The sequence below is a fragment of the Girardinichthys multiradiatus genome, chromosome 6 (assembly GCF_021462225.1).
Source record: "Girardinichthys multiradiatus isolate DD_20200921_A chromosome 6, DD_fGirMul_XY1, whole genome shotgun sequence".
Lineage (NCBI taxonomy): Eukaryota > Metazoa > Chordata > Actinopteri > Cyprinodontiformes > Goodeidae > Girardinichthys > Girardinichthys multiradiatus.
In genome coordinates, this window is record NC_061799.1 from 37,857,634 (window position 1) to 37,918,581 (window position 60,948).

The 60,948-nt window shown below is 40.1% G+C and overlaps 3 protein-coding genes across 4 annotated transcripts; 2 read left to right on the plus strand and 1 right to left on the minus strand.

Annotated features, from left to right (window-relative positions):
* The first annotated feature begins 10,684 nt into the window (after positions 1–10,684).
* On the plus strand, positions 10,685–28,230 carry LOC124870466. 2 transcript variants are annotated; one of them, XM_047369162.1, is made up of 8 exons: positions 10,685–10,819; positions 11,552–11,632; positions 15,094–15,157; positions 23,378–23,677; positions 23,771–24,037; positions 26,616–26,711; positions 27,562–27,614; positions 27,731–28,230. In XM_047369162.1, exons 3-8 carry the CDS (start codon positions 15,106–15,108, stop codon positions 27,761–27,763), a joined length of 801 nt encoding a protein of 266 aa, XP_047225118.1. In that variant the 5' UTR covers positions 10,685–10,819; positions 11,552–11,632; positions 15,094–15,105; the 3' UTR covers positions 27,764–28,230. The 2 variants fall into 2 exon arrangements, with proteins under 2 accessions (XP_047225118.1, XP_047225117.1); XM_047369161.1 differs by having other exon boundaries at positions 27,562–28,230.
* Positions 28,231–35,372: 7,142 nt separating this feature from the next.
* LOC124869534 lies at positions 35,373–43,858 on the plus strand. The gene is made up of 6 exons (XM_047367438.1): positions 35,373–35,471; positions 39,101–39,403; positions 39,715–39,996; positions 40,308–40,391; positions 41,501–41,544; positions 41,863–43,858. Exons 1-6 carry the CDS (start codon positions 35,411–35,413, stop codon positions 42,025–42,027), a joined length of 939 nt encoding a protein of 312 aa, XP_047223394.1. The 5' UTR covers positions 35,373–35,410; the 3' UTR covers positions 42,028–43,858.
* Positions 43,859–45,234: 1,376 nt separating this feature from the next.
* Positions 45,235–48,969, minus strand: LOC124870538. Its single transcript, XM_047369291.1, has 4 exons — positions 48,870–48,969; positions 46,108–46,410; positions 45,723–46,007; positions 45,235–45,473 (listed from the first exon to the last, which is right to left on the minus strand). Exons 1-4 carry the CDS (start codon positions 48,916–48,918, stop codon positions 45,361–45,363), a joined length of 750 nt encoding a protein of 249 aa, XP_047225247.1. The 5' UTR covers positions 48,919–48,969; the 3' UTR covers positions 45,235–45,360.
* Positions 48,970–60,948: the final 11,979 nt, after the last annotated feature.

Consider the following 60,948-nt stretch of genomic DNA (forward strand, 5'->3'; position numbering starts at 1 on the left):
TAAAAGGGTCTCTAAACGAGCTATGAACCTAATCATCTGAATCAACGAGTTAACTCTAAACATCTGCAAAAGATTCCTGAGGCCTTTAAAACTCCCAGCCTGGTTCATCACTCAAAACCCCAATCATGGGTAAGACTGCCGACCTGACTGCTGTCCAGAAGGCCACTATTGACACCCTCAAGCAAGAGGGTAAGACACAGAAAGAAATTTCTGAACGAATAGGCTGTTCCCAGAGTGCTGTATCAAGGCACCTCAGTGGGAAGTCTGTGGGAAGGAAAAAGTGTGGCAGAAAACGCTGCACAATGAGAAGAGGTGACCGGACCCTGAGGAAGATTGTGGAGAAGGGCCGATTCCAGACCTTGGGGGACCTGCTGAAGCAGTGGACTGAGTCTGGAGTAGAAACATCCAGAGCCACCGTGCACAGGCGTGTGCAGGAAATGGGCTACAGGTGCCGCATTCCCCAGGTCAAGCCACTTTTGAACCAGAAACAGCGGCAGAAGCGCCTGACCTGGGCTACAGAGAAGCAGCACTGGACTGTTGCTCAGTGGTCCAAAGTACTTTTTTCGGATGAAAGCAAATTCTGCATGTCATTCGGAAATCAAGGTGCCAGAGTCTGGAGGAAGACCGGGGAGAAAGAAATGCCAAAATGCCAGAAGTCCAGTGTCAAGTACCCACAGTCAGTGATGGTCTGGGGTGCCGTGTCAGCTGCTGGTGTTGGTCCACTGTGTTTTATCAAGGGCAGGGTCAATGCAGCTAGCTATCAGGAGATTTTGGAGCACTTCATGCTTCCATCTGCTGAAAAGCTTTATGGAGATGAAGATTTCATTTTTCAGCACGACCTGGCACCTGCTCACAGTGCCAAAACCACTGGTAAATGGTTTACTGACCATGGTATCACTGTGCTCAATTGGCCTGCCAACTCTCCTGACCTGAACCCCATAGAGAATCTGTGGGATATTGTGAAGAGAACGTTGAGAGACTCAAGACCCAACACTCTGGATGAGCTAAAGGCCGCTATCAAAGCATCCTGGGCCTCCATAAGACCTCAGCAGTGCCACAGGCTGATTGCCTCCATGCCACGCCGCATTGAAGCAGTCATTTCTGCCAAAGGATTCCCGACCAAGTATTGAGTGCATATCTGTACATGATTATTTGAAGGTTGACGTTTTTTGTATTAAAAACACTTTTCTTTTATTGGTCGGATGAAATATGCTAATTTTGTGAGATAGGAATTTTGGGTTTTCATGAGCTGTATGCCAAAATCATCCGTATTAAGACAATAAAAGACCTGAAATATTTCAGTTAGTGTGCAATGAATCTAAAATATATGAATGTTAAATTTTCATCATGACATTATAGAAAATAATGAACTTTATCACAATATGCTAATATTTTGAGAAGGACCTGTAAATGGGGTTGGGACCATCAGTTGTGTTGTGCAGGAGGTGGATACAGTACACAGCTGATAGTCCTACTGAATAGACTGTTAGAATTTGTATTATGGCAAGAAAAAGACAGCTAAGTAAAGAAAAACGAGTGGCCATCATTACTTTAAGAAATGAAGGTCAGCAGTCCGAACAATTGGGAAAACTTTGAAAGTGTCCCCAAGTGCAGTCGCAAAAACCATCAAGCGCTACAAAGAAACTGGGTCACATGAGGACCGCCCCAGGAGAGCAAGACCAAGAGTCACCTCTGCTGCGGACGATAAGTTCATCCAAGTCACCAGCCTCAGAAATCGCAGGTTAACAGCAGCTCAGATTAGAGAACAGGTCAATGCCACACAGAGTTCTAGCAGCAGACACATCTCTAGAACAACTGTTAAGAGGAGACTGTGTGAATCAGGCCTTCATGGTAAAATAGCTGCTAGGAAACCACTGCTGAGGACAGGCAACAAGCAGGAGAGACTTGTTTGGGCTAAAGAACACAAGAAATGGACATTAGACCAGTGGAAATCTGTGCTTTGGTCTGATGAGTCCAAGTTTGAGATCTTTGGTTCCAACCACCGTGTCTTTGTGTGGCACAGAAGAGGTGAACGGATGGACTCTACGTGCCTGGTTCCTATCGTGATGCATGGAGTAGGAGGTGTGATGGTGTGGGGGTGCTTTGCTGGTGACACTGTTTGGGGATTTATTCAAAATTGAAGGCATACTGAACCAGCATGGCTACCACAGCATCTTGCAGCGGCATGCTATTCCATCCGGTTTGCGTTTAGTTGGACCATCATTTATTTTTCAACAGGACAATGACCCCAAACACACCTCCAGGCTGTGTAAGGGCTATTTGACCAAGAAGGAGAGTGATGGGGTGCTGCGCCAGATGAACTGGCTTCCACAGTCACCGGACCTGAACCCAATCGAGATGGTTTGGGGTGAACTGGACCGCAGAGTGAAGGCAAAAGGGCCAACAAGTGCTAAGCATCTCTGGGAACTCCTTCAAGACTGTTGGAAAACCATTTCAGTTTTTCAGTATATAATTCCACATGTGTTAATTCATAGTTTTGATGCCTTCAGTGTGAATCTACAATATTCATAGTTATGAAAATAAAGAAAACTCTTTGACTGAGGTGTGTCCAAATGTTTGGTCTGTACTGTATATATATATAAACAATGAGCATTTTCTTATTTTCTTTAAAAGCTGTGTGAGGATCTGTATAAATTAAATCATGCTGTTTTGTTGTCATTGGCTGCTCACACTAATTAGTCTTATTATTCTTTCATTAACGTAAAATAGTTTACTGCAGAAGAAAGCATTCCTATGAACCTCTTTTAAATTTTTGTAACTGCAAAATCTATGTAAAAGACTTGGTGTGAATGTCTGTTTTGTTCATTAATTAAAAAAAAAAAAATCACACATAAACACTTACTTCATAATACACTTTTGTCCGTGTGTATCAGGCAAGTCATACACATTTATTTAATGGTTTGTATTTGTAGGAGTAATTGTGTGTGTGTAATTTCATTTTGTACTTTGTATTTTTTAATATTTGTGTGTGCATTTGAGCACACATTTGCAAATACAAATCATGTTTAACACATACAAATACCCAGACCTACACAGAAACAGGTTTACACAGCTTGCAAAACTAGTATTACAAACGCACGGATATATTGAGTCTTGTTTATTGCTCAACCTTCCCTTAGGTAAATATAGACATGTGTGGTATCCTGTAAAACGTCACACTCAGTTAAAACTACAAGCAGTTGAATCAGAAAAATGCACGAAGTGAACACACCCTACAAGATGGTGTCACCGGAAATCTCGGGCTCTTCTTGGTGATTGGTGGGTTTGACATTAACGAGTTGTAGATAACTTCATTCTTCTGGCTCTAATTATGAAAAGGAGGGGTCATTTGTGGACTTCTGTCAATCCAAACTCTAGTTATTAGCATGTGTAAAGGAGCGTATTTCTAAAAAGCCACAGCGAGCTCTGTACAAGCAGAGCAGAACAGAGCAGAACAGAGCAGAACAACACAGCGCACAGCATAAATATGGCAAACCAACAGATCCACAAAACGGCACTTTTACCATGTGTCTAGTTTAAAGGTCATGCAAAAAACCCGCTGTTTTACAAGTCAGGACGAAAATTCCACTGAACGCTGAAAAAAAAAAACAGCGTTTTTTCTTTTCCTATTTATACCCGAAAATACAAATCTGATTTGTAGCTGTAATACTTTTCTCCTCCACCAGATGTCACCCGCGCGGGAGCTAGTCTACAGAAACGCTATCTGTGGACATTTGGTGGTGGTAATGTTATTTAATACAGGAAAATAAATCTTATATGGTGTGTTTGCTGTTATTTTTCTATGAACAATTACTAGAGATTCTTAATCTATGAGTTGGCATGCATTAAGGACTGAATGAGAACCCTAAAATAGTCAAATGAAAAATTCAGTATCACTGTTACTGCCTGTATGAATGTAACAAAACAGTGAATGTAACAAAACAATGAAATTACATTTCAGTCTGTCAATCTCCTTTATAGAACATTTCTGTAAGCTTTTTGATGATTTAATTAAGTAAAACAAAAAGAATATCATACAACTGAATCACCAAAAAGCTTATAGAAATTTTTTATCTGATTATTTTGTTTTTTTATACAGCTCATAAATGGTCCTAATAAAATTATCGATACAAGTATCTGGTGTTCAATAACAGAAATATTTTTTATATTGTTTCCTAAAATAATGACAAATTCCCCTATCTCTTTTTATTGCTGTCTGGGCCAGTTGATCAGGTCTGTTCTCTGTCCCTAATTGTGACTCTGAAAATATTGAGTCAACCTCTACCTCATGTCTTACTGGGTGAATATTATTGATTAGCTGTATCTTAAAATTAGACCTTACAAAGTCAGTATTTAGTGTTTTACAGCTAACTTCAGCCTGGATATCCCGCTCAGCCTCAGCCTGTTCCTGTGTAGACATGCTCAAGGCTCCCACTCTGCAGCTCTGCTGCTGTTTCCATTCTAACTGACAGGAAGAACTTGTGGGGTTCTGCTGGGTCTGGTGCTAACAGCGTTACCCTCCTCTCTGCTCTGCTGCTTTAAAACTACTTCAGGATATTCCACAGACTGATCATAAAGATATATACATATATTTTTTTAATTACTGAAATATAACTAAATTCTGCTCTTTCAGGTTCTGATCCTCTGTTTGTGGAGTATGGATCGGACCTGCTGCTGGATGCAAACAAAGCTGCAGTTGGCACCGAAGATGATTTTTTTTGGAGATTTAATAACACTTATAATATTGTAAAGTACAATTATGGCAGTAATCCTAGAGTCAGCAACAAGTTTAAATATAGAGCTCAGTTTTTTGCACAGAACTTCTCTTTGCTATTGAGAAATGTGCAACACAGTGACACTGGAAACTATAAGGCAGTAGCAAATGGAGAAAAATACAGGACGACAGCTGAATACCCAGTCATAGTTCAACGTAAGTTTCTTCTTGTATGTTTCCTTCAAAGGATTTCTAAATGTTTTATAGCAACTTTTTTTAAAAATCAATCACATCTTTTCTTTCTCACATTGAGTCTCCAGTGAAACTAACAGTAACCCCCAATGACCTCAGCTTCTGTAACTTCATGTAGAACAGTAGATTCTCTAATTAGTGGAATCTTTCAAATGTGACAACCCGACCTGCCGTTTACTAAAGCAAACAGATTTGAAGAACTCCTCCCTAAAGGTCTACTTAGATGAGAATGGACTGAACTTATAAAGTGTGTCTCTAGTCACGCTGACCATTCAAAGCACTTCTACACCGAGCTACATTCACCCAGCCAGACTCACAAGAGCTAATTGTCATGTGGTGCGTGAGGAAGCTGGAATCAAACCATCAACTTTACCATTGCAAACCGACTATTATCCTCAAGAAACCAATGCGAGCTGGTCACAATTTATTTTATATAAAAACTTAAGTACATTGTGTAAATTATATTGTTTGTAATAGACTTTGCCATGTGACATTTTATGTTACATGTAACAACAAACACCACACTTAATAATTTATGGGGGGGTGGGAATAAAATCTGACTTTATTTTGCTAGTATTTATGCTTCCCTTAAGTCTAAACATCCAAACATTAAAATGTTATCAGAATAAGCAAAGAAGGTATTTTTTCTCTGACTTTAGCAGCAATTTGTAATCTGGGCTTTCAGACATTTAGGAGATTTGACATCTCATTTGCACCAAGGTTGTGAAACACAACGTAAACTTGACGAAGGTATCTCTAAAATGTTTTTTTTACTGTTTCTACATTCCCCAACACAGCTGACACAGCTGGGAGATCACCTAGAGGATTAGCTAATTCAGTGGAATCAGTTATTGCCACAATTTGTAAGTATTTCTACATTTTTCACTCATAATTAAATTATTGTCTTTAAGAAGTATGTAGTTCATTGTTCTTCCAAACTCACTAGGTTCAGTTCAGTCTTTAAATGTATATGGAACGCCATAAACCTGCAGATAAACGCAAAATGATTCATCCCGCTGTCATATTTAGGTTCAATTTATTTTTACCAACATGTAGATTAATTAAAACTCTTACATTGTTTGATGTTGTTAGAGATTCCTGTCCCAGAAAACAACTTAGTAGTTGAATAAAAATCATTTTAAACCAAAATCTGCCAGGGGTATGAATAATATTTGGCTTTAGTTATCGAAATTTGTGTTTGTGATTGCTTAAATTGATTTATTAACACAAAACAAAAGTTTTGTTAGGTTTAGAAACCCGGTTACTTTGTTCAAAAATGTTGAAACATCATGTTCAAATGTAAATTTGTATATTTACTTTAATTTCTAAGACTATTATCCTACAAGCCTTTTTATGCTTTAAATAAAGGCGTTTTGCCTGTGAGGCAAAGCAGGGGATTAAAGTTCAAACAGATGTAGATGTGGCAGAGCTCCAGAATACAATATATACTTTTATAAATTGGAGAAGGAGAAAGACATCACTATAACTGTCATGATTCACCTGTGTTAGATGTTTGAGTTTCTTGTCTGTTTCTCCGCATCTCCCTGTTCAGTTGTTGTTATGCTAATTAATCTTATGACATTAGACTCATGATTCATTCTGCTACTCCTCTGTGTTCCCACTTATCTCTGTGTTAATTAGCCTCCCTCCTCCTTCATTTGCTCTGCATTTCCTTCTGCCACCAGCTGCTCCACATATCTGCTTCTAATTCACTGGTCATTTCTCCACCATGTCTCTGTATTTATTCACACTGGTTTTCTTTGCTCACCACTGGATCCTACTGTTTGCCATGCCCAGTCTGTCCATGTTTGCAATGCCCTGTGTGGTTTACCTTCTCCATGTCTGTAACTCTGCCCATGTTCCATGTTCCTATATCTGTTTAGTCCTCATTAAATATTCAAAACTCTCCTGCTTGCGTGTTGGTCCTGCTAAACACCCCTGTAATATGACAGTAACATACTACTAAATCTATCAAAACATAATTTAAGGGCATATCTTGTTAGGCATCTTTTTTTTTTTTCTAACAATTTTTCATTTATAGTGTAAAATAACATGAAAGGAAGAAAGTATGTGAGCACAACACATCCAAGAACAAAAGCATAAGTTACTGAAGTGCACAGACATTGATCTCTAACAGGAATGACTACCAAAGAATAAAGAAGCTTGAATGTAACATCATAAAGTGAGGATTATTAATGTATTTTTCTGGTAAGGAGAAGGAAGTCAGGAGAAATGTTGTCTGAGAGCAGCAGCTTGGACACCTAACAGACTGGCACCCTAGCCAGATATTTAAAACACTCAGAGGTGAACGCAGTCTCCCAGTATTTTTCCCACGTTAAAGAATGACCGCTTGTGACGAATATTGAAATTCAAAAAACTATAATTCTGGCAGACTTCAGAGAGATGGTGTATTTACCGCTCCAATTCTGACCAGAATTGTTCCCCTGAGGTGTACGCATATGGGCTGGATTAATCTAGCTCGCCACAGTTTGATTTGGAAATAAAAGTCACTTCACCTCAACATGATCTCTTCCATTGGATGTTTTACTCTAGACAGGGAAGATATATCACCGTTTTAACTGTTCTAACATTCAACCATCTGTATCACTCACTATCAATCAGAAATGACTAAATATTCAACACAAATAAAAAATTTATACTTTAGACTTCAAGACTTTCATTGTCATTCAACCCTACATTCACAAGAGCGAGATTTAATCGAGATTTTGTTACTAGGCTCCCAATAAAAATGATGTATACTACATTTGAAGTGGATCCGATGATATATGAGGGAGATAGAGCACTTGAAATGTCCTAGGGTGGCCGTTGATCCACATTCCAATGTAATCCAATAGAGCTGTTTGGGTGTTGATAAAGATCAACCATATTTAGTCTGCAGTAAATTGGATCATGCATGTGTAATTTAGAGCCAAATGTATGGCTATGACGCGATATCAGACTTTGCAAAGCCACCACGGCAACAACCTCCAGCAAAACCAGTCAGTATTTTTTCTTAGACCATCATGTTATCTGTCCCTTTAATCAGTTTCACATTGATTAGTTAAAGGACATACAATATGGACAATATGGGTTCGGTGCTAACATCATCTCTCTGTGCAGCGTTAAAATGTTTTATACAGTAGGAGATCATGATGGCTTTCTTTCATAATAAAAATATAACAAAATTGTGTTCTTTCAGGTTCTGACCTTAGATTTGTGGCTCCAAAGCCCTGAACATCTCATAGATCACTGTTCAATTCATCATTTGAAAAATGAAAAATATGGAACTAGGGCTGAAACAATTAATAGTATTAATCGTGATTAATTAATTATTGAAATAATCAACTAGTAATTGAATAATCACTAACTGGCATTTGCTGAAATAACCCACTCAGAGCAGTAATTAGGCCAAAACTGTGCAAAACATATATACATTTTAAGATGAAAAACCTTTATCTGTAAATATGCTCTATCCAGAACTCCTCAAGTGGCACAATTGTAGCTTCACCTGATTCAAATTCTGTGAAAGATCTCCTATTAAGCATGTTTGCTATGTGATTATTAATTGGTTAATTGAAAAAATAGTCAACAGATTAATCAATTAACAAAATAATCTTTAGTTGCAGCCCTATACGGAACATCTACAAACCTACCAAAAAATGCCCTGTAAACTGAAAGGACTCTAACAGAGAGCATGAATCAGAGAAGCAGCCAAGAGACCTGTGGTAACACTGGAGGAGCTGCAAAGATTCAAGTAGAAGAGTCTGTTGTCAGGAAAGCTATTAGTTGAGTGCTCTACAAATCTGGGCTTGTATTTACAAAGAATCCTAAGACTAGAAGTAGCTCCTAATGATTGAATTTCTGGGACTTTTCTTAGAATATTCCCTCGGTAAGATAAAAGTTATTCACAAACCATCTTAGGTTTTAAGAAAGCTCCTAAAGTGAATAAATGTTAAGAATAGTGAGGACTTTTAGTGAGATAAAGAGTGTCTTAAGCAGACATGGCGGAAAGACAGAGAGAAAGGAGAGATATTCTCTGCAGAATGAATAACAGTGAATTAATAAATAATTACCGACTCGAACGCGCAGGGATTCACCTCCTTAATAGTCGAACAATCATACAATTATTAATATATAGATAAGATTAACCTTGTCATCCCCCTAGGGCTGCAGGACAGGTTAAAGGTGCACCTCTAGTAAGGTAATATTAGGAAGGATAAATAATAATAAAAACAATAATAAATTATCATGAATAAAAAGTTACCAATATAGTACAGAATTATTTAAATATTTACAAACTGTAAAATGATTTAAAAAAATACATTTGGCAAACATTGGGAAAACTTGAAAATATATATATACATAAATACAAACTCTAGACAAGATAAAGTACAATAATCTAAGCACTATAGAAGATGTAAATGAGATGAATAAGTATTTGCTGTATTGTACATGATGATGTCACTAAGGTAGAAATTTCTGTCATCTTCTCGTTCAGAGTGGGTCTCGGAAGAGACCAGAATCACTCTTAATCTAAGACTCCTTGCAGGAAGATAGGAGCTCTCTGAGAGGAAGCTGGGACTCTTTGTGAATACGGGCCCAGGTCTTTATGGAAGGGTAGAAAACAATTGTTGAATGAAAGCAATGTGAAGTTTCACCTGCTGTTAGCCACAAACCATGTAGGGGACACAGCAAACATGTATAGGTCAGATGAGACCAAAATTGATCTTTGGCCTACATGTAAAATGCTAGATGTGATTAAAAAATCTATATGGCAACAATGGCATTATGGCAACGATGGCACTATGGCATAATGAACACACCATACCCACTGGGAATGGTGGTATTGGCAGCATCATGCTGTGAGGATCAGTTTCTTCATTATAGACAAAGAAACTGGATGAAGCCAAATACAGGGCAATCCTGACAGAAAACCTAATAGAGGCTGTAAAAAACTTGAGAATGGGGTGGATGATCCCCTTCCAGCAGGAAAACAACATTAAACAGAACTACAATTTAATGGCTTTGGTTACAGCATATCCCTGTGTTAAAAGACCTAGTCAAAGTCTAAGCCTAAATCCAATTAAGAACTCTGGCAAGACTGAAAGGTTGACGTTCACAGACTCTGGATGTGAGGAGACTGTTAAATTATACAGTTCAATAATTAACAAATGTATCGGTTGGGTTGATCGCTGTTTAGGATTTAGCTCTGGAGAGAGATGTCTGTTGGGAAAAATAAACGCTCTGCAAAATTAGTGATTTGCAATGACAAATGCTGTACATGCATTGAATTTATAATAAATTGACATTAATTACATTAATAAAAATGTTGATGGAAGAGGCTGTGTTCTGTTTACTAAAAGAAAGAAAAATATCTCTCTGTAAACTGATGTCATTTTAGGACTTTTATTGAGAACATTTTCTACTGAACAAAGTTGTAACAGTTACTGGTTTTTGACCTTTTTATTTAAATCTCTAAAATATAGCAGAATTACAAAAACTAGACTTTTTATGGATAACAGCTGTACAAACAGGATGATGTTTTAACACTATATGTTATCCATATAAAACATCTATAAATAATGAAACGGTTAAATGAATTGTTTCTGTTTCCATTCTAACTGACAGGAAGAACTTGTGTTCTGCAGGGTCAGGAGCTAACAGTGCTGCCCTCCTCTCTGTTCTGCTGCGTTAAAACTACTTCAGGATATTCCACAGACTGACAAACAGACTTGAAGAACTCCTCCCTGTTAGTCTACGTAGATGAAGGCTCCATCATCTGTAACCATAGCAACCATGTGAGCTGGCAACAGGATACAAACACAGTCGGACCTATCTGCGAGAAAAAAACAGGTAAGATTTAAAGAAAATATTCTGGTACTTTATTACTTAAAGATTGGGAAGTTAACTATTTCACACGTTAAAACCTAAAGTCATTCATTATGAGTGGCTAACACTGAAACTTATCCTAACCTTAAACTGGACCTTTATATTAACAGTATGTAATTCACACCACAGTTGTAAGCATTGTGATCAATCACCTGTATACATTCATTTTGTGGATACATCAAATAGGTAATCGGGATTTTTTTTTCTTTTATAGTCCCTGTTTTAAGTTTTGCTTTACTTTATGTTTATGATAACCCAGATTAAGTTGTAAAAACTTTTAGTGAAACAACAGAGATATTCAATACAGCTCAGGGTGCAGCTGTTCTGATCTCCTGAGACTTTAGAGAATGGACTGAACCTATAAATGCTTCATTAATCACACTGACCATTCAAAGCACTTCTACACTGAACTACAATAGCACAGTCATACTCACAGACATGTACACATTTATACACAGATGAGGTGGCAAATTGGGGTAAAGTGCCTTTATGCTTCTCTTAAATATTCACATCCAAACATTACAATTGTATCAGAATGAGTAGAGGAAGTATTTTTCTCTAACTTTAGCAGCTATTTTTAATCTGGGCTGTCAGAAATTTAAGAATTTTAAATCCTGTTTGCACCAAGGCTGTAAAACAGAAAGTTAACTTAACTAAAGTATCTCTAAAATGTTTTTTTTAAAAATCTTTCTACAGACCCCAACACAGCCGTCAAAGCTGGGATATCAGCTGCAGTGGTAGCTGTTTTAGTGGGATGTATCTTTATGCTGTACAAATGTAAGTATCTCTTAATTTTCCACTTCTAATGAATTTGTTGACTCTAAGAAGTATGTTGTACATTGTATTTCCAAACCCGTTATGTTCAGTTTAGTCGTTAAGTGAATATAGAACACCATGAACCTGCAGTTAAACACACAATGATTCATCCCCTGTCAGATTTAGGTTTAAACTAATCTTTTAATATGACCAAGATGTCTTGTTTTGACTGGAAGCTACATTAATCTTTTGGAGTGGTTAATTAGGGTAATGGCAAGGAGGCCTTCCAACCTCAAAGACTTGGGGCTCATCGCCAAAGATAAATCATCAGAATACCAGTGGAAACATGCAAAACGATGGTCTGAAGAAGAGTTTTATTGCTGTAATGTCAATAAAAATTGCTCCATTGATTATTGACAAAGCGAATAATTTCTTTTTGACATGGTGTTTCTCATAAAATGTAAAGAAAAATAGGTCATTTATTTTTAACTGAAACTCTTACATTGTTTGATCTTGTTAGAGATTTCTGTCTCATAACCAGAAACATCAGAAACAAACTGTCTGGTTGAATATAAATAGTTTTAAACCAAAATCTGACAGAGGTATGAATAATATTTGGCATTAAGTGTCAGAATGTGTGTTTGTGCCTTAATTGATTTATTAACACATAATGCTTAATAACAACTGAAATAGATAAAAATCTAAGTGGAGACATGCAAAACGTTGGTCTGAAGAAGAGTTTTATTGCTGAAATGTCAATACATATTGCTCCAATGATTATTGACAAAGGGAACAATTTATTTTTGACATGGTGTTTCTCATAAAATGTAAATAAAAGTAGATAGTTTATGTTTAACTGAAACTCTTACATTGTTCGATCAGAATGTGTGATGTGCCTTAATTGATTTATTAACACATAATGCTTAATAACAACTGAAATAGATAAAAATCATTTTGACTGCAAAAAGGGATGAGTTTTTCTTTTCTTCAGCAAAGCGTATTTAGTTTAAAAGCCAGGTTAGTTTGTTTAAAAGTGTTTAAGGTATGTACATGTTTAAATGTACATTTGTGTATTTACTTTAATTTCTAAGGCTATTAGCCTGCCAGTCTTTTTATGATTACCAGGTGAGGATATGAAAGCTATAAAGCCTTTTGGCCTGTGGGCAATGCAGAGGTTTAAAGTTAAAACTGATTTACAAGACAGAGTAATAAAAAAAAAGATTAAGACACAATAATCTGTAGTTTAATCTTGAAGTTTTTATTCTAACGGACCTCACCCAACCTCCTGTCTTTACTAATCTTTACGTTGTGTAGGGAGAATTTTTATTAAAAAAAAAACAAGATTAAGACTGTAGTAGAGCTCCAGGATACAATATATAGTTTAACAAATTGGAGAAGAAAAAACATCACTGTAGCTGTCATGATTCACCTGTGTTAGATGTTTAAGTTTCTTGTGTGTTTCTCTGCACCTTTCTGTTCAGTTGCTGTAATTCTAGTTATTCTTATTAGATTAAGCACAGGGTTTATACTGGTGTTTTGCTATATTTCTGGTTCCCCTCTGTGCTCCCACTCAGCTATGTTAACAACTATATCAACTGTGTTAATTAGCCTCCCTCCTTCAGCTGCTCTGCATTCTTCTGACTAGCCCCACTAGTTCATTGGTCATTTCTCCTCCCTGCCTCTGGTTTTGCTTGTCATTGGATGTTTATGTTTTTCATGCTCAGTCTGTCCATGACTGTTTGTCATGCCATGTGTGGTCTACCTGCTCCATGTTAGTAACTGCGCCCAAACACCATGTTCCTATGTCTCCTGTAAGTCACCTGTTCAGTCACCAAACTCACCATGCGGCTTTGATGCTCCAGCTTGCACGTTGTTTTTGCTTAACACCCCCGTAATATGACAATAACATACTATTAAATCTATCAAAACATAATTAAAGATCACTATATATCTTATTTTACTTTATTCCTTTTACAATTTTTCATTTATCTTAGCTCATTACAGTTATATTTATTTTCATGCATTAAATGTAGAAAGTGCAAAAGTGGAAAAATCCTGCAAGAACAAAAGCAAAAGTTGCTGAAGTGCATAAACAATATGGATGGAACATTGAACTCTAACAGGAATGACTACCAAAGAATAACAAAGTTACAGAAATCCTTCAGCTTGAATGTAACATCATAAAATGAGGATTATTAATATAATTTTTCAAGTAAGGAGAAGGAAGTCAGGAGAAATGTTGTCTGAGAGCAGCAGCTTGGAGACCTAACAGACTGGCACCCTAGCCAGAGATTGAAAAACACTCGGAGGTGAAAGTCTGCCAGTATTTTAAAGAATGACCGCTTGTGATGAATATTGAAATTCAAAAATCTGGTTCACTGCGTAGGGTGAAAACATTAATAGGCAACACAAATTTCTCTGGGTACAATCACCAGAGTCACTGGGACAAGCAATTCTAGAAACATTCTGTCTGTTTTAGGTGGTAACTTTTGAAACAGTTCAGCAATTACTGTCGAGGAATGTCCAACGTTTAACACCTTCAAAAATCATTTCAAGGGATGGTTTAGATCATCTTATATTTGTGCGTATAGTTAAGTGACAATAAGGGAAATAAGTCACTGAGGTGAATTTAGAGTAATAAATGGTGTGTTTGCATGTTTGCACATTTGTCTGGACATGTGTATAGATATACAGCTGTGTAAGATGCATGGTTATTCTAAGAGTCAGCTCCTCTAAGAATAGAATAACAATTATTTTTGTCATTGCAGTTGTACATTCCAACTAAATTGTCCTCTGCATTTAGCCCATCCATTAGGGAGCAGTGGGCTGCCAGTGTGCGGCCCCTGGGGACCATTCAGCGGTTAAGATTCTTTCTAAGGGACCCAGAGTGGCAGGCTGTGAGATTCAAACCATTTGTGGCCTCTCTGGGATGTAACTGTCCTGGTCTCTAGCCACTAGGCCACCACTCCACTAAGTCTGAGGCCATGGTTCTTGACTAGAGTGATGGAGAGGGAGATGAACAGATGGACTGGAGGTTTATCTGCAGTAATGAAGGTGCTGCTGTTTTCTGTTGTGATAAAAAAGAGCTGAGGCAAAAAGCAAAGCTCTCGATATACCAGTCAGTCTACGTTAAAAACTTCACCTATGGTCATGAGATATGGATCATGACCGAAAGAATAAGATCCCGCTCTCTCTTTCTTGCCTCTGTTTTTGTCTCTTTCGTTTCCGTCTCTGTGTCCTTTGCATTTGAAATAATCCCAAAGCAGTTTCTAATAAAATAATTTTATAAATATTAAGTAGAGCATTACAGCGTTAGTCATAAATCTTTTAGGCTTCTTCTCACTCACGTAAAAAAAAGAAAAAAGATTGAGATCCCGCACACAAGATAGTGTGAAAAGCTGTCATCTGGTCGGTCATTTTCTTTACACCTTTCTGTGTTCAAGAACAGCAGGAAATAAAGTCATGTTTCTTCATTTGAACAGCGATACAAAGCCATGGCTGCAGTCATTCTTCGGCTTTTCGTGTCTCTGCTGGGTTCAGTCGAAGGTAAAATGTACATTATCTCTTATAAACAAGGTCTAATTGCATCACCTAACACTTGGTTGTGTTGCAGGGACATAAATTTATAGTATGACCTCAGTGAAACAACTCAGTAACTGATGCTAAGGTTTTGAAACAGGAAGCTATCATAATTTTTTGTCAACATAAAATGAAAAGCAGGATTATCTGTTTAAGAACTAATAATTAAACACATCAGTTCCTAACAAAGATAGGAGGTTTAAATGGTAAATGCAAAGATTATATGATAATAAAATGGTTTGCACTGCTGTTTCACCTACACTCTGGATTGAGTGCATATATTTAAGAAAGTGTGATTATTACAGAAGACCAGTACAAAAACTACCCATAATGCAGAAATGTTTTGTTGTTGCCTAAACAATCATGGAGAAGACAGCTGATCTGATATATGTCCAACAGACAGTCCCTTACATCCTCCACAAAGAACAGCAAGCCACAAAAGGGCATTGCTAATGAAGGTAGCTGTCCATTAGGGGCTGTATCCATACAAATTAATGTAAAGTATTATAGAAGACAAAGCTGTGGTCTTAAAATAAAAAAGCAACAGGGTTAACTGCAGCCATCAGAGAATTGTAAAGCAAAGCTTATTAAAGGGTTTGGTGAAGATTAGCAAGGCGTGGACTGCAGCTGGAGAATGAGCTTTAGGAGCTACCACACACAGACGTATCCTGGACAGACAACTGTCCCATACTGTGCTTGATTGGCCTGCAAACATGTCGGACCTGAACCCACTATATAAAGAGGAAAATGAGACACCAGAACTAATGATGCAGATGACCCAAAGGCCGCTATCAAAGCAACCTGGGCTGCCAGTACACCTCAGCAGAACCACAAGACAATCACCTCTATGTCGCACTGATGGAGTTAATCCCGCAAAGGAGCCCCAACCAAGTATTGAGTGCATGTACAATCCATTTGGTTAGTATACTTCTCAATAGGTCCTCCTTGAACCGCCACCTTAACGTGGTGGAGGGGTTTGAGTGCTCGAATGATCCTACAGGCTATGTTGTCTGGGGCTTAAAAGCCCATGGCAAACAGGCTCTAGGTGACGGGTCAGACAACGAGCGGTTCAAGAAGCCCTCATGACGACTACAAAATCGAGGCACGTGACGTAGCCCGGTACGGCGGAGCTGGGGTCCCACCCTGGAGCCAGGCTTGGGGTCGGGACTCGTCGGAGAGCGCCTGGTGGCTGGGTTGCTCCTTGCGGGACCCGGTCGGGCCAAGCCCGAACGAGAGATGCGAGACCATTCCCCAATGGGCCCACCAACTGCAGGGGGAACCGTAAGGGACCGGTGCAAAGAGGATTGGGCGGCGGACGAAGGTGGAGACCTCGGCGGCCCGATCCCCTGCTCTGGAACCCATCTCCTCGAGAGGGGCTGGACTCTCTTCTACCCTGGAGTGGCCCACGGGGAGAGGTGGCGAGCTGGGGTGGGTTTGCTTGTCGCCCCCCAGCTCAGCCGTCTCGTGTTGGGGTTTACCCCAGAGGGTCGCATCCCCTTGCCTTCGGGTTGGGGACAGGCCTCTGACTGTCGTTTCGGCCTACAGGCCCGGCGGTAGTGCGGAGTACCCGACCTTCTTGGTGTCCCTGTCAGGGGTGCTGGATAGTGCCCCTCCTGGGGACTCCATAATTCTGCTGGGGGACTTCAACGCCCACGTGGGAAACGACAGTGACACCTGGAGAGGCGTGATCGGGAGGAATGGCCTCCCTGATCTGAGTCCGAACGGTGTTTTGTTATTGGACTTCTGTACTAGTCATGGATTGTCCATAATGAACACCATGTTCAAATATAAGGGTGTCCATCAGTGCATTTGGCACCAGGATAACCTAGGCAGGAGGTCAATGATCATCTTGGTTGTCGTATTATCAGACCTTCGGCCGCATGTTTTGGACACTCGGGTGAAGAGAGGGGCTGAGCTGTCCTCTGATCACCACCTGGTGGTGAGTTGGATCCGCTGGGGGAGGAGAAAGCCGGACAGACTTGGCAGGCCCAAGCGCATAGTGAGGGTCTGCTGGGAACGTCTGGCGGACTCCTTGGCCATGGATGTATTCAACTCTCACCTCCGGGAGAGCTTTGACCAGATTCCGAGGAATGTTGGAGACATAGAGTCCGAGTGGACCATGTCCTCGGCATCAATTGTCGATGCTGCAACCCGTAGCTGCGGCTCTAAGGTCTGCAGTGCCTGTCGTGGCGGCAATCCCCGAACCCGGTGGTGGACACCGGCAGTAAGGGACGCTGTCAAGCTGAAGAAGGAGTCCTATCGGCTTTGGTTGGCTTGTGGGACTCCTGAGGCGGCTGACGGGTACCGTGGGGCCAAGCGTGCCTCGGCCCGGGCGGTGGCAGAAACTCGGACCTGGGAGGAGTTCGGTGAGGCCATGGAGAAGGACTAACGGTTGGCCCCGAAGCGATTCTGACAAACTGTCCGGCACCTCAAGAGGGGGAAGCAGTGCTTCGCCAACACTGTTTACAGTGGGGGTGGGGAGCTGCTGACCTTGACTGGGGACATTATCAGGCGGTGGAAGGAGTACTTCGAGGATCTCCTCAATCCTGCCATCACGCATTCCCTGGTGGAAACAGAGGCTGGGGACTCGGGGGTGGACTCTTTCATCACCCGGGCTGAAGTCACCAAGGTGGTTAAAAAGGTCCGCGGTGGCAGGGCTTCGGGGTTGGATGAGATCCACCCCCTGAGTACCTCAAGTCTTTGGATGTTGTGGGGCTGTCATGGTTGACACGCCTCTTCAACATTGCGTGGCGGACGGGGACAGTGCCTTTGGATTGGCAGACTGGGGTGGTGGTCCCCTACATAAGAAGGGTGACCGGACTACAGGGGGATCACACTCTTCAGCCTCCCTAATAAGGCTTACGCCAGGGTATTGGAGAGGAGAGTCCGGCCGATAGTCAAACCCCGGCTTCAGGAGGAGCAGTGTGGTTTTCGTCCCGGCCGTGGAACACTGGACCTGCTCTATACCCTCTACAGGGTACTCGAGGGTTCATGGGAGTTTGCCCAACCAGACCACATGTGTTTTGTGGACCTGGAGAAAGCATTCGACTGTGTCCCTCGTGATGCCCTGTGGGGGGTGCTCCAGGAGTATGGAAATGGGGGCCCTTTATTAGGGGCCATCCGGTCTCTGTACAAGCGGAGGAGGAGTTTGATTCGCATTGCCGGCACTAAGTCGGACCTGTTCCCGGTGCATGTTGGACTCCGGCAGGGCTGCCCTTTGTCACTGGTCCTGTTCATAACTTTTATGGACAGGATTTCTAGGTGCAGCCAAGGGCCGGAGGGGGTCTGGTTTGGGGACCAGAGGATTTCGTCTCTTCTTTTTGCAGATGACGTGGTCCTGCTGGCCCCCTCTAGCCAGGACCTACAGCATGCACTGGGGCGGTCCGCAGCTGAGTGTGAAGCGGCTGGGATGAAGATCAGCTCCTCCAAGTCCGAGGCGATGGTTCTCGACCGGAAAAGGGTGGCTTCTTCTCTTCAGGTTGGAGGGGAGTTCCTGCCTCAAGTGGAGGAGTTTAAGCATCTCGGGGTCTTGTTCACGAGTGAGGGAAGAATGGAGCGGGAGATCGACAGACGGATCGGTGCGGCTGCCACAGTAATGGGGGCGCTGTGCCAGTCCGTTGTGGTGAAGAGACAGCCGAGCCGAAAAGCGAAGCTCTCGATTTACCGGTCGGTCTACGTTCCTACCCTCACTTATGGCCATGAACTAGGAATAGAGCCGGTGCTCCTCCACATCGAGAGGAGCCAGTTGAGGTGGCTCGGACATCTATACCGGATGCCTCCTGGACGCCTTCCTCGGGAGGTGTTCCAGGCATGTCCCACCGGGAGGAGGCCCAGGACACGCTGGAGGGACTATGTCTCTCGGCTGGCCTTGGGCTCCCCCCGAAGGAGCTGGAGGAGGTGTCTGGGGAGAGGGACATCTGCGCGTCTCTGCTCAGTCTGCTGCCCCCGTGACCGGGTCCCGGAAAAAGCGTAAGATGACGAGTACGAGTACTTCTCAATAGGCCAACATTTCTGTATTAAAAATAAAATTTTTAAAACCTGGTCCTATATAATATTTTGTCTGAAACTTAATTTTTTAAGATGCTTTATTGTTTTTACATGCATCTATGAATTTAAAAGAATAAATTCTCATAAAAAAATAAACACTTAAAAGCACATTTTTAACTAAATAAAGCAAGTAAACAAACATTAAACAACAACATTAAATCCCAAACAGGATGACAGCACGCACAAGTTCTGCCCCAGCAAGCACAAAAAATAATAGGATGTAAAAAATAAATACATTAAAAATAAGTAGATTTGCAACAATGAACAATGCAATTTGTTTCAAATCAAAAATAGGTTGTTCAGCAAAACTCACCCTTTCATAAAAAAATAATAAAACTTCTCATTTAATTTCAGTTTTCAACTGAATCTTACAAAACTCTACTTTATAGATAAATGTATTGCTATCTTTCTTGTTTCTGTACCAATGTATTAAAAATATAGCAAAATATGACTAAATATTCAACACAAATAACAAATTTAGACTTTAGACATTTGAACCGTCACCTTAACGTGGTGGAGGGGTTTGAGTGCTCAAATGATCCTAGAGGCTATGTTGTCTGGGGCCTAAATGCCCCTGGTAGGGTCTCCCATGGCAAACAGGTTCTAGGTGATGGGTCAGACAAAGAATGGTTCAAGAACCCCTCATGAAGAACACAATATCGAGGCACGTGACGTCGCCCGGTACGGCGGAGCCGGGGTCCCACCCTGGAGCCAGGCCTGGGGTCGGGACTCGTCGGAGAGCGCCTGGTGGCCGGGTTGCTCCTCGCGGGACCCGGCCGGGCCAAGCCCGAACGAGAGACGCGAGGCCATCCTCCAGTGGGCCCACCACCTGCAGGGGGAACCGTGAGGGACCGGTGCAAAGAGGATTGGGTGGCGGACGAAGGTGGAGACCTCAACGGCCCGATCCCCGGATGCATAGGCTGGCTCTAGGGACGTGGAATGTCACCTCGCTGGGGGGGAAGGAGTCTGAGCTTGTGCGGGAGGTCGAGAGATATCGACTAGAAATAGTTGGGCTCGCCTCCACGCACAGCGTGGGCTCTGGAACCCATCTCCTTGAGAGGGGTTGGACTCTCTTCTACTCTGGAGTGGCTCACGGGGAGAGGCGGCGGGCTGGTGTGGGTTTGCTTGTTGCCCCCCAGCTCAGCCGTCTCGTGTTGGGGTTTACCCCAGTGGATGAGAGGGTTGTATCCCTGCGCCTCCGGGTTGGGGAGAGGTCTCTGACTATCATTTCAGCCTACGGGCCGAGTGGTAGTGCAGAGTACCCTGCCTTCTTGGCGTCCCTGTCGGGGGTGCTGGATAGTGCCCCTCCCGGGGACTCCATTATTCTGCTGGGGGACTTCAACGCCCACGTGGGGAACGACAGTGACACCTGGAGAGGCGTGATCGGGAGGAATGGCCTCCCCGATCTGAATCCGAGTGGTGTTTTGTTATTGGACTTCTGCGCTAGTCACGGATTGTCCATAACGAACACCATGTTCAAACATAAGGGTGTCCATCAGTGCACTTGGCACCAGGACACCCTAGGCAGGAGGTCGATGATCGACTTTGTTGTCGTATCATCAGACCTTCGGCCGCATGTTTTGGACACTCGGGTGAAGAGAGGGGCTGAGCTGTCCACTGATCATCACCTGGTGGTGAGTTGGATCCGCTGGAGGAGGAGAAAGCCGGACAGACTCGGCAGGCCCAAGCGCATAGTGAGGGTCTGCTGGGAACGCCTGGCAGAGCACTCGGCCAGGGATGTATTCAACTCCCACCTCCGGGAGAGCTTCGACCAGATCCCGGGGGATGTTGGAGACATAGACTCAGAGTGGACCATGTTCTCTGCATCTATTGTCGATGCTGCTGCCCATAGCTGCGGCCGTAAGGTCTGCGGTGCCTGTCGTGGCGGCAATCCCAGAACCCGGTGGTGGACACCGGCAGTAAGGGATGCTGTTAAGCTGAAGAAGGAGTCCTATCGGCTGTGGTTGGCTTGTGGGACTCCTGAGGCGGCTGACGGGTACCGTGAGGCCAAGCGTGCTGCGGCCCGGGCTGTGGCAGAGGCAAAAACTCGGGCCTGGGAAGAGTTCGGTGAGGCCATGGAGAAGGACTACCGGTTGGCCTCGAAGCGATTCTGGCAAACCGTCCGACGCCTCAGGAGGGGGAAGCAGTGCTCTGCCAACACTGTTTATAGTGGGGGCGGGAGACTGCTGACCTCGACTGAGGACATTATCGGGCGGTGGAAGGAGTACTTCGAGGATCTCCTCAATCCTGCCATCACGCATTCCGTGGTGGAAACAGAGGCTGGGGACTCGGGGTTGGACTCTTTCATCACCCAGGCTGAAGTCACCGAGGTGGTTAAAAAGCTCCGCGGTGGCAAGGCTTCGGGGGTGGATGAGATCCGCCCTGAGTACCTCAAGTCTCTGGATGTTGTAGGGCTGTCATGGTTGACACGCCTCTTCAACATTGCGTGGCGGTCGGGGACAGTGCCTCTGGACTGGCAGACTGGGGTGGTGGTCCCCCTTTATAAGAAGGGGGACCGGAGGGTGTGTTCCAACTACAGGGGGATCACACTCCTCAGCCTCCCTGGTAAGGCCTACGCCAGGGTATTGGAGAGGAGAGTCCGACCGATAGTCGAACCTCGGCTTCAGGAGGAACAGTGTGGTTTTCGTCCCAGCCGTGGAACACTGGACCAGCTCTATACCCTCTACAGGGTGCTCGAGGGTTCATGGGAGTTTGCCCAACCGGTTCACATGTGTTTTGTGGACCTGGAGAAGGCATTCGACTGTGTCCCTCGTGATGCCCTGTGGGGGGTGCTCCAGGAGTATGGAATCGGGGGCCCTTTATTAGGGGCCATCCGGTCCCTGTACGAGCGGAGCAGGAGTTTGGTCCGCATTGCCGGCACTAAGTCGGACCTGTTCCCAGTGCATGTTGGACTCCGGCAGGGCTGCCCTTTGTTGCCGGTCCTGTTCATAACTTTTATGGACAGGATTTCTAGACGCAGCCAAGGGCCGGAGGGGGTCTGGTTTGGGGACCAGTGGATTTCGTCTCTTCTTTTTGCGGATGACGTGGTCCTGCTGGCCCCCTCTAGCCAAGACCTACAGCATGCGCTGTGGCGGTTCGCAGCCGAGTGTGAAGCGGCTGGGATGAGGATCAGCTCCTCCAAGTCCGAGGCCATGGTACTCGACCGGAAAAGGGTGGCTTGTCCTCTTCAGGTTGGAGGGGAGTTCCTGCCTCAAGTGGAGGAGTTTAAGTATCTCGGGGTCTTGTTCACGAGTGAGGGAAGAATGGAGCGGGAGATCGACAGACGGATCGGTGCAGCTGCCACAGTAATGGGGGCGCTGTGCCGGTCCATTGTGGTGAAGAGAGAGCTGAGCCGAAAAGCAAAGCTCTCAATTTACTGGTCGGTCTACGTTCCTACCCTCACCTATGGCCATGAACTTTGGGTCATGACCGAAAGAACGAGATCACGGATACAAGCGGCTGAAATGAGCTTCCTCCGTAGGGTGGCCGGGCACTCCCTTAGAGATAGGGTGAGGAGCTCGGCCATCCGGGAGGGGCTCGGAGTAGAGCCGCTGCTCCTCCACATCGAGAGGAGCCAGTTGAGGTGGCTCGGGCATCTATACCGGATGCCTCCTGGACGCCTTCCTCGGGAGGTGTTCCAGGCACGTCCCACCGGGAGGAGGCCCAGGGGACGGCCCAGGACACGCTGGAGGGACTATGTCTCTCGGCTGGCCTGGGAACGCCTTGGGCTCCCCCTGGAGGAACTGGAGGAGGTGTCTGGAGAGAGGGACGTCTGGGCGTCTCTGCTGAGTCTGCTGCCCCCGCGACCCGGTCCTGGATAAGCGGAAGACGACGGACGGACGGACATTTAGGCTTTAAGACATTCATTGTCATTCAACGGCAGTATAAACATAAGCATATGCAACAACAGGAAGGAATGTGGCAAATAATGAATAGATTAGGTAATTATGTACAGAGAGAAATATATATATATTAACCTGGTTAACCCAGTTGTTTTACAACGTACCACTATCTGACAAAACCAGGGTAGGTTTTGGTGCTAACAACATCTCTCTGCGCAGCCTTAAAATGTTTTATACAGTAAGAGACTGTGATGGTTTTCTTTCATTTTAAAAATATAACTAAATTGTGTTCTTTCAGGTTCAGACCTTAGATTTGTGGCGTATGGTTCGGACCTGCTGCTGGATGTAAACAAAGCTGCAGTTGGCACAGAAGATGATTTTAATTGGAGATTTAATAACACTGATAATATTGTAAAATACAATTATGGCAGTAATCCCAGAGTCAGCACCAAGTATAAACATAGAGCAAATTTTTTTGCAGAAAACTTCTTTTTACTATTGAGAAATATGCAACACAATGACAGTGGAAACTATAAGGCAGTAGCAATTGGACTAGAACAAGAAACCACTCTAGCTGAATACACAGTCAGAGTCCAAGGTAAGTTTCTTCTTGTTTGTTTCCTGTTTGAAATGATTTCTAAATGTTTTATATCAACCTGTTTTAAAATCTATCATATCTTTTCTTTGTCAGATCGAGTGTCTCCAGTGAAACTAACAATAACCCCCAATGACCCCAGCTTCTGTAACTTCACCACAACGTGTAGAACAGTGGATTCTCTAATTAATGGAACTTTTCACTGTGTCAACCAAATCTGCCATTTACTAAAGCAAACAGACTTGAAGGACTCCTCCCTGATGGTCTATGTAGATGAAGGCTCCATCATCTGTAACCATAGCAACCATGTGAACTGGGAACAGGATGCAAAGGCTGTTGAATCTCTCTGTGAGAAAGAAACAGGTAAGATTTAAGAAAAATATTGTAGTACTTTTTAACTTATAGTGTTAGGCAGGTAGATATTTTACACATTAAAACCTAATATATATATATATATATATATATATATATATATATATATATATATATATATATATATATATATATATATATATAGCACAGTATGTTATTTCACACCACAGCTGTGAGCTTTGTGACCCCTGACCTGTTTACAATATCTTTTTGGATATATCACGCATAATCACAGATAATCAGGGTTTTTTAATTAACAGTACCTATTTGTAAATTTTCCTTATTTTTTGTTTATGATAATCCAAATAAAGTTGTTGTGAAAGATAAAACCTTTAGTGAAACAACAAAGTTTTTCAGTACAGCTCAGGGTGCTGCTGTTCTGATGTCCTCAGACTTTAGAGAATGGACTGAATTTATAAAGTGCTTTTCTAGCCACACTGATCATTCAAAGCAGTTTTATACTGAGCTACATTCACCGAGCCATTCTCACAGACATGCACACATTCATACACAGATGAGGTGGCAAATCGGGGGGAAGTGCCTTGCCCAGGAGCTAATCGACATGTGGTGAAGCTAACAGTAACTCCCAGTGACTCGAGCTTCTGTAACCTCACTTCGACGTGTAAAACAGCGGATTCTCTAATTAGCACAGTTTGAGAGTGTTACAACCAAACATGTAATTTACTGAAACAAACAGACTTGAAGGACTCCTCCCTTGTTATATTCGTGCATCAAACCTTTATCATTTATAACCATAGCAACCTAATAAGCTTGGAAATGGATGTAGAAGACATCGAATCTTACTGTGATAAACCAGGTAAGATTTATTGAAAAGAGGAATGTTACATTTAGTTTAAAGTATTGACAATTTTAATATTTAACAGAGCAAACCTTTAAATAATGAAGGCTCATCAAACCAGAAATAAAAAATTACGTATTTTTAGTATTTGAAGGAAACTAATTTGCTCCTGCTATGAACAACTTTCATGTGGTTTTCCTGAGAATGGAAATATAGTATAAAGTGAAGTAAATATGGGAGAAAATACTAACAAGCTATGCTGAAATATTAAAAAACAGCCCTGTTTAACTTGTAGGAAATTCTGTTTCTGTGCATTATCTACTGATAGGCAATATGTTCAGATACAGAGGTGGAAGAAAAGGAGCTTTTCCGCATCCACAGAAAGCTCCTGAACTCACAGAAGAAACTGATTTTATCTGTATAACTAGATCACTAACATTTAAATATCATTATTATTAACCATAAAAAAGAATGTCTTAATTTTTCACTGCAACATTACTCTCAGGTATGTAAAAAAATTGTTTTAGGTGAAAATCAATCATCTGGCATTAAATATTATCTATAAAGCGATACACCGTGATGTGGATAGAATAGTGGTGTCCCTTTTCTAATAATTCTTTAAAGGTTAAAACACATCCAACGTATATAAACACTGACATACCTGCAGTCTCTTTAAACATGATGTAAAACATTGATCTACTAATAAAAACTGAATTCCAGTCAGTGAAGTCGTTCAGTGGTTACAGACTTTTTTCTGTTTCTGACAGAAATACTTGATTTCGTTATAAAATCCAAACCTGTTGATAGAAGGAGGTAATCCTGATGAGAATCAGAATAAGCTTTATTGCCAAGTTTGTGGAACTTGGCAAACAAGGAATTTGACTCACTTTGCTCTCAGTGTTTCAGGATCTGCCATTTTGGATCTTTTGTTAATTTACTTCTCTGAGCTATTTTTCCTGGATTCATGTATTCATGTGTTTGTTTACATTTCCTGTAGATCTGTTTTCCTTGGTTTTGTTATTTCGTCTAGTTTTTGTTCAGTTCCTCATGTCCCTGCCTTTTCTCTGCTCATTAGTTTTATTAGACACATTCCCCTCAGTCTCCCTGCAGCCTGTTCCACACCTGTGTCATGTTTCCCGATTACCCGTCTCCCTGTTTCATTGGTTCATACTCCACATCCCTCAGTATATTAGCTTTCTGGTTTTCATTGTTCCTCATATTAATAACTACCCTTGTTATCTTCCCGTGTTCCTCTTTGTCGTTTGTTTTCTGTTTGCCTCCTGAACTTGTGCATTTGGATTACCTGCCTGTAAGTCTGCGTATTATATTAAACCTCAAACTACTCCGCATGCGGCCTCCTCGCCATGTTCTGCATTCTGGTCTTACCTCCGAACCTCTGAGCGTGACACAGTGAAGATTTTCTATTTAGAAAAATATCAAATTTTTTACGTATCTTGGTTTTTTGGATAAAAAATAAAAATTAATTAACATCAGTGTGATACTCTCAGGCTTGAATAATACCCACTGCAAAAAATTCCAGTTTGCATAGAAGATGGTAAAAATTTATTTTTGTTACAGGTTAGATACTAAAACTGATATTTCACAGGTTAAGATTTCAGAAAATTAATTAATATTCTGTAAGAAATTAAGTTATTCATGGAATTAAAAATATGTTACTAAATAATATTTATGTATTGACACTCTTCTATTTCCAGTCAAATTTCAGCCATTATGTCTAATTTAATGTCATGTGAACATTTGTCTTTACAGCTCACAACAGAACCACTGCAATTGTCAGCATTGTAAGGATAACCTTGGTGGCATTACTGGTTGTGGTTGGTACTTTAACTGTCAGTATATTAACATGTAAGTCTTAGTGTTTTTATTTATTTGTAATAACAGGAATTTCCCTTAATTAAGAAAAATCCTACTTTTTCCTACTTTTTCTTTTGTAATTTTATCTTATGGAGAAATTGTATTATTTACAGATTCTAAACAAACAGAAGACATTTATGCCTTTTTAACAAACATATTTCAATGTAATTGTTGGACTAAGAAAGATCTTGTTTCACTTGCCTTTAAAATATCTGGAACACTGTAAGTTGACAGAAAATAAGGATAAAAAAGAAAAAGGTAAGAATGGGAATAAAACTATATTTCCCGAAGGATTGTTTATACATCTATATGTTGATTTTTAAAGAATCACAAAACACATCAGGAGCAAAATCAAATTTGTCATTTTAAAATCTCTGAAAATTTTACCTGAAGAGTTTTCTGAATCTGCAGAACATTAAAATGTCGAGGTCAACTTTCTTTTATATCTATGGAGGTCAAGGAGGAGCTGCTTTTTTATTGTTTACAAAGTAATGCACGGTCAAACTTGGAGATAATTTCATAATTCTTTCTGCTGCTTTTCAAAATGCTGGTTTATTGTTCTAAAATGCATTCTCTGTATTTACTTATGCTAGCTTTTAAAGGACTAATTGTTTAAAAACTGATGGTTTTTATTTGCTCATCAGCTGAAGAATTTACTGAAACCATCAGGAGTCATTGTGATTTTAATAAATGCTATGCTCCCCGTTCCTGAGTGTTGCTAAAACATTTCATTTGTTTGAGAAGCATCAACACAAGAAGGAAAATTCTGCACTGTTAAGACAAGTGAATAGTTAAACCAGCTCAAGATAAACAACCAATTGTTTTTTTGTTTGTTTTCTAGGTAAAAAGAAAAGCAAACTATTGGAAACGGTGTATGAGGTTCCTCCTCCACAGGTGAGCAGCAAGTTCTTTCTTGTTGGGACCCAGCCATGAATTTCAACATTAAACTCTGGTACGAACTCTTCTGGAACTTTTCAAAATAAAGTGCATTAACACTTCTTCCGGCAAAGCCAGGAAACGGGATAACTGAGGACTTCCTGTGACGCCACTACCCAAATAAAAGGACAGCTGTTGCTACATCCGCAAAAAGACATAAACTCTTCAAACTGGATCCAAGAGTGTCATAAGATCATGCAATCATATGCACGAGAGGGCTGCGGCAAGTAAGCCCGCATCTTCGTCTGCCAGGCTTGCTGCACCTCCGCCCATGCCGTCTGCGCTCGATCCAGCCCGGTGTTCTGAGGCAACACCTGACGAGCTGGAGCAGCGTTTGAGGTTCTGTGCACGCCAGATAAAGAGCTTAAGGAAGACCAGCATCATGTATTCCTCTCTGGAGCTGATGGAGAGAATCAAGCAGGTGGAGAGGGACTATGAGACTGCAGTAACCTCTACCCCCAATACTAGATAAAAGTAATTTGCATATTCTGTACAGCCTTAATCATACCATTAGTTAGTTATTCATTCCTGTTAAATATTTGATCATTATAACCAGTCGTTTGTTTTCCCAATATATCCATTTCCATTTTTTCCATCCTATGATTATTATTATTTATTTTGTTTTCTCTGAAGTCTAAAGGTTAGTCAGACAAACATTGAAACAGAAATTTAGACAAACACTTAAGACACACAACACATACCAGCGTCAGCCTCCCCTCTTAAGGAAGTTTGGGTGGCCAAATCTTTAACTATCAAATTATTCAACCAGAACCCTATGGCAGAATGACAGGTTCTATTTGGTTCTGTTCCCATCCCAAAGAGAATTTAGATCCAATTTCACCTCAAGAAAATTCTAAAGACATTTAAGTTTTCACCCTCTGAAACTAAAACCCAGAAAATTGTTCCAACTTGCGAGCATCTGAACACATACAGGTCCTTCTCAAAATATTAGCATATTGTGATAAAGTTCATTATTTTCTATAATGTCATGATGAAAATTTAACATTCATATATTTTAGATTCATTGCACACTAACTGAAATATTTCGGGTCTTTTATTGTCTTAATACGGATGATTTTGGCACACAGCTCATGAAAACCCAAAATTCCTATCTCACAAAATTAGCATATCATTAAAAGGGTCTCTAAACGAGCTATGAACCTAATCATCTGAATCAACGAGTTAACTCTAAACACCTGCAAAAGATTCCTGAGGCCTTTAAAACTCCCAGCCTGGTTCATCACTCAAAACCCCAATCATGGGTAAGACTGCCGACCTGACTGCTGTCCAGAAGGCCACTATTGACACCCTCAAGCAAGAGGGTAAGACACAGAAAGACATTTCTGAATGAATAGGCTGTTCCCAGAGTGCTGTATCAAGGCACCTCAGTGGGAAGTCTGTGGGAAGGAAAAAGTGTGGCAAAAAACGCACAACGAGAAGAGGTGACCGGACCCTGAGGAAGATTGCGGAGAAGGGCCGATTCCAGACCTTGGGGGTCTGGAGTCTCTGGAGTAGAAACATCCAGAGCCACCGTGCACAGGCGTGTGCAGGAAATGGGCTACAGGTGCCGCATTCCCCAGGTCAAGCCACTTTTGAACCAGAAACAGCGGCAGAAGCGCCTGACCTGGGCTACAGAGAAGCAGCACTGGACTGTTGCTCAGTGGTCCAAAGTACTTTTTTCAGATGAAAGCAAATTCTGCATGTCATTCAGAAATCAAGGTGCCAGAGTCTGGAGGAAGACTGGTGAGAAGGAAATGCCAAAATGCCAGAAGTCCAGTGTCAAGTACCCACAGTCAGTGATGGTCTGGGTTGCCGTGTCAGCTGCTGGTGTTGGTCCACTGTGTTTTATCAAGGGCAGGGTCAATGCAGCTAGCTATCAGGAGATTTTGGAGCATTTGGAGATTTGGAGTCTAATTTGATCATTCTGAACCTGACTGGAAAAAGTCAAATCATCTGTTAAAATCATGTTTTGAGGGGAGAGATTTCCCTTCCTGGCACTTCCTTTTGTGTTATCATAAAGAACTGACCTAATATTATTATGGTACTGTTGGATCAGACCTGCTCTTGTAGCCTCTAATTATTATTGTGATACCTTATTTAATAAATAACACTGAGCGTCAGACAATTTAAAATGTTTTTACCTTTCAAGCAGGCGGTCCGTGGCCAGGACTGCTTCTCCAGACCTGAAAACTCAAAATTCCAATTAGTTTCATATCAGAAAACGATTTAAATTAAATGTATCCTGCCACATATCCCCTAATTTTTTTACATAACATGAAACAGACATTCATTTCACAAAAACAGACAGACAAAATGGACAAACATTGACCACATAAAGTTACCCTGTAAATACAGCATTTTAGAGAGGAACCACTTTATGTCACTTAATGGTTAAAAATTATTTCTTACCCTTTTCTGGTGAGTCGACAATTAAACAGGTTCCATCAAACTGTTGTTTTAACTCGTTTTAACTTGTTAAAGCGTCTTTGTGGGTGAAACTTGCTAATATATTTCTCCTCCCTGTCTCCAATCATTGCTCCTACAGAACAAGCAAGGAGCTCATTTTCTAGTGATGTCTCAGTCATTCTCTCACTTCACACACACACGTTCAAACACTCTGGCCAACCAGGCGGTACAGCACCGTTTCCTGGTCCACATGAGAGCTTATTTCGTTATCTCTCAGACACCAAAGTTTATTCACAGCAGAGTTTATTCAGTGAGCTAGGGTCTGTTAGCTTAGCATGTAGCAGTCAAGATCTGTCAGTGTAATGTGTCCCCCGTCACTTCCGTTAGCTCACTGTTATCAACTCTCGCACATCCACACTGGCCAGGTGATGTTACATCTTTCCAATATATATATATATATATATATATATATATGTTGGACCACTTGTTTGCTGAGTATTGGATTATCTGCACGTTGTTGGACGTCACTGTGCCCCTCCAATGGCATCGGCCATTTTGTACCCAGGACAGCCCGCTCCTACATATCCCATCGAGCATTGCGACTGATATGACTGGGCGTCCCCAGTCTGACATCACAGGATGCTATATAGGAGGCGCTCATGTTTGAAAAGACGCCTTCTGCTGGAAACCAGATCTGGTAATCGAAGCGTGTCACTTTAAGAGAAGAACTCTGTGAAGAGTTTCATTCATTCTCTCTCGTTGGACAACAAACTATTCATAACTGAAGTCTGTGGACTAAGAAGGCCAGAGGTTTCACTTATGCCGATCGAAGACATGAGTTAACACGTAACTGGAGACACGGAGTTTCGGAGAGACGAACCGCTACCGTGTTTTATTTTCAAGTCGACTTTGATGGTCAGATCATATTTTTCCTTTTTGTCAAGAAGATCGAAGGACAAAGACTGACCGTTCCCCTGAAGTTAATTGTGGACGCACATTAACTTAATCCCACTTTTCCTCGCTCAAATTCCCTCACTCGGAAGAAGACGACACAAGTAAAACCCATTTCTTTTTTTTAAATTTCTTTATTAGAAGGCCTGGGCAGGGTCAGAGGTTGTAGAAGCGATCAGAATCGCTGGTTAGGATCTCACGTGTTCTGAATAATATGTGCATGTAACCTTGCTTGTTGAAACTTTGATGTGTTATGTAATATCGGGATCCGCCGTGTTCCCCAGAGCTGTCTGTGTTTACTATCTGAACGCGGGTGCGTTGCAAAACTGGACTGTTAAAACGACCTCATGGTAAAATTCTCCATTTTACCTTTGTCTTCAATCTCACTGTGCTAACTTGCCGCCAAAAGTTATCAATCCTTTGTGTTCAGGAGTAAAGGGGGAAGTTTTATGATGAGAAGATCATAAAAGACACTCTAAGCTGCGCTCCAACCCCCCACCAGTCATCACCACACCCCCCTTTCATATCCTCTCCCTTCATCTGTTTTGCCATAAACTGCTGGTTGACTCAATACATACCCACTACCGTTGGTTGATTTTGCTTATTTAGATGTGTTTACCCCTGTGTTTGTAGAATTTTGCATGTTGAGTAGGTGGAAATTAATAAATATTCACATAGATAAAGAGAGAGCGTTTGGTGTTTCATTGTGTGCAAAAAGTGATGTGTCAGTCAAAATAAGGTTCAAGTTCCACACGTTTCGGCAGAAACGGTCGATTAAACAGTGACATCTCCGGCAATAGTTATTAACTATTACGGAGTATTCAACGGTTGTAATTGTCAGAGGCGTTGAGCCACTATTACACCACCAGAAACATCTCTGGTCTCGATTTGTAAATGAGGATTTATGGTCAAGAAATTGATTTTGTCAGATTATGATTTGTAATTATAATTATTGATCAAGATAATGATACTCCCAACATATATATATATTTATTTATTTATTTTTTCTTCACAGCTGGTTACTCACAAGGAAGACTTCCCCTCGACAGTATCTTTCGGACTTCTATAAGGAGGTCCAGGACCCTACAAACCTTACCCGAGTTTGCGCATCACCTGCGTGCTTTACGATCAAAGAAGTGGGCAGCTTTAAGATCTTTTAAGAAGATCAGGGGGGCCGTTTGAACCCATACAGCCGAAGTGTTTTTACTGGAAAAACACTGGAGATTTTGAATAGGAATCTCCTTACCTGTTGCGGCCGCTGCTGTGATGTGTTGTCCTTCCATGGCAACCCTATCCTATCCTATCCAAAAGTGGTTTCCGCTTCCGGGGCGCGGGCGGAAACACCAATTTGTCCGAGCTACTGCACCCTGTTGGCGGTCACACACCTCAGAGCCCCACCGGTACTTAGACCCCGGAAACAGTCACCACTCTGTCTAAAGACTCTTAAAGGAACGACTCTCAAACAGTTTCTAACTTTTAGTTCCTTTAATCAAAATTAAGGCAGAGGAATGATTACAGAGATCAGCGCTGAGGCTCCCGTCTCGGACCGTCACAGTCTGTTAGAGCATGACGAAGAGCCCCGATAGAAGGTCACATCTAGTTTTATATCTGGCACTCCAATGCAATGGATGTGCACTCCCTCAGTGATTATCAGTAAACTATGTGTCACCATTGTGGTGTCTATCTGTCAGGTTGTGTAGTAGCGGGTGTCCATCCTTAATCTAAGTGTGCTGTAGCTTTCTAATCAACCCAGTTATACCGGCTGCTCCACTATCAAACCCAGTGCCCCAGCTTCAGGTCATTTATGACAATCCTTGCGCCATTTATCCTTGTACTGTATGTCTATGAGCATTTTTATCCTATTGTAACAGAAGGGAAACATTAGAACTTATACTTTACTTCACTATGGTATAAATGGGAAAAACAGCCATAAACATATTAATAAAGGTTATTCCTAGCAATTAATTAGCAAACTTCTCACTATCACAAACCAGGTGAACAAGCTACCTCAATCTTGTTCCATGCAGCTTGATACTGCTGTCAGGCTCATTGACAGTGCTAAAGGCAACCTCTCCAAATACAGATAATCTAGGCCTTGAATATATTCAGAGCTTAAGGAGAAAAGCCTCAGGAGAACAAAAGGCAGTTTGCATATAAAGCTGTTGATGAGCCTTTCACCAACGCCCTTAAAAATCTTGAGGTCACATTTTGTAATTGTGTCACTATGTCACTACTGGAGAGGTTTGAGACCATGAATCAAGTCAAAGAAAATATGTTAATGAATGTCCAAGGAGGACTTAAAAATCACTGCAATGAGCTACACAACACACCTACAGAAACGGGAACAGCTGACCTTTGATGGACCTGAGATGATGCAGGAAATCATGAACCTTCCTCGGCTACCACCACAGACTGGTGCCGTGAAAATGCTGATATTTCTGCATGACAATCGGCTTCAAGAATGAAACCGCTCTCCGCAGTTCCTACGGTTCTTTTACTCTCATATTAAAATACTTGTCCTACCATAATGTATAAAATTTTAAGCTCCCAATATTAAGGTTTAAAATGATTTAACGCTTTAAAGGCAGAAAAATAGTACAACACGGTACCAGGGCCTAATCCTACCCCTCAGCAAATGAAGAAGGTAGAATCCTGAAGTCAGATAGACACATTAATATATACTCTAGGTTCTACCCTGTTACAGAAGGGAGAGCTCTCACATTTTGTGTCATCAGGAGAGACTATGTGTAGTCAGAAAACTGGTACAGTAACTGGTTGGTTTCGAAAGCTGAATCAGCGGAGTGTGGTGCATTCCTAATGTGAGCGTGCAGTTTCAAAGCAGTCTTAATAAGGCATGAACTCAATGGTGATGTGGCTCAAAAACATCATATTATGATCTGATGCTGATTTTGAAGCCAGGAACTGCAGACGTGTGCCTCTAACAACTGGTGGTTTTAAAAATGTCACATGGTGAAGTTCTTCTGTTGAGTAAATTATCTTGAGCAGTTATTTGTACTGATGTATGGTTATTTACTTAAGAAATGAGCATATTCATTCATATACGAGGCCCAACATTACAATGTTCTTTACAATGTTCAGTTTTTCTACAGTTATTGCACAGATCTTTTTTTTAAAAATGGGAGTGGTATTATTTTGAATTATTTTATTTATTATTTGAATGTGCGCCAAAATTTTTATTTATCTTCTTACATATTGTAACTGTTTTCAGAACTTTAATATTGAGAAATTATTTTGGAAATAGAGAAACGCGCTATACTGTGTTATTGTTCATTTCTGAGGGGGGGGGACCGCAACGATTTTGCGCTTAGGGCACCCAAATGGCTAGCACCGCCCCTGACTGTATTTACGTTTACTTTTAATTAGTTGTTCAGGCTTTTTATGTGCTGTTAACTGCAGTCACATTTGATTGATTTCTCCAGTGCATTTAATATAATTCAACCTGATTTGCTTTGTCAGACCCCCCAGAAATCCTAGTTGGAGGAGTCAACAATTGCCTGGATCAATGACTACCTGACAAACTGACCACAGTTTGTTAAACTGAAGGATCACGTGTGACCAGGTGGTTGGCACCACAGGATCACTGACTGTACTCTCACCATTCCCTTTCACTATATATACACCTCAGACTTCCAGTACAAGACAGACTCCTGTCATCTGCAGAAATACTCAGATGGCTCTGCAGTGTAACAGAGATGGTCAAGAAGCTTAGTACAACAGACTGTACTGGAGAAGCAACAGTGACTGTTCTTCTTGATGAAGTTTAGGTCCTTCAGAGTTGGCAGCAAGATGCTAGTCACTATAAGTCTGTCGTGGAAAGTGCAATCTTCTGCCATCATCTGTTGGCATGGCAGCATCAGAGCCAGTAACTTAAAGAAGTTCAACAGTCTGTTCAACACTGGCTTTGGCCCTTTGCAATGTAGGATCTTTAATAAAATAAAGAACATAATGGTCAACCCTAAGCATCCTCTTCACAAGACTGTCATGAAACAATACTGTTTTCAGGCTGAGGCTTCTTTAGATACGATGTAAAACAGGCCGAACAGGAAAACCTTCCTGCTCACAGCTATCACCATCTACAAAGACTAAAGAACGGTAGCTGTGAGGCTCTGTGAGCACTTCCTGTTAATCTGTAGTACTTTTATCTTTGTTTTATCTATGTTCCTGTTCTTGTGTTTTGAGGTAATCTTGTATATTGGTATGTACGTCTGTTTTTTAAAGCTTCGTTTACTACCATACTCTGTCCATATGCATCAGATTTTTTTCCCCCGTGGTTTGACGTAGTATAGACATCTCACTTAAAAAAACAAAAACTTATCTGCTGCTAAATTAAGGAAGTGCTTCATTTTCAGGAAGTGCTAACTCATTCGATTTTCGTAATGGCAAAGAATGTTACATATCTTCTCCATCTGTTTCTAGTGTTCGCACTTCAAATACAAGGTAAATACTGTTTGTGACGTTTTTACATTTCAAAGATTTGATCGCTTTCTTTTAGTTCTGAAATAATCCTGTTATAAAATATCACTGTAAACTTCGCAACCTCATGAAACAAAAGGTGGAAGGAATTATGTTAAAGCCAGTATGTAAGAATGTTGATTCCAGTAAGACAAGATAAGAAACATTTTAAGTTTATAAGCTTCATACTTTTGTGCACCTTTCCACTGTGTAGTGTAAGATTAAAGCAACAAAATTATCATAGATTGATTAAAAGTTATATTACTTACTCACAACCAGTCTTTAACCTGAACCTTCTGAGCCAAATTTGAAACTTACATTACCTTTCTTTTTACACACTGAGCACAATGTGTTTGTCATGACTATATAATTCTGTACTTATAACACAAAATATCTTCAGCATTATTTAACTTTATGCTGTAGCAAAGCAGGTTACCCTGCGAAATTTACCAGGTAGGTCACACTAAATGAGTTATCTTCAGAAATCTGAGTAACCAGTGACTATTCTACAGCATAACTATACTATAAAAAGAGTTAAAAAAGCTTTAAAGTTAAAATAAAACCAACAGCAGAGAATAAGTTCAAGAGAATAATCATCTATACTTCTGGATGTTGCCAGTGTGATATATGGCAGAAATAATTCTTAGGCAGTTAAGATTAATGAGATTAACTACAACTAGAACTGTTAACAAGATGTTTGCTATTTAGATATTAAAATACTCTGATTACATCATCATTTTTACACACAGAAATTACAACTCAGCCTACATGCCCCACACTTACTGAACTTTATTAAAAGGGATATTTAGTAGTGTATGAATTGTAATGTTACCCATGCTCATTTGGCCTTATATGTATTTAAATGAAATCTTTAACTTGTCTACTGTATTTGCAAGAAAGAATCATGAGTCAACTAAAAGTCATCAGGGACCATTATAGAAAATGTAATAACTACATCAATGAGACACATTAGAATTTTTTTCATTTCTTCTCATTTAATCTAAGAGCTTAAATGTTAACATTCACTTGGCTCCAAGGTGGCGGCCATATAGCGTGTAAGGTATGCCATTGATTGGCCTGCTCTGTTTAGATAAAATTGAGGCAAGTGAAGTTTTAACTTTTTCATCTGAGGTTTGGTAAGGCCTACGCCAGGGTATTGGAGAGGACAGTCTGGCCAATAGTAGAAACTCGGCTTCAGGAGGAGCAGTGTGGTTTACATCCCGGTCGTGGAACACTGGACCAGCTCTACACCTGCTACTGGGTGCTCAAGGGTTCATGGGAGTTTCTCCAACCGGTCCATTTGTGGACCTGGAGAAGGCATTTGACTGTGTCCCTCATGGTGCCCTGTTGGGGTGCTCCCGGAGTATGGAATCAGGGGCCCTTTATTAGGGGCCTTCCAGTCTCCGTACAAGCAGAGCAGGAGTTTGGTCTGCATTGCAGTAAGTCGGATCCATTCCCGGTGCATGTGGACTCTGGCAGGTCTGCTCTTTGTCACAGGTTCTGTTCATAATTTGTATGGACAGGATATCTAGGTGCAGTCAAGGGCCGGAGGGGGTCTGGTTCGGGGAACACTGGATTTCGTCTCTTCTTTTTGCAAATGAAGTGGTCCTGCTGGCCTCCTGTAGCCAAGACGTTCAGAATGCGCTGGGGCGGTTCGCAGCCGAGTGTGAAGCGGCTGGGATGAGGATCAGCTCCTCCAGGTTTGAGGCCATGGTTCTCTACTGGAAAAGGGTGGCTTGTCCTCTTCAGGTTAGAGGGGAGCTCCTGCCTCAAGGGGAGAAGTTCAAGTATCTCCTGGTCTTGTTCACATGTGAGGGGAGAAGGGAGCGGGAGATCGACAGATGGATTGGTGCGGCTGCTGCAGTAATGGGGATGCTTTCCGCTCCGTTGTTGGGAAGAGAGAGCAGAGCCAAAAAGCAAAGCTCTCGATTTACCAGTTGGTTTCAGTTCCTACCCTCACCTATAGCCATGAACTTTGGGTTAAGACCGAAAGAACGAGGTCCCGGATACAAACGGCTGAAATGAGCGTCCTCTGCAGGGTGGCTGGGCACTCCCTTAAAGATAGGGTGAGGACCGCAGCCTTTCGGGAGGAGCTCTGAGTAGAGCCACTGCTCCTCTACATTGAGAGGAGTCAGTTGAGCTGGCTCGGGCATCAGTATCAGAGGCCTCCCCCGGGAGGAACGCCTGGGGCTCCCCCCGAAGGAGCTGGAGGAGGTGTCTGGGGTGAGGGAGGTCTGGGCATCTTTGCTGAGTCTGCTGCCCCCGCGACCCGGTCCCATAGAAAGTGGAAGACATCAAGTAAGAGTTTATGAAGCAAATACACTCGTTTGATTGTTACTTGGCCTGTCGGCCAGATTCTGTCTGACAGTTGAGGAAAGGAGAGGAGATAAGAGGCATTAACCTGCTGCACCAGCGCGTTTCCACCTATCCGCTTTGAAGCCTGTCCCTGTTGAGAGACACACGAGGCAGGGTATGTCATGTGTGTGGGGGTTGATGAGGTGGTGTGAGGGTTGACGGGCCAACTTAGAAAAAGGCCAATAATACCAGTAGGGGACTGGTATTATAGGCCTTTAAAATCAGAAATGTTACCTTGGGCCACATACTCTACCCTGTAAAAAATTAAATTAATAAATAATAATAAAAAGATTTCAGAAGGGCACTTTTTTCTCAAAACGAATAAAGGGCAGGTGCTGTAGCACCACCTAGTGTCTATTTGTGCACGTCCCTGTGGTGAAATAATGTTTTTTCAATTAATTCTCTCATTCCCCATATCAACATTATCTTTACAGCAATGCATCTAACTCACCATCATTCTGTCGTACTAAATAATTATTCTGTTAAATGCCTTAATGTATTCTGTTACTTTTTTTATTTACATCAATCAGTCTTCTGTATTTTTATGGTGGTGTGGTCATTTTACGTGTTCTGATGTCAACTGATGGAAGAAATATATTAAACCTTTAGATGTGTATGCAGACATTGTTCTTTCCTGTAGAATTGGTCTTAAAATATGGAGAAAAAAAATCACTGTGTGGATATAATCCATTACATGTTATTTTCTTTCACTTTTTCCCAAAACATCTCATTCATTTTCTCCACTGTGAAAATAGATATAAAAATAAATATATCTGAAGCTAAAGCAAAATACTTTACACTAAATAAAGTAGTCTAGTATACAAAGTAAGTAAAAAATATATAAAAATAACATGTGCATATTGTACAAAGTGTATTGGTGCAAGTGCAATAAGATAATAGGGAAAAACTGTAAAAAGTTTGCATTTGTATATTTGCCCAAAAAAAGCTATTTACAAAAATATAGAAACTTGTGCAAAGAATAGCAGGAATACACACATCGTACTGGGTTCCCTCCTTTGTGCGTATAGGATGCAACAGCTTGTCTCCATGCAGAGGCAGACAGATATCTGATTTTAGCTGAACCAAGTATTTTACTGACATCATACTTGTATTTAGTGTATTAATAAACCCTTTATATTGGAAGAACAATATAGATAATTCAGCAATTCACCTCAATCTTTACAGACAATTATATCTGACCAATTTGTACTGATCGCAATTCAGTTTGAAATGTATTTATTTTGTTTTCTGTTTCACAGGGTCCACTTCAGTGACTCGTGTGTTTGTGCAGACAGGAAAGGATTTAATTCTTAACGTCACAGAAGCTGAAATTCCACCAAAGTCTCAACTTTGGGTATGGCAATTTAACAGTGCTGCAATGGTAAAATTTTCACCTGATTCACAACCAACTGTTGTCAGTCACACTGAAAGAATTGAAGTTCTTGAAAAAAAATACTGTGTAAAATTAAGGAATCTACAAAAGTCAGACATGGGAATTTATACCGCAAAAGTACTGTTGCCTAAAGAACAAAAACTAACTGAATACAACGTTACAGTTCAAGGTAAGTTTTTTTTTATATGTATATTTTTTAACTACTGTATGTAAATTATGGGACAGAATAATTAGTTAAATACCTAAAAATGGACAAAGAAGTTACACCCGTAACACCTGTTACCTACAAAATAACTGTCAAATCTCTTTGTTTCTGTTTATGGCCTTTATCACTGTTATTCATAAACACTACAAGCTAAACCAATGTGATCTAAGTATAATGTTGCTCTTTCAATTGCATTTTTGTTGGATTCAGACCACTCTTGATTTTTTTTCTTTTTCTAATGCTCTAAAACGTCTCAAATAAACTTTGTCCCTCAGATCCAGTCTCTCCAGGTAATCTCACCCTTAACTGCATGTCCAACACCACCTCCTCCTGTATCCTCAAAGTGACCTGCAGTGCAGAGGACTCTTTCATCAACAGCACTGTTACATGTGGGAGTCAAACATGTAACCAGGAGGGAGGAGAGCCTAGAGGGGTCACCAAATCTGGCACTTCTCTTCATATTTATCTGTTTAAGGAATCACTTGTCTGTAACCATAGCAACCAGGTCAGCTGGGATAAATCCATAAAAAAGATTGATTGCTGCACCCAACATGGTGGTAAGACTTCATGACAATAAAAGTTTTAACTCAGCTGCAAAACAGATAAAATATAATTATTTTATTCCCTTTGTTAGGTAAAGAAATATTTTTTAAATGCTTGATTCATGAAAGTGAAATTAAAGAATATATATTTTTCAAAGCTGCATATTTCTGAATGCATAATTTCTTTTTAAAATTTGAGCCTGAAAGTAACACATGAATGTAGTTTTATGATTGCTTTCACAGAAATATTTTTCTCTTGAAATATACAGTTTAGGTTTACATTCAGCAATACAATTTAAGTATTTCTCTTTTGTTCTTTTCTTCAGAACCCAGACACCATTACTGGTATATTGTGCTTCTTTTACCCATTATTGTTTGCACTCCCATCATATGCTGTAGACACAAGAAAGGTAAGTTCAGGTTTGTATTAAGTCTTGTGGAGAGCCAATATCTGAGATGCAGTGCCTTGCAAACGTATTCACATCACTAATATTTGTACCTTATGTCAAATTATTTGTTGGAATTTATATAGGACAGACAAACACAAACTAGTACATAACTGTGATGATGTCTTTCTGTTGACATCACAAATCTTAGTTTTCCACAAATCTTTATGGAGGAGTGCCAATTTTAAAATCATTTTTGAAAAACCGTTCTAATTCCCTTTTGGAGTTTTACAAAAGCTGTGGTGGGGATACAGCGCCTATGTGGAAGAAGCTGCTTATATAAAAATGTTATTTCCTGACCTACATGGAAAACAGTGTGAAATGAAAAGAAAAACACTGAGCAACTGTCAAGTGTGAAGGCAACTTCAGGCTGTGGGAATGCTTTTGTTCAGTGGAAACAAGGAAACTTGCCAGAGTTTGAAACGTTCACCTTCAAGCAGGATGCCGACCCTAAACATATACACAGGGCTACAATCGAGTTGTTTATTTTAAACCAAATTCATGATTTAGGGTGGTCCAGTCAAAGTCCAAACTTAAATGAGACTGATAATCTGTGACAAGGCTTGAAAATTGATGTTCAAAAATACTTTCCACACAAAAACAAATAACAAGGCACACTTTTCAAATTTTAATCTGTAAATAAATGTTGAAAACCATGTGTCATTTTCCTTTTTTGCAGTTATGTACTTTGTGCTTTTCTATCAGACAAAATCCTATTTAGATACATTAAAGTTTTTGGTGGTTCTGTGTGAAATCTATACTTTTGCAAGGCACTGTATATGCATTATCATGACTATTTACCATTTGCTTTAATTTACAACAAGAAAGTAAGGGAATAACTATATAATTGATAATTTTCAATATAAGATTGATCAAAATCACCCATTAGTTACATTTGTTCAACCACTCACATACAGTCTTTTATGTGATTATTAATATTACAACCCCATATAACATTACTATTTGTATTCCTAAGATGATGATGTAATTACATACATCAAAATACATAAAGCCAGATAAAATGACAATATCCAAAGCAAATCACTGAGTATTTCTTTATGTCTAACCAACAGGTAACAAAGACAACGTTGATAATACAATATATGATGTTCCTGAGGTAAGTGTTGGTATTTCTCCCCTATAAGCTTCAATAAATAAATATATATATATATATATTATTTTAAAACAATTTAACAACAAAGAGTTGATTTGAGGAATCGGAAAATGCCAGAAAATATGCCAGAGTTGAACCAAATTAAAAGTGTGTTCCATTTAGAAAAGCCATAGATGTTAAACTGCTCTGCCACACTTGCAGTTAGGGACGTACTGTATGTAAAATTTAAGGAATATGATGTTTTGTTTAAATTCACACTTAAGCAAACATTTCCAAAACTGTTTTACAGGATTTTATTAACTGATTACATTTATTTTCCAGTTAAAGAATCAAACTGAGAAATTGGAGGAAAGAGTGGAAGATGAAGTTCTTTCTCCGACCACCACCTACAGCGTAGTGAGCCATAAAAGTGAGAAATCCAAGGAGACTACAGGCAAGAACCCACCAGAGAGTGTGTATGCACAGATAATAATGCCTTCGAGATGACTGAACTGATGACTTTGAAAATAAATGGAAGATCTGAGTGGAGTTCAGTTCTGATGTCGTGTGAGGATGGCATTTCTGTCATGTGAAACACAGCAGCCTATGCTGTGTTTCTTTCCAGTTGCTTGTGTTTGAGTCACAACCAATTGGAAAATAGCCTATAGTGTACCTAATATGTATTTTAAATAGCTTGATTTATGAATTTAAGTGTTTAGGTGTTTTTATTTTACGTAGGCACGGGCTGGTTACCAGACTCCATGTTTTAAAAAGCTATCGTTTCCAAACCATTAAAAGTGTTTGTAATTCCGCACCTACAGTTTGAAGTTCTTAGTAACTTTCCAGAGAAAGTTCAAGAAAGGACAGTGTGTGGAGCGGAGTAGTTTTCCAGTTAGTATTAGCTGTCAGTGTTACTCCATTGGTTGTAGAATGCAACAAGCAATACAATTATGTACAATAAGTACATAAATCACATGTTTATTCCATATTTTTGCTGTGGTCTTCCACCACTGTGTACATATCTTTTTTTAAAGTTTTAAAATAACTGACCATTTTTACCTAATGCTTAAATTTTATTTGACTTCTTGTGGCTGAAGTAGCGTTTAATCCTTGATTTGTAAAAATAACTTCAGTAATGTACTAATGTAATAATTGTTGCTTTTATATTGAAAAGAAATTAGATTGTGCTATATAGTTTTGCTTACATTTTTGTGTTAACACCATGAAACTGTGATATTTGTACCCACAGTTATTATACAATGAAAAGCCTACTTTTATTATGTGCAGTAGAAAAGAGAAACCAACCCAAGCAATGTCCAAAGTATTTACTCTGCATGCGTTGGTAAAATGCTGGAACAGTATGTCAGATCCTAACTTAAAGAGCTCTCGTTTCAATCTCATTTATTTGCATCACCTTTCCCACTGTGAGATGGAGCATGTCTGTTTTAAATTTAAATGTTCCCTGCGAAAGACAAAGTAGCTTGCATAAACAACGAAGAAGAGCAAATTGAACAATAACATGCTGCAAATTACAGACTTGGACCTTCCTAAAAGAGGTAAAAATAACAGATCGGGAGGGAGAAAACATACATTCGATGTTTGTTGTATTCATGCATTTACGTTAGGCATTTTAAAAACAAGGGTGGAAGCATCTTGTATATGAAGTGGACTGTACCAATTTAACCTCCTCCCAATACTGTCAGTCAAACATGGTGAAAAATGAACCTTTCAAAAAAAACTATTTTTGGTTGGTTACAGTTTTGGTAATTAATGTTATTAAGTACGTTCCGTTGTTATGAGTTGAAATTAGCTACTTGTATCTTCTCAAAGGATAATTTTAAAAGCTGTTTGACTTAAATGAAACTGTGGAATTGTAAGCTTTCATCAGATGTCACGCTTACACTGTCAGGGTCCTGCTGCGTCAGGTGTTTTTGAGTTTCTTGTTTCTGTTTATTTCCTGTTATTATATTCTCTTAGTGTTGCCATCTTATTGTTTACTTATTTCTTTGTTTATTCTAGTGCTTTTTATATTTAGACATTCCCTGTTAGGTTTCCTCCTTATGTCCCTCTCTGCCTTATTCTGCTCATTACTCTTCTTTCCCTCAGCTCTCATCCTTCATTGATTTCAGCTGTTCCTCATCTCCACCTGATTACCATCACCTTCTTGCCCTGCCTCTCTTCTATCAATGTATATAATCTGTTTGGTTTTTATTGCTGGTTTCTTCCATTCTTCTGCTTGAATGCGGTTACTCTGCTTCATGTCCCGTGCCCCATATCCTGTTCTCTTGAGTTTCCATGTAAATTTGCTCTTGGTTTTTCATTAAATCGTTCAACTCTCCATGTGGTTCCCGAGTTCTTGTCTGCCAACCTTACAACTTATGACACACACAACATATATGTTATGTATGGGGCTGTTTTGGAACAATATAGCATGTTGAGAGTCTGGTACCTTGAATGTTTTTGGTTTATAATAATACAACAGTTTTCAAAATTGTTTTACATTGTTTATATGAGGCTTCCATTTACTATCAATAATAACCACCACAAATCTGTTTTTTTACACTTTTTGAACTGGAATATTTTCATCGTGAGACTGATCCCATTTTTTATTTGCCCATTGCTAAATATTACATTTTTTTTGTGACAGCTTAGTGTTAATGTGTTTGCGTCAAACCATTTTTTAATTGTTACTTTCCTATCAACTACCAAAAGGTATTTTAATTTTTAAGAAGAAATTTTTAATTGTCATTAAATATGATGTTTTTGTATCTTATATATCTTGTTTATTATTTGAGTGAAATAAAAACCTTTTCTACTTATTGAAAAATTAAATTATACATATAATGATACTTAAGATGTTTACCCTCAGTTGCTTCTCAGTTAATCTGCAACAAAGAAACACACACATAACTCGAATGTGGTTTTTCAGTGCGGTTTAGCAGGAGACTCAGCAGAGGTGTTATTTATTGCAGATCCACAATGCAACACTATGAATTTACACTGGTCACAGTTATTCTTCCTGTCTAAAACGGCACCTAAAACCTTTCTTACCTTCCTGAAGTTTAAAAAGTTCAACTCTATGACCAAAACAAAATAACAAAAAAGTAAAAAAGAAAAATCCAAAATTTATACTGCAAAGTATGTACTGTAAATTTCAGATCAGATTCTGTAGTGTATTTCAGAAGATCACAGCACTGTGACGTCTTCCCCTCTAGTTTTTACAGCTTCCTCTTTCTCTCTCTGAGGTGCTGCATGGTGAAAAACTGTTATTCCCACTGGCGGGTAGACTTTGTTTCTCACACTAAATAGCCATTGACATGGAGTCTAATATAGAAACAATGAGCGAAATAACTCTGTTGCTGAGAGACCACTTCAATGAATTAAATTTGACATAATCCCCCCCACCCCAGCCACTTTCTTAGGTACACGTGTTCAGTTGCTTCTTATCACATATAGAGAATCTGCTAATCACATGGCAGAAACACCACTGCATTTAAGCATCTGGATGCAGTGAAGACAGTTTGGTTAAGTTTAACTGACCGTCACAATGGGAAAGAAATGGTTTTTAAGTGACTTTCAAGGTGGCGTAGTTGTTTGTTCCGGACAGGCGGGTCTAAGTATTTCTGAAACTGCTGATATTCTCGGGTTTTTATCACTAGCCATCTGACATTTACATAGAATGGTCTGAAAAAGAAAATATTCAGTGAGCAGCAGTCATGTGGGCAAAAATGCCCTGTTATTTTGTCATTTTATTATACAAATTTGTAAAATATAACACAACCAAAACTCCAGCTTTAACCTGTTTAACATGAAATATGTGGCATTTATTTGGAGAAGTATTCATTTCTGTTTGCCGACCTTCTCCATAAGATGGACACCAAAGACAGCAGATACCATGATGATCAGACCAAAAGAGAACAAGACTTTCTTCACCAGACACACTACAGAGAGATCTGCAACACAAGAAAATGCAGATTGTTTACAAAATGGACTCAGTAAATGCAGAGAGACGCTTCTAATCAAAACAAGCTATGGACATAATCTAGAAAGCTTTCTTCATAAATGTTCAGCTCATTTATTTTAATTCCATTTTTATTTTGGGCAAAATAATAATACCTTAAAAAAAGTAATATTGTCACATTGTTACGTATGATACAAATTTATGCTAATTATTTGTACATCCCCGTATTCATAAGACTTACTGGTGCAAGGGCGACAAAAATGCTCAATTATTCCTGTATCTTTAGACCAGCTGGCCTGGTTGCTATGGTTACAGATGATCGATGAATGTGACAGGTACATGTGGAGAGAAGCACCAGATTTAGTGACCACTGACCCCGGTCCTTTTTCCTGATGGCAGTTTTGTTTGTCACATCTAATAGTGCTACTTATGTTAGAGTTGTCTGTGCTGCAGGTCACAGTGAGGTCACAGGTGGAAAAGGTGCTGGAAACGGAGTCAGTGGTCAGATAAACTGGTGAGACTGGATCTGTGGAAGGAGAGGTAGAACAAGCAAGTAAAATGAAAACAAGAAGAGAAATTCTGGCTCAAACATATCTTATAGGGAAAGTGTATATGTATAAACTTACCTTGAACTGTAACGTCGTATTCAGTTAGTTTTTGTTCTTTAGGCAACAGTACTTTTGCGGTATAAATTCCCATGTCTGACTTTTGTAGATTCCTTAATTTTACACAGTATTTTTTTTTAAGAACTTCAATTCTTTCAGTGTGACTGACAACAGTTGGTTGTGAATCAGGTGAAAACGCTACCATTGTAGCACCATTAAATTGCCATGTCCAAAGTTGATACTTTGGTGGAATTTCAGCTTCTGTGACGTTAAGTATTAAATCCGCTCCAGTCTGCACAAACACACGAGTCACTGCAGGGGACCCTGAAAAACAGATGACATAAATAAATCAAATATAACACTGACTTTTAAAATTAAATTACATTTCCTGCTGGATATAAAAAAACAACAGACAACAGAACTAGTCTATTTTCAAACTTTTATTTACAATGCAAGAGTTTATTGAACAGTAATTTGCCAAATACAATGTCAGCGCTTTCATTTTGGTTTGTTTTCCAGGAGTATACATTCTGCGCCTTTTAAACAGCACTGGCTAGTTTTTACTTAATTTATTTCATTTTCTGATTTAGTCTTTTGGTGTGTCAACAAATCCAATAAAATTAGCTCCTACTGGAACAATAAAATAATATATTATTGTTTCATTATTTGATATCTTTTTTTTTTTTTTTGTGGCACTAGAGGCCTTTAATATTTGATAGTAGGTAGACAGGAAAGAGGGGCAAAGAGAGGGGGAGACATCTGGCAAAGGTCGCCGGGTCCGGGACAGCCGCATCGAGGACTATAGTATGGCTGTATGCTTAACCCCTACACCACCAGCGCCACTCCCATTATATGACATTTTGAAGTAAAAACCTTTTAAGCAATTAGTCAGAAATCTGCTTGTGTAATATGTATTTATAATTGGGTCCAAAAATATCCTTGCCCCTGGCAAATCAAGATTTATGATTTTTTATAAAAGAAGAAGCTTTTTCACTTTTTCTCAAAACATAAGTTAAAACCAGCCTGTTTTTTTTTTTTTTTTTACATTTCTCTTTTTAAAAATATTTTACAGAGTATATTTTAAAATATTTAAATCCTTTGCCATAACCAAAAAAAAAAAAAAAAGTTTTATTGGCATTACACCAATCAAACCCTTCTAATGACTGAGCTGGTATTTTGATCATTTCTTTAGGGATGAGTTACATGTCTTTGATGCTGGAAGGTCTCCTTGTAATCACCCCAATCTTTAATACCTCCACAGATTCTCTATCAGAATCAAGTCCAGAATATCACTGGACCACTCTAGGACGTTAATAACCGATCAACTGCATTAAAAAGAGGATCAACTCGTGTGCCCTGGAAGGACTGTGGCTCGAAATTAAGAATCTGATTTCATCTACAGCCTTTTTATCCAGACAACAGAAGTGAACTTGATCGGTGAACCTCTGATGGGTCTAAGTTTCAGGCTTCTGGAAGTCCTGAATTAACCTCATTTATACCTTCGGGGTTTCTTTCAACTCTTCAACCTCTCGAAGCTACTGTCTTCAGAGACATATGACAACAAAGTTCCTGTTTGACCATTGAAGCCTGGAGCAACAGTGCCTGTCCACTTGAGGAAGAAAACTGAAGATTAAGTTGTCTTTCCTTCAAGGAACATTCTCATCGGGTTCATGGATGAGGCCTCCGTCTTCAAAGCCTCTCCAAACTCACTAGTTTCACCATCAGGAAAAGACAGGTTGAGTTGATCGATTCATTACTATTATTGGATTTATTATGTGTTGCTGAATTTAAGCTGTTACTGACTCCTACAAAAGTGTTACTAATTAAAGAAAGCATATAACATTCTAGTTAAATTGTGGACATTCATTTATTTGAGTTACCTTATTTTTGGTTTTTCATTGGTGGTAAAAAGTCTTGTTGCCTGGTTCTAAGAGATTTTAGGAGGTTTTTATAGGTTGCCTCAGACAAGTTTGTTAAAACAGCGCCCTTGGGGCTCGTGCCGAGCCACTAAAATTAATCTAGCCCATATACCAAGAGCCAGTGGTAATATTAGGGAATGAGCAGCCGTTTACAGAAGTGACTGTCGAGGAGTGGGTGACTGCTGTGGGCTACTCAGTCGTCCAGACCTCCAGTTGGAGAAGGGCGAGACATTTGGATGCAGGCTGTCAGAGGTTAGGCGAGTCATTTCCCGACACCAGCTGAAACAGAACTTCAGTAAACCTCCTTAGTAAGACCTTTCAGGTTTAGGGAAGTCCAGACCCATTGGAGGGAGAGCTGGATTGAGCAATCACCTCAGAAATAAGGACGTAGGAGGGAGGGGTTAGCTCATCTAACAACGAAATACTTTTAGTATGAAAAAAGTGTCTTCAAATTTAATGTTTTCTTTAAACCTTCATCTTCCAGGACAACTATGATCAATAAAAGTAAGTTGAAAAATCAATTATATATGTTTACTTGAGACACATTTGAACCATTGTACACATTATACCTTCCCCCAATCTGTAAAAACAGAGTTGTCACTCCTCTGAAAAAGTAGTACACATAAAAAGTAAGTTAATTTAATATGAACCTGTCAGAGCCCTCGCTGAATGCCTTAACTTCAACCCAAAATAATTGTGTTTTTAAATATCTGATGACATGGTTAATTTTCTAAATAAATAAATAAGATGAATTATCTGAACAGTTTTGGCACCTAGTTGACAATTCATCAAATGCAAACCACACAAAATATCAACATTTCGTATAAATGCATTATTTCCCTTTTGTCATGTTCTTTCTCCTACCTGCTATCTCAAGGAAAAACAGAATACCTGTTACCAAAAACAAAGACATCGTGAGTCTCTCCGTTTGTCCTTTCAGTTTTTTTCTGGCTCTATCTAAAGCCAGATTATGAAACTAAAATGTCCTGCACCGACACCACAGCCCTAGGGGTGTGAACTACACAAAATATGCATACATGCAATGGTTTCACTATCATTAGCAGTCATTTTCAAGAAGTTAACTAAAAAAACAGAAATGAGGTCCCAGCAGATGAAATAAGTTCAAGAATCACATCCTATATTTAGCGTGAAACTAAGACCAACCTACTGAGCCTACTATTCTCAGAGGACTCAAAGGATGTAGGTTTTTTACTGCTTTTCTTACTATGTGTCATTACTTCTGCTTTTCCACCATAAGTTTCACTTATGCTGTGGAGGAGAAACACCATCAATATTTTACTAATCCCCAGCATCAGAGGATGGGTTTCCACATTGCCAAATGAGCCATCCTGTACAATCATTTTAATATGCCACAGTGCTTTGTGTACGTATCTCATCAAGTAGCGTCAGAAGGACTCATGCAAAAAATCTTACATTTTTGTTCTGGACCTAAAATTGTTCCAATAGGTTCAACAGATGGAAAATAACGTTGAAAATTAAGCTTTTTCTGTGAACAAGAAGACTCAGTTTGACATAAACTGGTGTGTGCCTGCATCTGGTGCCATTTTGGTTTAAACACGTTTGTTTAGTGAAGTAACTCAAGGTGAGCAGAGTAGCCAGAAATTGTACCTATGATAAAAGTACTTTTACTTCAAAAATATTATGACTTAAGTAGAAGTAAAAAGTATGGTGCAGTAAAATTAATTTTGGAAAAACATTTTTTAAGTAACCTAGGCAAATGTAACTGAGTAAGAATAACAAGTTGCTACTCACCTTCGTATTTCACCATTAAAGAAGTTCACTGACTATACATAAAAAAATCAATTCTCTATACCCTGCTGTCTGTGGGGATGCTTATCTGCAGTGGTCACTGGATGAGAGGTGGGGTTCACCCTGGACAGGTCACCTGTCAATCGCAGGGCAGCACAGAGACACACAGGACATATAACCACGCTCACACTCATACCTAAGGGCAATTTAGAGAGACCAATTAACCTAACAGTTAGTTTTTGGACTGTTTGTAGAAAGCAGGAGTACCTGATGGGAACACAGAAGGAGAACATGCAAACTCAATGCTGAATGAGCCCAGGCTGGGATTCCAACGCTGTTGCCTTGCATTTTCTTGCATCTTCTTGCTACTCCTTGGTGGTTATCTCCAGCAGAAAGACGGGGTACACCCTGGACAGGTCGCCAATCCATCACAGGGCAACACAGAGACACACAGTACAAACAAGCGTGCATGCACGCATTCATACCTCAGGTCAATTTAGAGAGACCAATTAACCTAACAGCAATATTTTTGGACTGTGGGAGGAAGCCGGAGTACCCGGAGAGAACCCATGTATGCATGGGGAGAACATGCTAATTTAGAATCAGAATCAGCTTTATTATCAAGTTTACAGACAAACAAAGAATTTAACTCCGGTACTCTTTGTTCTCAATAATAAAGACCCATGCAGAAAGAGCCCCAGTAGAACCCAGGACATTCTTGCCTCAAGGCAATAGTGCTACTAACTAATGCAGGCCTCAAAACAAAAACATCTCTGCTAATTAAAATTAGAAAATTATTGTTTAAATTGCACGAATAGTCAATAGTATTTCAGTAATTGCAGTAATCAAATCTTTAGTAGAATTGATCACTGCAATGGTGTCTTCACAGGTCTGCCTAAAAAGTGGATCAGACAGCTGCAGTTGATCCAGAACACTGCTGCCCGCGTCCTCACTAGAACTAAGAAAGTGGAGCACATCACCCCGGTTCTAAAGTCCCTACACTGGCTCCCTGTAGCTCAGAGAATAGACTTTAAAATACTGTTAGTCTGTAAATCACTGAATGGCTCGGTACCAAAATACATTACAGACTTGTTATCAGTGTATCAACCACCCAGACCTCTCAGGTCTTCTGGCTCAAATCTACTCTGCACACCCAGAACCAGATCCAAACATGGAGAAGCAGCTTTAGTTCCTATGCTCCATTAATCTGGAATACACTCCCAGAAAACTGCAAAAGCACCAAAACCCTAAGTTGCTTTAAATCAAGATTAAAAACGTATTTTTGTAGAGTGGCCTTTGAATGTGTTATTTAAACATTATTAGTTGAGTTTTCAGTCCAATTTTCCTTTCATTTTCTTGTCCATCATTCTATTCTCTGTTTTTTTTAATTACCTCTGTTGTTTCACCCTCTTTGCTACATTCTCACACTACTCTCCAATTTTGCATTATTTGCTGTTATTTCAGCTTTTAACTATGTTTTCTCTCTTTTCACTTCCTAGAAACTACACCTGGCCTGGCTCTGTGTCTACCTGTGACACCTTTCTGGAGAGGGGAATCGTCCGAGCTTCTGCTGGCAGCACCTTAATGCTCATCCTCTACCGATGACCTACATGGCCCGGTCTTTCAGTGTTTAACCCTTTCTCTCTCCTAGACATGGCAATTGACTGAGCTTTTACTGTGACTAACTCTATGTGCTTTTTTTCAGACTCTAACCTTGAAAACTGGCTCAGAGTTTATCTGTTCTTTCTTTCTAGGTGAAACGACTAAAGGAGCTACATCCATTAACATTTACTTTTTCTTCCCATAGAAAGTACTCCTGGATCAGTGCTCCTTTGTTCTTTTTGTGTCTCTGCTCTGTTCTCTCAAACCCCCAGTCGGTCGTGGCAGATGGCCGCTCACACTGAGCCTGGTTCTGGTTCTGCTGGAGGTTTCTTCCTGTTAAAGGGAGTTTTTCCTCTCCACTGTCGCTACATGCATGCTCAGAATGAGGGATTGCTGCAAAGTCAACGCCAGTGACTGTCCACTGTCTCTACATGCTCATCCAGGAGAAGGGAATGCTGCAAGTCACCGACTGGATGCAATCTGCTGGGTTTCCTTAGATAGAAAAACCTTTTATCCAATTTGAATAAAAAGCTAACTCCGACTGCACTGTTCAATGGTTAGGATTAATTGGAATGTATGAACCTGACTGTTGTAAAGTGCCTTGAGACAACATGTGTTGTGAATTGGCGCTATATAAATAAAACTGAATTGAATTGTTTGATTTTCTGTATAATTGTAATGTTTTTCCTTATGTACAACGCCTTAAGTGTCTTGTTGCTGAAAAGCGCTATATAAATAAACTTAACTTAACTTAACTTACAAGTAATATAGGAACATTTAAGTATTATTTCACTCCAACACACAAGTTTTCAGAATTTTAATGTGTATTCTTTATAAACCTAATATTTTGCAGAGTTACTACATGTAATTTATTTTTACATTTTGAGAAATTGCAGTGAAAGCTAAGAAGGATTTTCTATGTTACAAACAGAATTTTACTTTTTCATCCTAAAACTCAAAAATGAGCCATTGATTGTCTTCTTCCTTCTGCAGGCCTTGTTCTAGTACAAAAAATGTACTTCCGCTAATTTCAAAAAGGTCTTGCTCAAATTATTTTACCGAAAGAATGTAGATAGAGAGTTGACACAGGTGTAGGACCTGAAGTCAGACGTGAGCTGTTGTTTAACTATATATATAACCTTGCTCTTCTGAAACTTGTTCTCAGGAAGCTTGAACATTTATTTCACCGCAGGCTGTTTGTGTTTCCTCTATAAGGTCTGAGGTTTAGGGTGTTGCTGATGTGTGTTGTTCCTCTTCAGAATTGTCTCCGTGTTGTGTTGCTGCTTCAGTACCAGTTCAAACGATAACAATTTATTAAATGTTTTGCCGCCACAGGTTCTGCCTGTCTTGTCAATCTTTTAGCTGCCTGTTGCACAGCAGGAGACACCTGCTGGTTTGTTCAACATAATATAGAAACTTTTAGATGCGAAGAAAGAGAAAAATACGTTCCTGGCACGAGCTGTTAGTCAAAATACACATTTGGACACAATGGGATGGATGATTATTCTGCAGAGTGGAAGTGGACAGGAGGCAGAGCTGGAAGTAGCAGGTATGAAGATGTTGAGGTTCTCCCTTGGGAGTGATGAGGATGGATATGATCAGAAATTAGTACATCAGAGGGACAGTTCATGTTAGATGTTTTGGAGATAAAGCCAGAGAGGCCAGACTGAGATGGTTTGGACATGTACAGAGGAAGGAGAGATGAGTACATCGGTAAAAGGATGCTGAGGCTGGAACCTCCAGGCAGGAGGCCTGGAGGTTCCAGACCTAAGAGATCTCATAGAAATATGTAAATAGGCTCTCGCAGGGCCTGAAAACAAAGAAGGCCTCAGGATCTGATAATGTCTCCCCATCATGCCTGAAAGCCTATGGCGACCAACTGGCCCCCATCTTCACTGAGATCTTCAACAAGTCACTGGAGCTGTGTGAGATTCCCTCCTGCTTCAAACGCTCCACCATCATCCCAGTACCCAAGAAACCCACCATCACAGGATTAAATGACTGTGGTCATGAAATCATGAAATTCTTTGAGTGAGTGGTGTTGAAGCACCTGAAGGACATCACAGGCCCCCTGCTGGACCACATGCAGTTTGCCTACCAGGCAAATAGTTCAGCAGATGATGCGGTCAACTTGGGACTACATTTCATCCAGCAACACCTCGACCACCCAGGGATGTTTGCCAGGATCCTGTTTGTGGACTTCAGCTCGGTCAACAATATTAACCCAGACATCCTCCACCAGAAGCTCACCCAGCACAAAGTCCCAGCCTCCACCTGTCAGTGGATCACCAGCTTCCTGAAGGACTGGCAGCAGCAGGTGAGGCTGGGGAGCATCTTCTCCCATATAAAACCATCAGGACTGGCACCCCTCCAGGGGTGTGTTCTCTACCGGCTCCTCTTCTCCCTGACTGCACCTCAGCGAACCTGTGAAATCCCTGAAGTTTGCGGATGAGACCACTGCTATTGAACTGCTCCAGGACAGTGATGAGTCTGCATACAGACAGGAGGTGGATCGACTGGTATGCTGGTGTGGTCAGAACCACTTAGAACTTAACTCACTCAAGACTGTGGAGATGATGGTGGACCTTTGGAGAACACCACCCCCACATACCCCCCTTACCATCCTGAACAACACGGTGTCTGCTGTGGACCACTTCCAGTTCCTAGGGACCACCATTTCTCAAAACCTGAGATTGTTCTCACACATAGACAATGTTCAGAAAAAGACCCAGGAGAGACTGTACTTCCTGAGGCAACTCAAGATGTACAACCTTCTACAGGAGCTGCTGGTCATCTTCTACACCGCCATCATTCAGTCTGTCCTGTCTTCATCCATCTCAGTGTGGTTTGGCTCATAAACAAAAAAGGACAGGTCCAGACTGCAACGAATAATCAGGGCTGACCTTCCCTCTGTCCAGGACTTACACAGATCTGGGGACAGGAAAAGGGTATCTAAAATCTCTGCAGACCTCACACACCCTGCCCACTAACTGTTTAAGCTTTTACCTTTAGGTGGCGCTACACAGCACTGTCTGCCAAAACCAGCCGCCACAGAGACAGCTTCTTCCCCCAGGCCATTTCTCTGATGAAGTCTTGACAGTCAGACTTCCAGAACAACACCATGCATACTCGGACTGATCTCACGTTATATTCCATTTTAAAGTCAATTGTGTATATATGTACATTTAAAAAATATTCTTTATTATTGAGAGCAAAGTTACCTTGTGTATAAAGGGTGCTTGCCTCGATTAAAAAAGTGTATAAGGAAATGAATTAGTGCTGTTGAAATAAAAGCTGTTTACCATTGCAAAAACCTTGGGATAGCCTTGTAAAAACTATTTTTCCTGCATTTTTGACTCTTTACTATATAATACACATAGGTGTGTATGTTTGTCTGTTAGTTTTCTTATTTCATTTAACAAAAAGAAGATATTACAGGTAAAGCTGATCAGTCTAAGACAGTCCTAGGTTACAAGTGTACAGGCAGAAATATATGGAAGCATAGATTCACTACATGAAAGAAAAAACTCATATGGTGTCTCATAATTTTAAATTTCAAAGTTGTAATTTACTAACTCCACAGGTGGGTCTTGTTATATGTGGCAAAGCACACAATGCCCACTGATTAGTATGGTGGAGGATCTGGATACTGTGGGCCTGTTTCTCTTTCAAAGAGGGCCTGGGAGCCTTGTTAGACAGCCTGGAATGATGAACTCTTTGAAATACAAGCACGTTTTAACTAAAAACCTGTCATAAAACTGAGAGTGGTTCACCACTGGATTTTTCAACAGCAAAGTGATCCAAAACATATTGCCAAATAATTGCAGAAATAATTCAAAAATGCAAAATGAAACTTCTTTAAAAGCCATCCCAGTCCCCAGAGCTAAAAGCGCCAGAAAACCTGTAGGGTAAACTGAAGAGAAGAAAGTGTAAAGAGGATCCAGGAAGTTCTTAAAAATAGTCAAAGATTCCTCTCTATATGCTTGTACCTTGGAAAATGCTGATATTGCCGAAATGGGGTTGTACAAACTATTCATGGCCAAAATCGCTGGTAGCATTTGTTCAACTGGTGATTTTGTTGAAAACAGTGATTTCTTCCATTGTTTCCTAACACCAACAGTTTTGCCCACTGAACTAAATTGAAGTTTGGATTTTTCAATTATTGTCCCCTTTTCAATAGAAGCTGAAACTATTTTATATCTTTTCCCCATCTTTACCAGGGATTACAATAAATGTGGTATTGTATTTGAAAATTACTTTCTAAATGTAAACTATGTTTATCTGGAGTTTAAGAAACATTAACTTAAAACCGAGTAGGACAAAGCAAAAGGGTGAGTCTTAAAAACACCTAAAACATAAGGATTGATTTAAAGTATTTCTAAATAAATATATTTGTGATGGGCCCATGCATTATGAAAATGGAAGCACATAAAAGTTTAACAAGGTCAATGGAGTGAAACGAAATTGCCTGATTTTTATCTCAGTGTCCTTTGCATGCATCATGCACCCTCATCCACTCGTTAATAATTCACAGCAAGGTGACATACCTGCGGGTTTAAGGCTTTAGGAAGAACTCATTTTACTTAATCACAAAATGAATTGAATATTAGGATTACATCATGGCTGAATTACCAAGCAGGTAAAGCAGATAGAAGACCTCGGGCCTTGGCGCTCATGGGCTGCACTGCACCCCAAGCTTACTAAGGATCTGCCTTTTTGAATTAATTCTGCTAAGACTGGTGTGAGAAAATTCACTAATAAAAATCAGCGGCTGACAGGTTAACGCCTAAGGTTGGGTCATGAACCTTTCTACAGCAGGAATTTCTTAAGCTGAAGTTGTTTCCTTAATTCAGTTCACTATATTTATATGGCAGCAATTCATAGAAAATGTCATCTAAAGGCAGTTAATGAGACAAACGGGTATAATTTATGCTGACATAAACAAAAGCCATGTCAAAACTCAATACAAACCAACAAATTCTCTTGTAAATGTGCCAAAATACAACCTATTGAAAATCTGTTGGTCTCTTCTTAGTTTAGCGCCTGAATTAAAAACAAATTGCAGGGTCACAATCACAAGAGATAATAGAAAATCATGTGATTGGTGATCTGCATTTTTGCTTTTCTTTGGTTTACATTTGCATTTATTCATTCTATTTACTTTGTCCCATCATCTACCCTTATTAAAAGCCTTCAGTGGGCTTGGTTCCAGTTCCCCACACCTGCTGCTCATCAGTAATCAGCACACCTGCAACTTAACAATCACCCTGCAAAGCAGATTTATGCTCCCCTATCGCTCATTCTGTGTCCAGTTTTTGACTTAATTACATGTAGCCAGTGTGGAAAATTTGTATGAACATTCCCAATGACCTGAGGTCTGGCCTTTAAGAAGCATGGACTGCCATGCCTCAGCAGAAAATAAGTCAACTTGTGAACAGCATAAAACATAGTTGTCAAGCTGTAATTGATGCTCCAAGGTACATGACACGTTATTGAGACGTTGACATTTTGTGTTGTGGTATACCCGCCGCTGTTGTTGGTTTTTGTTTCAATGAATTGTTTGAGATGAGGAAATCAAGCATGCTTCTATTTAAATGCCCTACTTTCATGATAGAATATCACTATAGAATGAACTTTCTATAAATTTAACCTAAAATCCAAATATTCCTAACCTTTTGAGTAATGTATATGAAAAAAACATTTCTTAGGGTTGTGCGTACTCATACATGTACATACTGCTCCTTTATCCTAATTTTTCTTCCCTCTAAAGTTTACCTATTTAAATTTAATGTTGGTACAGTGTGATCGCTGGAAACCAAAGTCAAATTCCTTATTTGTGAGTCCAAAAAAGCTGATTCTGATTCATGACCAGAGTGTATCTTCTGATGGCTATTTCCAGCAGGATATAATGGACCATATCATAAAGCTCCGAACATCTCAAATCTGATTCTTGAACATGACAATATGTTTCCCTGTACCCCTATGGCCTCCACAGTCACCAGATCTCAATCCGACAGAGTACCTTTAGGATAATTGATGTGCAGCCAACAAACAGCCAACAGGTCCATTAGGGAAATCCAGACATCTCTCTCTCCAGCTCCCGACGGGGGACACAAGATGTTTCCACCCCAGAAGCATTATATATACGTTGTCCCTTTATCAAGTTCTTGGTCTGCTCGTTGGTGTCCTTTCACTGGGACATGTCTGAGATTCTTTAAAAGAGAGGCAATCACTTTTGAGAAATATCAAAGTCACAACTGACTCCTTTCAATACAGAGGAATGCCACTTTGCTCCGAGTTCTGCTCAGATGATGGAGCTCCTCACCGTATCTCTGTTTCTTTCTGGGATCTTGTTCTTTAAGTAAGGATCCATGATAAGTGAAGGTCATAACATAAATGAATTTGAGAACTTTGCTTTTTAACTCAGCTTGACAAACCAGATAAACACTCACATTACTGCAAACAAGGGCCCAGTCCATTTAGTAATCTCTTTCTCCATCTTACCATCACTGAACTAATTCAGGCTCTCAACTTGAAACAAAGTCTAATGCCAAGTGAGATGCTCCACCTATTTCTGGTAGTAAAAAATAACCTTAGACTTGAAGGGGCAGACTGTCATCATTATTTTGTCAGAATGGATGTATTATACCTGGAATTAGGGTTGCGATGATGAGTGTTACAAAAAACATTTAAATATTTTACTCGAAAATAAAGAAGATTCAGAATTTAGCCAAAAGACAATGTTTGTACAATGTTATTTCTTTTATATTTGCTTGTTTCCAGCAGTTTCAGCAAAGGTTTTTGTATTTGTCTATATAAAATCAAGCCAGTCAGTTAATTAACCCTCATTTGTAATCAAGTCATATACGACTTGTCTGTCTCTTTCCATCTGTCCCGACCAAACTGAACCCATCAGCACAGACACACCAAGGACGTCTGTTATGAGTCCCATTATGCTCCAGTTCAGTAATAAATAATTTCCTCCATCCTAATTCGACCTGCATCTTCTCCTCTTTGCTCATTGCTGCACACTGCTCTCCAACCACAGGATGGCAGCAACATCAAACAAAAAACACCCCACACGATCTGGTTGACAGCTTCTCTGCCTGTAGACAAAGCCTGTGACATCATCTGCGAAGGGACAGAGGGTGTGCGAAGGACAAATGTCTTGAAACGCATTACATCATTTTCCACTAATATGATAATATATCTCAAGCAGCGAGAGCTGTGCCAAGCATGAGAGGGGCCATAATCCTTCCAACGGCCGCCTCAAATGTGACCAAGGGGATAAAATGAAAGAGTTGGAGGAAGAGGAGGGGGAAGGAGGAGGATGAGGTGGTCCACAGTGCAGACGGGAGGGCAGCAATGAAGGTTATTCCAGATGTTATTCCTCAGTGAGAACAGGAGTAAAGAAAAATGATAATCAGAAGTCACAGTAAGTGAAAAGGAGCTCTGCCCCTTTCTTCTGTCCTTGTCCTTTTATCCGGTCGTATCTGTAATTTCTTTATTTGATATTTCTCTGGTGTCATTGAAAAAGAAAAGAGAAGGTGAAGATCACACTGAGGTAAGGGAATGAGACGATAATTCAAAGAAATGAACTGAAAAGATGGGACAAGTGAAAGGAGGGAGAAAGCGCAAAAGATGTAGAGATAGAGAAAAAAATAAAGGAGGGAGGAAGATAAATCAAAATGAAAAACATGAGGAGAGCAGGAGGAAGATAACAAGCTTTTATGGAGGGCTATAAATGAAAGGTTAAAGAAAAATAAGAGGAAAAAAGGAGGTGAAGGTAACTGGGGAGAAAACAATGAAGAACATAAAGTGAGAGGATAAAAGGGGAATGGTGAACAAGGAGCAAATTCACTCCTGATCAAAATATTCAGACAAGCAAAACAATTAAAGGTATTGTATTTTACACAGTTGAATTGGAATCAGGTTGTTTGTTGGGCTAAAAATTAAAAAAAGAAGAAATTAGAGCAAGAGACAAATAAAAAAATAGAGAAGGTAATTTATAAAAAACATGAAATTTGAACAGGCTGTTCATCATCCTAAAGCCTTTACAAACTACTTTAAAACACTAAATTTATTCTAAATTTGCCTGTAAAGTTAAATAAGGGGACAAGGGGTGCTATATATTCCTGGGAACGCTGCTGGTTTGTTAGGTTTACAAGCCTATGCTTTCATACAAGGATTCTCCTGACTTCCTCCTCCTCACTGGATAAATTAAAACATAAATCATTACCATAAGAGCTTTCATTAAATATTGTTTCTCCTTTCACCTTATTGTCAACATTTGAGAACTTTTGTTCTTTCTACACATTTTTGACATGGCAATAAACGCTTCAATGGCGAGCCCTAAACTCACAATTATAGATAAATGTTTTAAACACGTTAATATATACGCTTTAAATTTGAAAATTAACCCATGATTAGACGTGAATAAAACCTTTTGGATGAAATATTTTCAAGAACATTACAATATAATTTGTAATGGAAGGAAAGGGGAACAAAGGAAGAGAAGGCTAAGGAATGAAAATAAAAAGGTATGGAAATATGGACATGAGAGATTAAAGACAGAAGACCAAAGAGATGAACAGAGGGCAAAGGAAAAAAGTATGAACAGAGAAAGCAAGAAGTTAGAGAGGGACATGAGAAAAGTGAATAAAAGAAAAAGGAGAAGAAAGTAAGAATAGAGAAGTGACAATAGGAAAGGCGGGTGATGTTGAGGAAAAGTAGGTTAGAGCTCCTCTAATGATTGAAAAGATGAACAGGAATTTGAAAGAGTTGTAAAAATCTGTGGCAACATAAGTACCTGCACAGACACGCAGGAGAAGTGAAAGAGAGAGAGAAGATGCTGGAAACAGAAAAAACGCTGTTTTCAGGAAAATCCCAAAAGACCTTAAAAGTGGAGACGGAAGGACTGAAAATAGGTTAAAACAAAGCTGAAGAGAGAAAACTGGGAATATATTTCATGCAAGATAAATGAGAAATTGATATGAAAAGGAAATGAAAGAAGAGCTTCAATCACAAAAGACAAAAAAAATCACAGTGAAGGAGGACAGAGAACTACTAGAGTTTAAAAATAAAATGGAAGAGAGAATCTCTGCAGGTGTTTGTTGTGGCTTTATGTGCTGAGCTCACATTCAGGAAAACACCTTTTTATTCCCATTAATACTTGTGTGCTATACATAGGCACACTTTTACATTCTCCTTCAGCCCACTCAACTCCAGAAACTGTCACAGCGATGTGTTTGAGTGCAGTCAGTTTGGCCTGAATAAACTACCTGTGAAATACAGAAACTTAATATGTTCAACAGTGGAAAAAAGTTTAGACTGGCAGAAATCTTGTTTTATTTTCCACAAACTTTACTGCCTCAGTCTTTCTAGATCTAGCTGCTAGATGTTTCCATAGCACAATATTCATGATTTTCATACATTTCTAAGGGCTTTCTTAAGATACTAACAGTTTGGAAAAATTATTAATCCAGCCACATTGGAGGTGTTTTAAGCTTGAACTGCATCTTTAAGGTCATACCACAGCATCACAATCGGATTTGAGGCCAGACTTTGAATA

Coding starts and splice junctions, on each gene's coding strand:
- LOC124870538 (XM_047369291.1), bottom strand. CDS start 48,918: ATGTCTTTGTTTTTGGTAACAGGTATTCTGTTTTTCCTTGAGATAGCA. Junction 46,411..48,869: donor GTTTTTCCTTGAGATAGCAG/GTAGGAGAAAGA, acceptor TCTGTTTTTCAG/GGTCCCCTGCAGTGACTCGT. Junction 45,474..45,722: donor TTTTTGTCGCCCTTGCACCA/GTAAGTCTTATG, acceptor CTTGTGTTGCAG/ATCTCTCTGTAGTGTGTCTG.
- LOC124870466 (XM_047369161.1), top strand. CDS start 15,106: ATGGCTGCAGTCATTCTTCGGCTTTTCGTGTCTCTGCTGGGTTCAGTC. Junction 15,158..23,377: donor TCTGCTGGGTTCAGTCGAAG/GTAAAATGTACA, acceptor GTGTTCTTTCAG/GTTCAGACCTTAGATTTGTG. Junction 24,038..26,615: donor TCTCTGTGAGAAAGAAACAG/GTAAGATTTAAG, acceptor TTGTCTTTACAG/CTCACAACAGAACCACTGCA.
- LOC124869534 (XM_047367438.1), top strand. CDS start 35,411: ATGGCAAAGAATGTTACATATCTTCTCCATCTGTTTCTAGTGTTCGCA. Junction 39,997..40,307: donor TTGCTGCACCCAACATGGTG/GTAAGACTTCAT, acceptor TCTTTTCTTCAG/AACCCAGACACCATTACTGG. Junction 41,545..41,862: donor CAATATATGATGTTCCTGAG/GTAAGTGTTGGT, acceptor TTTATTTTCCAG/TTAAAGAATCAAACTGAGAA.